At 45.4% G+C, this 62808-nt stretch overlaps 5 non-coding genes and 2 pseudogenes across 5 annotated transcripts; 3 read left to right on the top strand and 4 right to left on the bottom strand.

Annotated features, from left to right (window-relative positions):
- Positions 1 to 1445: 1445 nt before the first annotated feature.
- On the bottom strand, positions 1446 to 1517 carry trnac-gca (transfer RNA cysteine (anticodon GCA)). The gene has a single exon. It is a non-coding gene; the product is annotated as a tRNA-Cys (tRNA).
- Positions 1518 to 5280: 3763 nt separating this feature from the next.
- On the bottom strand, positions 5281 to 5352 carry trnac-gca (transfer RNA cysteine (anticodon GCA)). Its single transcript has one exon. It is a non-coding gene; the product is annotated as a tRNA-Cys (tRNA).
- Positions 5353 to 6288: 936 nt separating this feature from the next.
- Positions 6289 to 33319, top strand: LOC137335938 (zinc finger protein 84-like; annotated as a pseudogene).
- trnas-gcu (transfer RNA serine (anticodon GCU)) lies at positions 15871 to 15942 on the top strand. The gene has a single exon. It is a non-coding gene; the product is annotated as a tRNA-Ser (tRNA).
- Positions 33320 to 38868: 5549 nt separating the features above from the next.
- Positions 38869 to 38963, bottom strand: trnay-gua (transfer RNA tyrosine (anticodon GUA)). Its single transcript has 2 exons — positions 38927 to 38963; positions 38869 to 38904 (listed from the first exon to the last, which is right to left on the bottom strand). It is a non-coding gene; the product is annotated as a tRNA-Tyr (tRNA).
- A 10352-nt stretch (positions 38964 to 49315) lies between these two features.
- Positions 49316 to 49409, top strand: trnay-gua (transfer RNA tyrosine (anticodon GUA)). Its single transcript has 2 exons — positions 49316 to 49352; positions 49374 to 49409. It is a non-coding gene; the product is annotated as a tRNA-Tyr (tRNA).
- Positions 49410 to 53566: 4157 nt separating this feature from the next.
- Positions 53567 to 55478, bottom strand: LOC137335631 (zinc finger protein 271-like; annotated as a pseudogene).
- Positions 55479 to 62808: the final 7330 nt, after the last annotated feature.

Raw genomic sequence — 62808 nt, 5'->3', positions numbered from 1 at the left:
TGTCTGCCTGTCTCCCTTTTGTAGTTTTATCACTCCTGCCTGCTCTCCCTGCCTCCCTCTCGCTCTCACTCATTCAGTCACTCGCACACTCACGAAGACGCTAATTCACTCACTCTATCCATCCCTCATTACCTCCTTCCCTCACTCACTCCCTCCCTCACTCACTCACACATCACTCCCTACCTCAATCCCTCCACCGTAAAGATTGAGAGAGACATCAGTTATGACAAAGACCAACTTAATAGATTGGAAACAAACTATTTTTGAGGGGGTGAGATTGGAACCTGGGAAGGTGAACTTGGAAAAAATCTTGACAAAGATATAGAACAGGTTTTATGAAATATTTGAAACGGTGATCAATAGAGTTCAAGAGAAACACATTCCTCTAAAAAAAACAACAAATTGTCAATAATGAATCATTGTGGATGAATAAAGAGATAAGGGTAAAATTGAAATTTGACAAATGCATATTCTAACGACATGGACAATGAAGGAAAGGATGATGAAGGGGAAAATGAAGACGTTAGGAAGGATGTCAATAAGCAATCAGGCAAGCAGAAAGGAAACACAAAATTAAATTATCAAGAAATAGTCAATTATTCCACTGAAACGTCAATAACATCAGGATAGGGATAGGGCCAACAAGGGATACACAAGATATGCTCAGAGGTAATAACAGTGAAATGGCTGGAATATTGAATAGTTACTTTGTCTCAGTATTTATCAGGGAGACTATACATGCTTAACATAACTTCTCCGCTTTTCAATTCTATCTCCCTGGAAATGAACCCCAGTGCTTGGCTTGTTTTTTTAATGTCGTCACCACTTTTAGTGATTTGTGTACCTGTAGTCCGAGATCCTTGGTTAAACCATACTTGGAGCACTGTGAACACTTCTGGTCTCCCTATTATCAAAAGGATATCGAGGAATTGGCGAAGTTGAAAATAATGATGATGCCAGAACTGAAAGATAATACCTGTCAGGATAGATTTTACAGGCTGATGGCTGACATGATGGAGGTCTTTGGATAATGAAAGGGTTTGATTGGGTCGACGGAGAGAAAATGTTTCCACTCGTAGGGGACTCTAAAACTATCGGTTATCAATATAAGATAGTCACTAATAAATCCAATAGAGAATTCATGGGAAACTTCTTTCCCAAAGAGTTGCAAGAATGTGGAATTCGCTACTTTAAGGAGTCGTTGAGGCAAATAACATCGATACATGAAATGGCAAACTAGATAAACACACGGGGCGAAAGGAATGGAAGAGTGTGCGGATGGGGGCAAATGAAGTCGTGAGGGAGGTGTCTTGTGTGAAGCAGAAAGGCTGGTACAGACCCGTTGGGTCAAAAAGCCTGGATCTGTGCGGCAAACTCAATATGAACAACGACAGCGACAGATTACTGATTTTCTGAGTCCCCAAAAGAAGCACTTAGAATGTTCAAAGGGGCACCTGGATTCGAACCAGAGACCTCTTGATCTGCAGTCAAATGCTCTACCACTGAGCTACACCCCCACATCTGTTGACCATTCTTGCACGCACAATGTAATGGAGCTCAGTAGCTGGCAGTCACCAATGTTGATATGACCAACATGAAAAGAAGCTTCATCAGTTATTCTGGGAGACAAATAAATACACCAATCAGAAATGAATCATGAACGGAGTGAGTCACACTATTGTGTACAGATGCGATGCACAACCAAACTTGGAACGCCTTGTCTCTCTGCTTCATTGAATTCATCCTCACCACAGAATGCGGAACTCGAAGCACCAGCCAAACAACATCAGAATTTCAAGCAGAGGTCTTCAGCTGCTTTAAATCCTCTGTCAATGTGCTCTGCCCCCAGCTCTTTAGATACTTGCAGTCAACAAATGCAGTGCCAGGTTCAATGCGTGGTTTTCCAAGTTCATGCTATCAGTGTCATATATGTAAGTATACAGAATATAATAAAGATGCATCCAGCAGGCATTTGACAAGTGTGGCAGGAGGAGCTAGTGTGTGAAGCAACTGTAACCTGTTAGTTAGGAGGCAATGCTGGACCTGGTTCCAGTGATTGAGATAGTTAATGTGGAGCAAGTGTCCTTGGGGGAGCATTCAGGGAACAGCGAACAGAGTATCACAAGGATTAGAATAACAATGGAAAAGGAGAAGGATTAATCTGGAGTAAAAATACTTAATTGGAAGAGGGTCAATTACAGAGGATTGAGAACTGATCCGGCCCTGGTAAAATGGAATCAAAACTGTAATCGAGCAAAGAGCGGCTTTTGAAGAGGAGATTGTTCGGGTACAGTCTGTGTACATTCTCACAAGAGGAAAAGGTCGGGCAACTAAAGCCAGAGCTCTCTGGATGACGAAGGAGATAGAGAATAAAATGAAGCAGAGGAAGTGGCCGTATGGCAGATGTCAGGTTGATAATACAAGTCAGAACCAGGCTGAGAATGGAAAGTTCAGAGGTGAAGTGAAAAAGGAAACCACACTTGGAGTAACGTGAACAATTCTGGTCGACAGATTATAAGAAGAATAAAGAGGAATTGGCAAAGCTGAAAAAAAGATTCACAAGGATGACAATAGAACTCGGAGCATATACTTCTCAGGAGGACTAAACAGGTTGAAGCTCTTTTCTCTAGAAAAGGGAAGACTGAGGGGTGACCTGATAGAGGTCTTTAAGATTTTGAAAGGGTTCGATAGGGTTGACGTAGAAAAAACGTTTCCATTTGTGAGGGAATTCAGGAGAATCTTCTTTACCCAAAGGGCGGTAAGAATGTGGAACTCGCCACCAAAAGGAATAATTGAGGCAAATGGCATAGATGCTTTAAAGGGGAAGCTCGATAAAGAGATGAAAGAGAAAGGAATGTGTGGCTGATAGAACGAGATGGAATCGGGCAGGAGGTGACTCATGTGGTGCATAAATACCGGAATTGACCAATCGAGATAGCAAACCTGTTTCTCTGCTGAAGCTTCAATGTAAACAACAATCCTGCTGCTACAGGGAATTCAGACTTACTGTATGAATCACAAAATTATTTAGAAAGAAGAGGGAGTATCGGGATTTAAACCAGCGATCGCTTGATTTACAATGAAACACTGCAATTAAGCAATGCACCCACTGATATCGTCCACGGATGAAATAATGCAACAGAGTTCAGTACCTGGCAGCCATCACTGAAGTGAGAACCAATCTGAAAAGAAGCTTCATCAGTTATTATAGGACACAAATAATTCCAGCAATCAGAAATGATTCCTGATCGGAGTGAGTCACAATATTGTGCACAGATGCGATGCACAACCCAACATGGAAAGCCTTGTCACTGAACTTCAGTGAACACATCCTTACCACAGAAGGCGGAACTGGAAGCACCAGACAAACGACACCTGAATTTCAACCAGATATTTCTCCAGCAGCTGTCAAGTGCTCTCTCACTGTGCTCTGCCCCTAGTTCTGTGGATCGTTACAGTCAACACAAGAAACAACAGGTTCAATGTGCAGTTTCACAAGATCATGCTATCAGTGCCATATATGTAAGTGTACAGAATATCGAATCAATGTAATAAATAAACATCCAGCAGGCATTTGGCAAGAGCGGACAGGAGGAGATAGTGTGTGAAGTGACTGTAATATTTGTTAAGTCAATAGATTCATTTACAGGTTACGGAACAGAAGTGGGACTTAACGAAAGAGAAAGTGTGTAAATTGCATCCTGGCCATGAAATAAGAAGCTGTGAGTGTCGAAAGTGTGACGTCGCCAGGAAATAAATGTGGAAAATGCTGAAAGCCTCCACTTGACCCGCGGATGCTCGCAGAGTGCTGGCAATAGGCTTGTGGCCGTCTTTCTCAATTATTATTTTAAACCTTATCACTTGTGCCTCGATATTCGCCGACACTTACTTCTCCTATCTCCTCCGTTTCATTTCCCATTACTAGATCCAGCAGTGATTCCTCTCTTGTCTGCCTGTCTCCCTTTTGTAGTTTTATCACTCCTGCCTGCTCTCCCTGCCTCCCTCTCGCTCTCACTCATTCAGTCACTCGCACACTCACGAAGACGCTAATTCACTCACTCTATCCATCCCTCATTACCTCCTTCCCTCACTCCCTCCCTCCCTCACTCACTCACACACTCACTCACTCCCTCAGACTTCAGTGAACACATGCTTCCCACAGAACGTTTGTCTGGAAGCACCTGACAAAGGACACCTGAATTTCAACCAGATTTTTCTCCAGCAGCTGTCAAGTGCTCTCTCACTCTGCTCTGCCCCTAGCTCTGTAGATCGTTACAGTCAACACAAGAAACAACAGGTTCAATGTGCAGTTTCACAAGATCATGCTCTCAGTGCCATATATGTAAGTGTACAGAATATCGCATCAGTTTAATAAATAAGCTTGCAGCAGGTATTAGCCAAGTGTGGACAGGAGGAGATAGTGTGTGAAGCGACTGTAACATGTGTTAAGTCAAAGTATTCAGTTACAGGTTACGGAAGAGAAGTTGGTTTATCAAATGGAAATGTGTCTAAATTGCAGAATTCACAACCTAACCATGAAATAAGAGACCGTGAATGTCCAAAGTGGACAATGCTCAAAAGCCTCTGTTTGACCCTCCGGATTCGAATCGAAATTGCTGGCCACAGGCTTGTGGCTGTGTTTCTCAATCATTATTTTAAATCTTGCCGCGAGTGCCTGGCTATTCTCCTACACTTACTTCTCTTACCTGCACCGTTTCATTTTCCATTATTGGATCAAGCAGTGATTCCTCTCTTGCCCACCTGTCTCCCTTTTATCATTACATCGTTCCTGCCTGCTCTATCCGTCACCCTCTCGCTTTCACTCATTCAATCACTCAAACGCTCACGAACTCACTCACTCCCTCCCTCCCTCGCTCACTTCCTCCCTCCTTCACTCACTCACACACTCACTCCCTCCCTCAATCCCTCCTCAGTAAAATATTTAGAAATACTTAAGTAAGACAAATAACAAAGTAATTGATTTGAAACAAACTAATTTTGAACGGATTAGAACAGAACTGGGGAAGTTGAAAAAAATTGACAAAGAGATAGAACAGGAGTGGGAAATATTTAAGAAGTTGATTAATCTCTCTCTGGCACTCCCTCAAAGTCGAGAGGGGACGGGAATGGAAGGGTGAGATGAACGAGGGAGGAAGAATGGACGCTGGCATCGAACAAGTGGGCAAAATGGCCGACTGTGGACTCAATGTCAATCACAATCCTGCAGCTGCAGGAACAGACTGACTGCATGACTTCCGACAGGGAACAATTAAAAGATAGAGGGGGCGCTTGGATTTGAACCAAAGACCTCTTGATTTGCAGTCAAATGCTCTACCGCTGAGCTGCACCCCCACATCTACATGAAGCGTTAGCACACACAAGTCAATGGAGTCTCGCACCTGGCCATCATCAACATTGATCGCACCATTCTGAAAAGAACCTTCATGAGTTATTCTGATAGGCAAGAATATGACTCCACCTCCAGAGCCTGACCCGTCCCTCAGAATCTAACTCTTCCCTTCGAGTCTGCCTCCGCCCTCAGAATCTGACACGGCACTCAGTGTCGGATCCCCTCCCCCAGCCTTTGACCTCTGCCCCAGAGTCTGACCCTTCCCCCAGAGTCTGACCCTACCTCCAGAGTCGGACTCCTCCCCCAGAGTCTGAACCTTGCCCCAGAATCTGTCACCTCCCCCAGAGTCTGACCCGACACCGAGTCTGACGCCTGTCCCAGAGCCTGACTCCTCCCCCAATGACTGACTCCTCCCCCAATGACTGACTCCGACCTCAATGACTGACTCCGCCCTCAGAGCCGGACACCTCCACAGCGTCTGAGTCCTCCCTCAGAGCCTTCCTCCTCCCTCAGAGTCTAACTCCTCCTCAGAGCCTTACTCCTCCCTCAGAGTCGGTCCCCTCCCCCGAGTCTGACTGTTCCCCCAGAGCCTGATTCCGCCTCCAGAGACTGACTCCTCCCCCAGAGCCTGACTCTTCCCCAGAGCTTTAATCCTGCCTCAGAGCCAGACACCCACCCCGACCCGATAATCTGACTCTTCCCCCAGAAAGTGAACCCGCCCCTGTATCTGACTCCGCCCTCAGGGCCTGACCCTGAAGAGGAGAGATTGGGTTGACTCGGCCTGTATTCACTCGAATTTAGAAGAATGAGAGCTGATCTCATTGAAACAAAAACATTCTGACAGGACGAGACAGATTGGATACTGGGAGGATTTTTCCGCTGGCCGAGGGGTCCAGAACAAGGGGTCACAGGTACGGGGTAGGACATTTAGGACTGAGATGACGAGAAATTTCTTCACTCAGACGGTGGGAAACCTGTGGAATTCTCTACCACAGAAGGCTGTGGAGGCCAAATCACTGAATATGTTGAAGAATGAGAGAGATCGATTTCAAGACACTGAAGGCATCAAGGAGTATGAGGAGAGAGCGAGAATATGGTATTGAGATAGAGGATCAGCCATGGTCATATTGAATGGCAGAGCAGGCTCGAAGGGCCGAATATGCTCCTATTTTCTATGTTTCTTCGCCGGAGCAGCAGACGAGGGAGAAAAGAACGGAAGGGGAGGGAGATCGCGTGAGATGAAGTCGGGTGGGAGGATGCTTGTGTGGAGCATCAACGATGGCAGAAACCAAACGAGTGGGCCTGTTTCTCTGCTGTCGACTCGATGTAAACAACAATTTTACTGCTGCAGTGAAGGCAGACTGAGTGCACGGTTCCCAAGGTAAGAAGTTAAACGTGCAAGGAGGCGTTTGGATTTGAACCGAAAATCTTGTAATCTGCAGTTATATGCTCGAACACTGAGCCACACCTTGACATCTGTGATGATTTGGTGCACATACAAACTGATGAAGCTTCTTTTCAGGTTGGTTATATTAACATTGCTGACTGCCAGGTACTGAGCTCCGTTACGTTTTGTGAGCAAGAAATCATCACAGATGTGGGGGTGTAGCTCAGTGGCAGAGCATTTAACTACAAATCGTGATGTCGTTGGTGCAAATCCAGATATCCGCTCTCCCTTTTTTAACTGCATCCTGATGGGAGTCATTCCGTCGGTCTACCTTCCCTGCAGCTGCAGGTTTGTTGTTTATGTTGAGCAAAATTGAGTCGACAGCAGAGAAACAGGCCACTCGGCCCGACTGGTCTATGCTGTCATTGATGCTCCACGAGAGCCGCCTCCCTCCCTACTTCATCTGACCCTATTAGCATATCCTTCTATTCCTTTCTCCCCGATATGTTAATCCAGCTTCTACTAAAATGCATCTACACTATTCCCCTCGACTATTCCTTGTGGTAGCGAGTTCCACATTCTCACAGCTCGCTGGGAAAATAAGTTTCTCCTGAATTCCCTATTGGATTTATCAGTGACGATCTTATATTGATGACCTATGGTTTTGGACTCCCCAACAAGTGGAATCATTTTCTCTGTGTCTAAAATGTTCATAATCATAAAGACCTCGATCAGGTCACCCCTAAGCCTTCTCTTTTCTAGAGAAAGGAGCCCCAGCCTGTTCAATCTTTCCTGATAGATGTCTCATCTCAGTTCTGGTATCATCCCAGTAAATCTTTTACGCACCTTCTCCAATGCCTCGATATCCTTTTTATAATATTGTGTAATTTTATTATTTTATGTATTGTCTACAGATGGGGATGGGCAACCAAATGGTGTTTCAATATTTACTAGTTTGTTTTTTGAGGAATATATTTCTGCTAAACTCTGTTGATCTCCGTTTTCAATATTTGCCTCTGCTGTTCCATCTCTTTGTCTGTCAAAATGTTTTACAGTTTATTTAACGTAGTTCCAATCTCATCCGCTGAAAATTAGCTTTGTTCCAATCTATTACTTTGTTTTACGAATGACTTTCTCAATCTCTTCGGGTAGAGGGATTGTGGCAGTGAGTGAGTGAATGAGTTAGTGTGTGAATGAGTGAGTGTTTGAGTGATTGACTGCGAGAGGGAGGCAGGGAGAGCAGGCTGAAGCGATGAAATGATAAAACAGAGACAGGCAGACAAGAGATGAATCACTGCTGCATCTAGTAATGGGAAGTGAAACGGAGAAGATAAGAAATGTCAGTTTCGGGGAACATCTAGGCAATAGTGATCATAACATAACGAAGTTTCGAATAATGATTGAGAAAGACGGCCACAAGCCTGTCGCCACCAATTTTTGCCTCCATCTGACGGAAAAAATGAGACTTTTCAGAATTTTCCACTTTCTTTTCCTGGAGGGTTCACACTTTGGACACTCACAGCCTCCTATTTCATGGCCAGGTTGTGAATTCTGCATGTTACACACTTTTCCATTCATTAAGGCCCACTTCTGTTCCGCAACCTGCAATCGAATGTATTGACTTAAAACAACTTACAGTCACTTCACACACTGTCTCCTCCTGTCCACACTTGCCTAATACGTGCTGGACGATTATTTATTACATTGATGCGATATTCAGTGCACTTCCAAATATGGCAGACAGAGCATGATATTGTGAAACTGCACATTGAACCTGCTGTTTCTTGTGTTGGCCGCTGGGGCAGAGCACAGTGAGATTGCATTTGACTGCAGCTGGAGAAACCTCTGGTTGAAATTCAGGTTTCCTTTGGTTGGTGCTTCTTGTTCCGCGTTCTGTGGTAAGAATGGGTTCACTGAAGCTTAGTCACAAGGCTTTCCATGTTGGGTTGTGCATCGCACCTATACACAATAGTGTGACTCACCCCATTCATGAAACATTTCTGATTGTCATAGTTATTTGTCTCCCAGAATAACTTATGAAGCTTCTATTCAGGTTGGTTATATCAACAATGGTGACTGCCAGATACTGAGCTCCGTTACCTTGTCTGTGCACGAAATCATCACCGAGCATTTAACGGCAGATAAAGAGGTCTCTGGTTCAAATCCAGTTTCCTCCTTTTAAATTCTTATCTCGGGAATCAGACACTCAGTCCGTCCTTCCCTGCAACAACAGAATTGATGTTTTTATCGAGTCTACAGCAGGGAAGCAGGCCACTCATTTCCTTTGGTCAATGCCGCTGTTGATGCTCCACACGAGCATCCTCCCTCCACACTTCATCTCACCCAATCACACTCCCCTTCCGTCCCTGTCCCCCATCCTGTGCTCATCCATCTTCCCTTTCACCCATCTGTCCTGTTTGCTCCGACTTCTCCTCCTGGTGGCGAGTTCCACATTCTCACCACACTGGTGACCATCTTATAGCGATGACCTCTCGTTCTGGTCTTCCCCACATGATGGAAACATTTCCTCCATCCCAGTCCACCTTATTAAAGCCATTATTTATTTTAAGGAAAGTGTTTATGATCTGGAATGCGCTGCCTCATTCGGACAGTGGATGCAGATTCAATTGCAGCTTTCAGAAAGGTAATTGGATAAACACTTGAAGGGATTAAAATTGCAGGGTTACGGGGAAAGAGCGGGGGAATGGGACTAACTGCATTGCCCTAACAAAGAGCCGGCACGGGCTCGATGGGCCAAATGGCTTCCTTCTGTGCTGTAACCAATCGTTGATTCTATAATTCTACGTCTGCACAGTGACTGATCAAAGTCAAGGAAACTGAGTCATTGGGAGGAGTCAGACTGTGGGGGAGGATTCAGGCTCTGGGGGAGGAGTCAATGTCTGGAGGAGGACTCAGGCTCTGAATGAGTTATCACGCTCTGGTGGAGGAGTTAGACTCTGTGGGTGGAGTCACACCCTATGGAGGGGTTAGACTCTGGGGCAGGCGTCAGACGCGAGGAGCGGGGTCCGACTCTGGGGTAGCAGTCCAGTCTCTGGGTTAGGAGTCAGACGCCGAGGGCGGGGTCAGACTCTGGGGGATTGGTCAGGCAAAAGGGAATAGAAAGAGGTTTGGGGCAAAAGGGAACATGAGGAGGTTTGGAAGGATGTCAAAAAACAATTCAGAAAGCGATGAGAAACAAGGAAATTAATTCTTAAGGAATATAAAATGAAATAGAAAATTCTTCAACAGACACATCAATAACAGAAGTATACTTGCCAGATTATTAGGACCACTCGGGGGTACATAAGATAGGGTAAAGGTAGAGAAAATGTTTCCACTTGTGGGGAGTCCATTACTGGAGGTTATCAATATCAGATAATCTAATAAATCCACAAAGGAATTCAGAAGGAACTTCCTTACCCAAAGGGTTGTAAGAATGTTGAAAAGGCTATCAAATGGAATAGTTGAGTTAAATAACTTCGATGCATTTAAGGGGAAACTAGATTAGCACACGAAGGAGAAAGGAATGGAAGCTGGATGGGGAGTTTCAGATGAACGAGTCTGGATGCTGACATAGAACACTTGAGCCAAATGGCCTGCTGTAGACTCAATGCAACTCAACGTAAATAACAAACCTGCAACTGCAGGAACAGACTTACTGTATGACTCTCTGGAGAAAACATTTTAAAGATAGAGGGGGCGCCTGAAGTTGAATCAAAGACCGCTTGATCGCCAATCAAATGCTATACTACCGAGCTAAACCCCCACACCTAGGCGGTTTTTTTGCACACACAAGGTAATGGAGCTCAGTACCTGGTCATCATCAATATTGATATCGCCATGCTGAAATGAAACGCCATCAGTTATTCTGGGAGACAAATAACTACGGCAATCAAAAATGTTTCATGAATGAAAAGAGTCACACTATTGTGTACAGATGCGATGCACAACCAGACATGGAAAGCCTTGTCACTAAGCTTCAATGAACACATCCTGACCACAGAACGTGGAAATAGAAGCACCAGACAAACGACACCTGAATTTGAACCAGAGTTTTCTCCAGCTGCGGTTAAATGCTCTCTCACTGTTCTCTGTCCCAAGCTCTTTAGATCGTTGCAGTCCACACAAGAAACACTAGGTTCAATGGGCCGTTTCTCAGTGCCATATATGTAACTGTACAGAATATCGCATCAATGTAATAAATACGCATCCAGCAGGCATTAGGCAAGTGTGGACAGGAGGAGATAGTGTGTGAAGTGACTGTAACACGTGTCAAGTCAATATATTCAGTTACAGGTTACGGAACAGAAGTGTGTCTTAATGAATGGAAAAGCGTGTAAATTGCAGAATTCATATCCTGGCCATGAAATAAGAAGCTGTGAGTGTTCAAAGTGTGAATTGTCCATGAAATAAAAGTGGAAAATGCTGAAAGGCTATCTTTGACCGTAAAATGGAGCCAGCAAGTGCTGATGACAGACTTCTGGCCCTCTTCCACCATCATTCTTTTAATCCCTATTATGTTATGATCGCTAGAGCCGACATGTTCCCCTACGATTACTTTTCTTTTCTCATCCGTTTTATTACTAGATCCAGAAACGATGCCTCTCTTGTCTGCCTGTCTCCATTTTGTGATTTCGTTGATCCTGCCAGCCGTCCCAGCCCCTATCTCACACTCACTCAATCACTCACTCACTCATTCACAGACTCACTCACATTCACACTCTCTCACTTACAGACTCATTCACTAATTAACTCACTCATTCACATCCTCACACAGTCACTCCCTCCCTCAATTCCTCCACCGTAAAAGATTGAGAAAGACAGAAGTAAGACAAGGACCAAAGTGATAGATTAGAACAAAGCTCATTTTGAGCGGATGAGAATGGAACGAGGGAAGATAAACTGCAATAAATGTTGACGGACAAAGAGATAGAACAGGAGAGGCAAATATTTAAAACGGAGACCAATAGAGTTCAGTAGAAATATATTCCTCTAAACAGAAGAACAATCGGGCCAATAATAAAAGAACACTTGTTTGTGGATCCTCATCTGTACATAATACATGAGGACACTTTTTTACACAGCGAGTGATTAGGATCAGGAATGCACTGCACTAGGGGCTGATGGAGGCAGATTCAACCATGGCCTTCAAAAGGGAACTGGATAAGTACTTGAAACGAAAAAATGTGCAGGGCTATCGGGATTGGGCGGGGGAGTGGGACTGGCTGGATTCCTCTTCCATCGAGCTGGCACGGACTTGATGGGTTGAATGGCCCCCTTCCCTGATGTAACATTTCTATGATTTTATTCCAAGTTAGTTAAACACGATTTGCCTTCAACAAATCCGTGCTGGCTTTCCTTTATTAATCCACATTTGTCCAAGTGACTCTTACATCTGTCCTGGATTATTCTTTATAAAACCTTCCTCACCACTGCGGTTGAACTCACTGGCCTGTCGGTGCCGGGTTTATCCATACACCCTTTTTTGAACCAGGGTGTAACATTGCATATTATCCTGTGTGGGTTTAGTTCAGCAATAGAACACTTAACCATAAATCACGTAAGAGTGCTTGGTTCAAATCCATCAAAACACATTACTATTGGGTCATTTTAGCCTCTTGTGGTGAAGTTGATTTATTACTTTCCCCACTGCGCACATTGTTTGGTGACTTCAGTTCAGACCCATTTCTGTTCCGAAACCTGCAACTGAATGTATTGACTTAACATGTGTTACCATTGCTTTGCACACGAGCTCCTCCTCTCCGCACTTGCCGAATCCCTGCTGGATGCTTATTTATTAGGCAATTAGGAAAGCAAGTGGCATGTTGGCCTTTATTGCAAGTGGGTTGGAGTAAAAAAGTAAGGAAGACTTGCTGCAATAGTACAGGGGTTAGTGAGACCTCACCTGGAGTACTATGTACAGTATTGGTCTCCTTATCTATGGAAGGATATACTTGCCTTAGAGGCGGTGCAACGAAGGTTCACTAGATTAATTTCTGGGATGAGAGTGTTGGCCTATGAGGAGAGATTGAGTAGAATGGGCCGATACTCTCTGGAGTTTAGAAGACTGAGGGGTGATCTCATTGAAACATACAAGAAAATTGGGGGACTTAACAGGATAGTTACTGAGAGGATGTTTCTGGAGAGTCTAGAAATAGAGGGCATAGTCTGAGGGTAAGGGGTCGCCCATTTAAGACTGAGATGAGGAGGAATTTCATCCCTCAGAGGGTTGTGAATCTTTGGAATTCTCTACCACAGAGGGCTGTGGATGCTCAGTCGCTGATTATATTCAAGGCTGAGATGGAGAGATTTTTGGACTCTCGGGGAATCAAGGGATTTGGGGATAGAAAGCGAAAGTGGAGTTGAGGTCGAAGATCAGCCATGATCTGATTGAATGGCAGAGCGGGCTCAAGGGGCTGTATGGCCGACTCCTGCTCCTATTTCTTATGTCCTTATCTTATGTTCTTATTACATTGATGCGATATGCTGTACACGTCCATATATGGCACTGATAGCATGATCTTGTGAAACTGCACATTGAACCTGGTGTTGCTTGTGTAGACGTCAACGATCGAAAGAGCTGGGGTCAGATCACAGTGAGAGAGCATTTAACTGCAGTTGGAGAAACATTTGGATGCAATGCAGGTGTCGTTTATCTGGTGCTTCTAGTTCCGCGTTCTGTGGTAAGGTTGTGTTCACTGAAGCTCAGTGAAAAGACTTTCCATGTGCGGTTGTGCATCGCATCTGTGCGCAATAGTGTGAATCACTCCATTCATGAAACATTTCTGATTGCCGTGGTTGTTTGTCTCCCAGAATAACTGATGACGCGTCTGTTCCGGTTGGTTCCATCAACATTGGTGACGGACAGGTACTGAGCTCCGTTACCTTGTGTGTGCAAAAGACTTTCGGAGATCTGGGGGTGTAGTTCAGTGGTAGAGCATTTGAATGCAGATTAAGACGGCTATGGTTCAAATACAACCGCCCCCTTTTTTTTTAAGTTCATCCTGTTGTGAGTCAGACCCTCAGTCTGCCTTCCCGGCAGCTGCAGGAATCTTCTTTATGTTGAATTACATTGAGTCTGCAGCAGCGAAACAGGCCATTTGGCCCAACTGGTCTATGCCGGCATTGATGCTCCACGTGAACCTCCTGCATACTACATCTAAGCCTATCAGCAAACCCTTCCATTCATTTATCCTTCGTTATTTTATCGAGCTTCCCCTTAAATGCATTTAAGCTACTGGCCTGAACTATTCCTTGTGGTAGCGAATTCCACCTTTTCTTCACCTCTCTGGGTAAAGAAGTTTCTCCTGGATTCCCTGTTGGATTTATTAATGACGATCTTATATTTATGACCGATGGTTTTGTACTCCCCCACAAGTGGAAACATTTTCTCCATGTCTAACAATTTCATAATCTTAAAGACCTCTATCAGGTCACCCCACAGCCTTCTCTTTTCTAGAGCAAAGAGCCCCAGCCTGTTCAATCTTTCCTGATAGTTACATCCTCTCAGTTCTGGTATCATCCTCGTAAATAGTTTTTTTTTTGCATCTTCTCCAACACCCCTATAACCTTTTTATAATATTATGTAATTTTATTATGTTATGTATTGTGTACATATGGGATGGGCAACCAAATGGTGTTTCATTATTGACTAGTTTGTTCATGTTATTTTGAGGAATATATTTCTCCTGATCTCCGTTTTAAACATTTACCTCTACTGTTCTATCTCTTTGTCTGTCAAAATGTTTTCCAGTTTATCTGACGTAGTTCCATTCTGATCCCCTCAAAAGGAGCTTTGATCCAATTTATCACTTTGGTCCTTGTCTTAATTATGTCTTTCTCAATCTCTTCGTGTGGAACGATTGTGTGAGTGAGTGAGTGAGTGAGTGAGAGTAAATAAGTGAGTGAGTGAGTGCCTGAGTGAGTGAGTGAGTGAGACTGAGTGAGTGAGTGAGAGTGACTGAGTGAGTGAGTGTATGAGTGAACGGGTGAGTGCGTGAATGAGTGCATGAGTGAATGAGCGAGTGAGGGATTAAGTGAAAGTGTGAGTGATTGAGCTTGCGAGTAAACGAGTAAGTGCATGAGTGAATGAGTGAGTGAGTTAGTGAATGAGCGAATGAACGACTGAGTAAGTGAGTGAATGAGTGAGTTTGTGATTGAGTGTGTGAGTGAATGAGTGAGTGTGTGATTGAAGAAGTGAATGAGTGAGTGATTGAGTGGGAGAGTGAGGCAGGGAGAGCAGGCTGGAGTGATGAAATGATAAAACAAAGACAGGCAGACAAGAGATGAATCACTGCTGGATCTCGTAATGGGAAGTGAAACGGAGGAGTTAAGAAATGTCAGGGTAGGGAAACGTCTAGGTAATAGCGATCATAACATAATAAGGTTTAAAACAATGATTGAGAAAGACGGCCGCAACCCTGTCACCAGAACTTTCTGCTTGCATCTGATGGATGAAAAGAGACTTTTTTTCGCATTTTCCACTTTTATTTCCTGGAGGATTCACAGCCTCTTATTTCATGGCCAGGGTGTGAATTCTGCAATTTACACACGTTTCCATTCATTAAGAACCGCTTCTGTTCCGCAACCTGCAAACGAGTTTATTGACTTCATACAAGTTACAGTCGCTTCACACACTGTCTCCTCCTGTCCACACTTGCCTAATGCCTGCTGGATGAATATTTATTACATTGGTGCGATATTCTGTACACTTCCATATATGGCACTGAGAGCATGATGTTGAGAAACTGCACATTGAACCTGGTGTTTCTTGTGTTGACTGCAACGATCTGAAGAGCGGGGGGCAGAGCACAATGAGAGAGAATTTGACTGCAGCTGGAGAAACTTCTCGTTGAAATTCAGGTGTCGTTTGTCTGGTGCTTCGAGTTCTGCGTTCTGTGGTAAGGATGTGTTCACTGATGCTCAGTGACAACACTGTCCATGTTGGGTTGTACATCGCACCTATACACAATAGTGTGACTCACTCCATTCATGAAACATTTCTGATTGCCGTACTTGTTTGTCTCCCTGAATAACTGATGAAACTTCTATTCAGGTTGGTTGTATCAACATTGGTGACGGCCAGGTACTGAGCTCCGTTAACTTGTGTGTGCAAGAAATCATCATAGAGGTGGGGGGTGTAACTCAGTGGTAGAGCGTTTGACTGCTGATTAAGAGGTCTTTGGTTCAAATCCAGATGCCCTCTCTACCTTTTAATTTCTTATCTCGGGAATCACAAACTCAGTCCGCTTTCCGTGCAGCAACAGGATTGATGTTTACGTCGAGTCGACAGCAGGGAAACAGGCCACTCATCCCGTTTGGTCCATGCCACAGTTCAAGCTCCACATGAGCCTCCTCCCTCCCCAATTCATCTCCTCCATCTTCCCCTTTGATCCATCTGTCCTGTTTGCTCCGACTGCTCCTCGTGGTGGCGAGTTCCTCATTCTTACCACATCAGAGACCATCTGATATCGATGACCTCTCGTTCTGGCCTCCGCCGCAAGATAGAAACATTTCCTCTCTCTGTCCGCCATATGGAACCTTTTAATTATCTTAAAGTAAGTGTTCCTTATCTGGAATGTGCTGCCTGATAGGACGGTGGAGGTAGATTCAATTGCAGCTTTTAAAAAGGGAATTGGATCAACACTTGAAGGGTTTAAATTTGCAAGACTACAAGGAAAGAGCGGGGGAATGGAACTAAATCGATTGCTCTTACAAAGAGCTGGCACCGGCTCGATGGACCAAATGGCCTCCTTCTGTGCTGTAACCAGTCTATGATCGTAAGATTCTGCGTCTGTACAGTGCCTGATCAAAGTCAAAGAAACTGAGGCAAGCGGAGGAATCAGGCTCAGGGGAAGGAGTCAAATTCTGGAGGAGGAGTCCGGCTTTTGTGGAGGAATCAGGCTCTGGAGGAGGAATCAGCCTCTGGGGAGGAGACAGTGTCTGGGGGCGGGGTCAGACTCTGGGGGCGGGGTCAGACTCTGGGGGCGGAGTCAGGCTCTGGGGGAGGAGTCAGACTATGGAGGAGGAGTCAGACTATGGAGGAGGAGTCAGACATTGGGGAGGTATCAGAAACTGTGCGGGGGAGTCAGGTCTCTGGGGGCGTAGTCCGGACTCTGGGGCGAAGTCAGACTCTGAGGGTGGAGTCAGGCTCTGAGTAAGCGGTCAGGCTCTGGAGGAGGAGTCATGCTCTGGGGGAGGAGTCAGACTCTGGAGGAGCCTTCAGACTTTCAGGGAGGTGTCAGGCTCTGGGCAAAAGGCAATAGGAAGAGGTTAGGAAGGGTGTCAAAAAACAATTCAGAAAGCAATGAGAATCTCGGAAATTAATTCTCAAGGAATATAAAAAGAAATAATAAATTATTCTGCAGACACATCAATAACAAAAGGATACTTACCAAATTAATTGAGCCACTAAGGGATACACAAGATAAACTCAAAGATAATGACAGTGAAATGGCAGAAAAATTGAATGCTTACTTTGCCTCAGTATTTACCAGAGGAGACTAACAAGGTGGGCAGGACATTAGAAGAAGAGATCAGAAAAGGTGTAAAGACATTGAAGAAAAAAAGTGAGAGTTAATTAATAAACTAATCAAACTTAGAGAGGACAAAACCTCAGGTCTGGAGAAAGTGGATCAATACATATCAAAAGTAGTTAGGGAAGAGCTAGCAGAGGCACTATTGCAAATATAAATACATTGGGCCCGATTTTAGCACCCGCTACTGGGTGCATTCTCGGCGGGGGGGCCCCGAAAATCCCGAAATCCCGGAGCGGGACCGGATCGCGCCTCGATCCCGCCCACGTCCGGGTTCCGCGCTGACGTGCTGGGGTGCGTGGCGCAGCCCCCGCTGGTGGGAATCCCGCAGGCAATTAAAGCCAACGTGATGCCACTTGAGTGTATTTACTTTGGTTGTTCAGGTCATTAACTGACCTGATTAAGGCACTGTGTGTGATTTTGGATAAACATGGGACCGTTTCACACACTGGGGGAAACAGTCCCAGTTGAAATGGACGTGTTGCAGCCGTCAGCCTGTGGAAGCTGCAAAGGTCCATTTGACAGGTGGGGTGGGGGGAGACCCTCAGCCATTGCAGGAGGCCGCTCTGTCACTTGGGACAAAGTTTGGCCTCCACCACCCTCCTCCTGATGGTCGAAGTCACCAACCTGCACACTTACCCCGGGGTCCGGAGACATGTACCTACCTTGCGGAACCCCTCAGATGTACATCTTGCGGATGGGGGCCGCCGTAGCTGCAGTCATGACCTCCTCGGAGGGCGAACGGCATCACCAGCCTCACCAGCCTCGCCATCCACGCCGTCCACCTCTGACACGTGGAGCTCCACAACAGAGTGCTGTGACACATCCACCTGTACAGCAGGAGGGAGGGATACCGCAGAGAGAGATGCATCGCAGAGGGTACTACACTCGCCACACGTTCCACAGACCGAGGCTCAGCCTCCTGGACCTCTCTGAGCAGCAGTGCACACGGAGGCTCAGAGTCACTCGACATGTAGCCTTGGACATCTGCAGCCTCTTTCATGCCGAGCTGCTCCTGGCTGGCCCGTGCACCAGCTTCCTAACTGTCGCTGTCAAAGTCACCACTGCCCACCCTAACTTCTGCTCCACAGCCTTCCAGGCTGCAACCGGGGACATCCCCGATGTCTCTCAGTCGTCTGCGCAGAAGGGCCCTGCAAATACACCTACACCCACTCTGCAGTGACACACTGGGTGGCATCAGTGGTGGGTCTTCATAGGGATACCCAGGAGCGGGCATTATTGCACAAACCGGACAGGATTCGCGAAGACATGGCAGTAGTGGTGCCAATATAATGTGTGATGTGAGTTGTTCTTTAATTCAATAGAAGTAAGAACCAAGACAATCCCTCAAACACCCTTGTGCATCCCCTTCATGCTCACGACACGTTTGCCTTACGCTGCCTACTGCACATATGTGATGCATGCCCTGTGGCTGCAGCACAGGTGGTGGCAGGTTGAGTGAGGCTGGTCGTGAGAGAGATGCACGAGAGGGTGAGTATGGGATAGAGCCATGAGATTTTATGAGGATTGGGTTGCGTGGTAGTGGCGGAGTCAGTACTCGCCGGTGAGTAGGTGCAGGTAAGTTGAGGATGAGGTTTGAGTGGGTATGAGGGGTCATGTGACAGAGTAGTGTTGGCAGTGCCGAAGGAGATGTGGGGTGGGGGCAGTGTTGCGGCAGGAGGAGTGTAGGGGAAAGACTACGTGTTCTCACTGTGGCTGACCTACTGAGGTCATTGGAGCGCCTCCTGCACTGTATGCAGGTGGGCGATATGTTTGTGGCGCAGGTGACCCCCTTTGCCACCTCGAGCCAGGCCTTCTTGTTGGCAGAGGTGGGCCGCTTCCTCCCGCCCGCCGGGGGGAAGATCTCTGTCCTCCCCCTCCTCCTCACCCCATCTAATGATACCTGGGGTGAGGCATCATTAAACTGGGAGCAGCTTTAACCCTGGGCTGCTCCATGCTGTAATTTTTGCTGTTTGTGGCAGCATCTGTCAGTGGAGGACTGCCCCTTTAAATAGAGCGCCTCCAGCTGAGAGATCTTACTGCGCATGCGCAGCCCGCCCGACGCGCAGATCAGCATCGGGGAACCCGGAGGAGCAGGTAAGTGGATCCAATGGGCTCGATTTTCGCGTCGGGTTTCCGGCGGGTTTCCAGGGGGGGGGGGGCCCAGAAAATCCCGATATCCGGTCACGTGACCGGATCGCGACGAAATCCCGGCCACTTCCGGGTACCGCGCTGACGTGCGGGGCTGCGCGCGAAAGCCCCGCTGGTGGGAATCCCGCAGGCAATTAAAGCCAGCGGGGTTCCACTTGAGAGTACTCACCTTGCTCGTTGTGGTCAGTTAATGAGCTGAATCAGCTGTCAAAAGAGGAAGTGTGGGATTTTAGGTTCAACGCAGTCAGTTTCCCACACTGGGGGAAACAGTCCTCCCTCAACCGGTCGTGTTTCAGCCAGCAGCCTGTGGCAGCAGCCAAGGTGCACTCCACAGCGGGTGGGAGAGCCCTCACCCACGCAGGAGGCCACCGCGTCACATAGGGCAACCCCTGCCCTCCACCACCCCCCGCCAAGCCAGAGTACAGACCGACGTGAAACCGCAGCCCTAGAGCGAGAAACCACCCACCTACCCTGCACAACCCCTCAGACCAACACCTGCCAGATGGGTGGTGCGTTGACATCTTCGGAGGACGAACAGCATGACCAGCCCCAGCAGCCTCGCAGTCCACGCCGTCCGCCTGGGAGACGTGGAGCCCCCCAACACGGTGCTGTGGCACATCCACCTGCACAGCAGGAGGGAGGGCAACCGCAGAGAGAGATGCGTCGCAGGAGGCACTACCCTCCGCACAGGGTGTACAGAGCGAGGCTCAGCTTCATGGATCTCTCCGAGGAGCAGTGCATACGGAGGCTCAGAGTCAATCGCCAGGTAGTCGCCGACATCTGCAGCCTCCTTAACGACGAGCTGCGCCCTGATGGACCAAGCAGCATCTTCTTACCTGTCGCCGTCAAAGTCACCACTGCCCTCAACTTCTTCGCATCCGGTTCCTTCCAGGGTGCCACCGGGGACGTCACCGGGGTCTGTCAGTCCTCTGCACACAAGTGCATAAGGCAGGTCACCGATGGGTTGTTCCGCAGGGCCTCCCACTACATCAACTTCGCCATGGACGAGCGCAGCCAGATGGAGAGGGCGGTTGGATTCCATGCCATGGCCGGCTTCCCACGGGTGCAGGGTGTAATCGACTGCACCCACATCGCAATACGGGCACCTCCGCCAGGGCTGTTGATCAACAGGAAGGGGTATCACTCCATGAACGCCCAGCTCATCTGTGACCACCGCCAGAGATTCCTACACGTGTGCGCCAGATACCCCGGCAGCTGCCACGATGCCTTTGTCCTCAGGGAGTCCGCCGTCCCGCCCATCCTGCAGGCACCCAACGCCGGCAATGGCTGGCTCCTCGGCGACAAGGGGTATCCCCTACACACGTGGCTCATGACGCCTCTGAGGAACCCCATCACCGAGCCGGAGCGTCGGTACAATAACAGCCACACTGCTACCAGGTCTACAATTGAGCAGACCATAGGGCTTCTCGAGATGCGCTTCAGGTGCCTTGATCGTTCTGGGGGAGCGCTCCAATACACACCATTCAGAGTGGGACGAATCATAGTTGTCTGCTGTGCCCTGCACAACATGGCCCAACAGAGAGGGGTGCCGCTGGAGGAGGCCCCATCCACACCCGCCACCCACATTGAGGACGGCGAGGGCGAGGAGGAGGAGGAGGCGGAGGAGGCGGAGGAGGAGGACGCGCCAGAGGATGGTGGACGACCCATGCGCCGAGCCGCGACTCACCGGGATGGTCGCCGGGCCAGGGAGGCACTCATACGTCAACGGTTCTCCGAGAGTCAGACAGTGCGAGGCGCTCGCATCTCCTCACCTGCACATGCGAGGGGCCATACCAGCCCCCTCCACTGAAGAGTGCTGCCAGTACTCCTGCACCCACAGCAGTGTGCCCAATGGGTGGCAGCAGGTGTTCGCCGTCATGATGGGCTGCACGGAACGCACCTATTGCACAGGCCGCGGAAGAATGGACGAGAGGTGGCAGGAGTGGTGAGAATATCGTATTTAATATGTACAATGTGACATGATATAAAAAAAAATGTACAAATTAATAGACACCCTGGTGTATTCCCTTTGTGCTTATAACGCCTTTGGATTTCTTTTGCGGGTACCCCTACGTGGTGCTACCCCTGTGGCTCCAGCAGAGGTAGTGGCAGGTTGCTCATGTTCTCGCCTTGACCGGGTAGATGCTTTGGGTGGACTGCCCCTGGGTTTCGGTGCCCGTGAGGGCACCTCCACAGACTGCTCCTCCTGCACCGGGGCAGGGGCAGACTCGGCCACCTGGAGAGGAGGCACCATTGCGGGTACTGGTTGAGAGGTGGGCAACGGGTGGGACATGGAGGCGCCTTGAGAAGCGTCCCCGCTTCCATGTCCCCGGTCACCATCATCCCTCTCGTGGCCTCGGCCCACATCACCCCTTCCACCCTGCTGGACGGCAGTTTGGATGGCATGTGTGAGGCCTTGCAAGGCCACCCCTAGTGTATCCGTCAGCCTGTTGATGGCGGCGGAATGTTGCTCACCCTGAATCCGTACAGACGTTGTCAGGGCCTGCAAGGACTCGATCTGGAGCTGTGCGTGACCCTCGAGGGAGGCCAGCCTGTCCTCCACCGCGGACAGTCCCGCACCTACCTGTGTCGCCGGTACCCTCCTGTGCCTGCGCCACCAATGCCCACATGCAGGAGGTGGACTCCTCCATCGCCTGCGCTATTGTGGACAATGCGCGCGGCACCTCTCCCAGTACCTCAGCAATTAGCTGGTGCCCCTCGACGACTCTCCTTTTCACTGGTGGCCCCCTGGGTTCAGCATCTGGGTCCGGCTGAGCAGAGCCTGGAGATGAGTGCTCCCACCGACGCGGACCCTCCGCGGCTGCCCCTGCCACCAGGGTCTGCTCATGCTCAATCGTGCGCGGTGACTCACCAAGTGCTACCGCAACTAGTTGGCGAGGGGGACCCACCGAGGTGCGTGTCTCTGCGCTGGTGGATGGTTGGTTCTGATGTGACGATGCACCCTCAGAGACCGCCATGTCGTCTGAGGAATCACCCTCCTCGATCGCTTCACTCGCAGACGGCCCTGCAAGAGAACAGAGGGCACTATGAGGCATGTGGACCAACGTTACGGTGCGCCTGATGGCAGGTGATGATACGGTCACTCGCGATCATGGGTGTTGAGTGTCAGCTTTCCCTTACCGTCCGTTTCTTCAGCGACACACTCGCCATCAGCCACCGACAGGCAATGTCACGTGCGGGCGAGGTCGAGCGCCTCCACCTCTGCGTCGGTGAGCTCTACAACTTGCGGCGGGCCACCTCCGATGCGTGCCCTTTCCCGATTGTTCTTGCTCCTCTTCTCCTGTCAAGGCAAAACACAGATGTGTGAGTGGGTGCGTATTGCATAGTGAGACGCATCGAGCATCGGTGTGGGTGGGTTGAGCGTGGCGCAGATGGATGGGAGGATGCGTGTGCCACATGCCCATCCCATTGCATAGGGATTGGGTGTGTGGTAGTGTTCGGGTGGGGACAGGGACGGTGGGTACTTGCGGGCACGGCGAGGGTGGTGAATGAGTGGCTGTGAGGATTGCTGCTGGAGCGCTGTGGTAGCTCTGCAGGAGGGGTTGAGATCTGTTTGGCGTGATGGTGGGGACGGGCTGTGGGAGGGTGCGTTGGTGTACTCACCTTGCCAGACCCAGTCAGGTCATTGAAGCGCTTGCGGCACTGCTCCCAAGTCCTTGGGGTGTTGGCCCTGCTGCTGACCTCCGCCGCCACCTCTGCCCATGCCTGCCTGGTGGCGGCGGCAGGGAACTTGCGTCCATCCGCCGGGAATAGCGTGTCCCTCCTCCTCCTCACGCCCTCCAGCATCAGCTGCAGCGCAAGGTCGGAAAAACGTGGCGCAGCCTTTCCCCTTGGCTGAGCCATCATCACCAGCCTAATGATTGCAGCAGGAGGGGCTTTGGGAGACTGCCCCTTTAAGTGGAGCTCCTGCATCGCGTCGACGGCACTGCGCATGCGCAGCCGGCCGGCACGCAGCTGGGGAGCGGTGAACCCGGAAGCAGGGCTGAATCTGTTCAATTCGCCCTGCGCGTTTTCCACGCTCCCGGAGGACCACCCGCTGGGAACCCGCAGGCCTGCTGAATTCGAGCCCTTGAATTATTTATATCATAAATTATACCTTTGAATTAATTATATAATTTAAACACTTGACGTCTTTATATAATAATTTTAACACTTGAATCATTTACATAATAAATTAAACACTTGCTAATTCATATAATAAATTAAACTATTGAATTATTCAGATAATCAAATAATCAGTTCAATTATTTGCATAATAAACTTAACACTTGATTTTTTTATATAATAAATGAAACACTTGAATTATTTACATAATAAATGAAACATTTGAATTATTTATATTATAAAATAAACAATTGTTTCTTTATATATAAATTTAACACTTGTATTATTTATGTAATATATTAAGCTGTAGAATTATTTTTGATAAACTAAACACTTCAATAATTTATATAGTAAATTAAACACTTCAATTGTTTATACAGTAAACTAAACTATTGAGTTATTTATCTAATAAATTAAGCACTTGACTTCTTTAGATAATAAATTAAACAATAAAGTTAGATAATAAATTAAACACTTGTTTATTTGTATAATAATTTCATCAATTGAATTATTTAGATGATTAATTTATGATAAAAATAATTCAATAGTTTAATTTAACAACTGAAGTAGTTATGTAAGAAATTAAACAATTGATTATTTATATTATGAATTAAACTATTGAATTATTTATATAATAAACAAAACCTTTAAATTATTTGTTTAACAAATTAAACTAGTGAATTATTTAGATAATAAATTAAACACTTGAAATGTTTAAATAATAAAGTAAACAATTGAACTATTTTTGTAATAAATTATACACTTGACTGTTTCATATAATAAATTAAACACTTGTTTATTTGTATAATAAATTCACCAATTGAATTATTTATATAATAAATTAAACAACTGAACTATTTATATAGTGAATTATACACTTGAATTTTTTATATAATTAAACTACTGAATTATGTATCTAATATATTAATCAATTGAATTATTTATATAATAAATTAAACAATTCAATTATTTAAACAAAAAATTAAACAGTTTATTAATTATATAATATATTAAACGATTGAATTATTCATATAAAATTAAACACTTGAACAATTTAGATGATGAATTAAACTATTGAATTATTTATATAATAAATTTAGCTGTTGAATGTTTTATATAATAAATTAATCTCTTGGTTATTTCTATAATGAATTAATCAATCGAATAATTTAAACTATTGAATTCTCTTTATAATAAATGAAACATTTGAATTATTCATATCATAAATTACTTGAATAATTTATATAATAAATTAAACTATTGGATTATTTATATAATTTAATCAAACGAATTATTTAGAGAATAAATTAAACAATTGAATCATTTATATAATAAAGAAACAATTTAATTAATAAATGAAACACTAGACTTTACATAATAAATTAAACAATTGATTATATAATGAGTTGAACTATTTAATTTTTTATATAATAAATTAAACACTTGAATTGTTCACATAATAATTTAAACAATTGAATTATTTGTATCATAAATTAAACAATTATTATATTTATATAATGAATTAAGCTATTGAGTTATTTATAAGAACATAAGAACATAAGAAATTGGAGCAGGAGTAGGCCAATCGGCCCCTCGAGCCTGCTCCGCCATTCAATAAGATCATGGCTGATCTGATCCCAACCGCAAATCTAAAGAACACAAGAAGTCGGAGCAGGACCCGGCCACATAGCCCCTGGGCCCTCTCCGCCACCCACAGGGCATTGACCGATCCGAACTCAGCTTCATGTCCAATTTCCTGCCCGCTCCCCATAACCCCTAATTCCCTTTACTTCTAGGAAACTGTCTATTTCTGTTTTAAATTTATCTAATGATGTAGCTTCCACAGCTTCCTGGGGCAGCAAATTCCACAGACCGACCACCCTCTGAGTGAAGAAGTTTCTCCTCATCTCAGTTTTGAAAGAGCAGCCCCTTATTCTAAGATTATGCCCCCTAGTTCTAGTTTCACCCATCTTTGGGAACATCCTTACTGCATCCACCCGATCAAGACCCTTCACAATCTTATATGTTTCAATAAGATCGCCTCTCATTCTTCTGAACTCCAATGAGTAGAGTCCCAATCTACTCAACCTCTCCTCATATGTCCGCCCCCTCATCCCCGGGATTAACCGAGTGAACCTTCTTTGTACTGCCTCGAGAGCAAGTATGTCTTTTCTTAAGTATGGAGACCAAAACTGTATGCAGTATTCCAGGTGCGGTCTCACCAATACCTTATATAACTGCAGCAATACCTCCTTGTTTTTATATTCTATCCCCCTAGCAATAAAAGCCAACATTCCGTTGGCTTTCTTGATCACCTGCTGCACCTGCATACCAACTTTTTGATTTTCTTGCACTAGGACCCCCAGATCCCTTTGTACTGCAGTACTTTCCAGTCTCTCGCCATTAAGAAAATAACTTGCTCTCTGATTTTTCCTGCCAAAGTGCATAACCTCACATTTTCCAATATTATATTGCATCTGCCAAATCTCCGCCCACTCACCCAGCCTGTCGATATCCCCTTGCAGGTTTTTTATGTCCTCCTCACTCTCTACTTTCCCTCCCATCTTTGTATCATCTGCAAATTTTGATATGTTGCACTCGGTCCCCTCCTCCAAATCGTTAATATAGATTGTAAAGAGTTGGGGACCCAGCACCGACCCCTGTGGAACACCACTGGTTACTGGTTGCCAGTCCGAAAATGAACCATTTATCCCAACTCTCTGCTTCCTGTTCGATAACCAATCCTCCACCCATGCCAGAATATTACCCCCAATCCCGTGATTTTTTATCTTAAGTAATAATCTTTTATGTGGCACCTTGTCGAATGCCTTCTGGAAGTCTAAATACACTATGTCCACTGGTTCCCCTTTATCCACCCTATACGTTATATCCTCGAAGAACTCAAGCAAATTTGTCAGACATGACTTCCCCTTCATAAAGCCATGCTGACTTTGTCCTATTAAATTATGCTTATCTAAATGTTCCGTTACTGTCTCCTTAATAATAGACTCCAAAATTTTACCCACCACAGATGTTAAGCTAACTGGTCTATAATTTCCAGCCTTCTGCCTACTACCCTTTTTAAATAACGGTGTTACATTAGCAGTTTTCCAATCTGCCGGGACCTCTCCTGAGTCCAGGGAATTTTGGAAAACTATCACCAAAGCATCCACAATCCCTACTGCCACTTCCCTCAAGACCCTAGGATGGAAGCCATCAGGTCCAGGGGATTTATCCGCCTTGAGTCCCATTATTTTACTGAGTACCATCTCCTGAGTGATTTTAATCGTATTTCGCTCCTCCGACCGTAGAGTCCCCTGTTTGTCCAGTGTTGGGATATTCTTAGTGTCCTCTACTGTAAAGACTGAAACAAAATATTTGTTCAGCATTTTTGCCATCTCCATGTTTCCCACCATTAATTTCCCGGTCTCATCCTCTAAGGGACCTATGTTTGCCTTAGCCACCCTTTTTCTTTTTATATAACTATAGAAACTCTTGCTATCTGTTTTTATATTTTTTGCTAATTTCTTTTCATAATCTAACTTCCCTTTCTTAATCAATCCTTTAGTTACTTTTTGCTGTCTTTTGAAGAATTCCCAATCTTCTATCCTCCCACTAAGTTTGGCTACCTTATATGTCCTTGTTTTTAGTCGGATACTATCCTTGATTTCTTTACTTAGCCACGGATGGCTGTCATTTCTTTTACACCCTTTTTTCCTCAGTGGAATATATTTATTTTGAAAGTTGTAAAATAACTCCCTAAATGAACACCACTGCTCATGTACCGTCTTACCCTTTAATCTATTTTCCCAGTCCACTTTAATCAATTCCGCTCTCATACCATCATAGTCTCCTTTATTCAAGCTCAGTACGCTTGTTTGAGAATCAACCTTCTCACCCTCTAATTGGATATGGAATTCAACCATGTTGTGGTCGCTCGTTCCAAGGGGATCCTTAACTAGGACATTATTAATCAATCCTGACTCATTACACAGGACCAGGTCCAAGGTTGCCTGCCCCCTTGTAGGATCAGTTACATACTGCTCAAGAAATCCATCCCTGATGCACTCAATGAACTCGTCCTCAAGGCTGCTCTGCCCAATTTGATTTGTCCAGTTAATATGATAATTAAAATCCCCCATAATTATGGCTGTTCCCTTATTACATGCCCCGACTATCTCCTGATTAATACTTCTTCCAGCAGAGTTGCAACTATTAGGAGGCCTATATACTACGCCCACTAATGTTTTTTTCCCCTTATTATTCCTTATCTCCACCCAAACTGTTTCATTATCTTGATGCTTTGTCCCAATATCATTTCTCTGTATTACAGTGATTCCTTCCTTTATTAACATAGCCACCCCACCTCCCCTTCCTTCCTGCCTGTCCTTCCTGATTGTTAAATACCCTGGCATATTTAATTCCCAGTCGTTGTCACCCTGCAGCCATGTTTCTGTAATGGCCACAAGATCATACCCATACGTAGTTATTTGTGCCGTTAACTCGTCCATTTTATTACGAATGCTACGTGCATTCAGATAAAGAACTTTCAAATCTGTTTTGTGACGCTTAGTTCCTGCTTTTTCCTTTTTTAACACTTTACCTATTACTCCATACCTTCTGTCCCTTCCTGTTACGCTTTCCTCTCTCTCCCTGCTCAGGTTCCCAACCCCCTGCCACTTTAGTTTAAACCCTCCCCAACAGCACTAGCAAACACTCCTCCTAGGACAGCAGTCCCGGCCCTTGAATTATCTATACAATAAAAGAACAATTTAATTTATATAATAATTTATATAATAATTTAAACACTTGAATTATTTATATAATAAATTTGACACGTGAATTATTTAATGAATTAAACAATTAAATTGTTTATCGAATAAATTATTAATATCGTAAATTAAACAATTCGTTTATTTATATCATGAATTAAACGCTTGAATTATTTATGTAAAATTAAACACCTGAATAATTGATAGGATGAATTAAACTATTGAATTATTTATAACGTAAATTTAGCTATTGAATGTTTGATGTAATAAATTAAACTCTTGGTTATTTCCATAATAAATTAATCAATCGAATAATTTAAACTATTGAATTCTCTTTATAATAAATGAAACATTTGAATTATTCATATCATAAATTAAACACTTGAATAATTTATATAATAAATTAAACAATTCAACTAATGACATAATAAATTAAACGATTGAATTATTTGTATAATTTAATCAATCGAATTATTTATGTCATAAATTAAACAATTTAATTAATAAATGAAACACTCATCTTTATATAGTAAATTAAACAATTGATTATATAATGAGTTGAACTATTGAATTATTTATATAATAAATTAAACACTTGAATTGTTCACATAATAATTTAAACAATTGAATTATTTATATCATAAATTAAACAATTATTATATTTATATAATGAATTAAACTATTGAGTTATTTATATAATTAAACACTTGAATTATTTATACAATAAAAGAACAATTTAATTTATATAATAATTTAAACACTTGAATTATTTATATAATAAATATGACACGTGAATTATTTGATGAATTAAACAATTAAATTGTTTATCTAATAAATTATTAATATCGTAAATTAAAAAATTTGTTTATTTATATCATGATTTAAACGCTTGAATTATTTATATAATGAATCAGCTGTTGAATTATTTAGAGAATAAATTTAACAATTGAATTATTTATACATTAAATAAAACGACTCAATAACTTATATAATAAATTAAACTATTTAATTACTTATATAATCAATTAAACTATTGAATTCTTCATATAATAAATTAAACAATGGATTATTTATATAATGAATTAAACTATTAAATTATACATGTAATAAATTAAACACTTGAATAATTTATACAATAAATTAAATAATTCAATTATTTACATAGTAAATTAAACTATTGAACTATTTATATAATATATTAAACTTTTGAATTATTGATTACCTGCTGCACCTGTATGTTGACTTCTTGTGTTTCATGCACGAGGACACCCAGATCCCTCTGGACCGCAGCATTTTGTAGTATTTCCCCTTTCAAATAATAATTTGTTTTTTTATTATTGTTCCCCAAAGTGGATGACTTCACATTTTCCCACATTATATTCCATCTGCCAATTTTTTGCCCATTCCTTTAACCTGTTAACATACCTTCACAGATACTTTGTATCCTCATCGCAACTTGCTTTTCCACCGATCTTTGTATCATCAGCAAATTTGCCACAAGATACTCTGTTCCTTCATCCGAGGTCCAAACGCGATCTCTCTGCATCCAATGTCTTTGCTTTTGGGCCAGATTTTAAGAACATCAATGGCGGCTGTACCACCCAGCATGCAGCGCGGTACAGATTGTGCCCTATCTGAATCAGTGGAGCCCAGCGCGCAGGCGCAGTAGTGACTCATTATCGGGCAGTGTGTCCTGAGCATGCGCGGGACCAGTCGAGGCTGCGGGAGGAGCACGTTCGGTGCAGGTGAGAGGATCGGAGCAAGAGGATCAATAAACCCCGGGGCCCGGGTCCGGGCTCAGGCCCAGGCTCAGGCTTCACAAACCCCGAGTGCGGCCCCAGACCCGAATATAAAACAGTGAACATTATCCCCCCTCACTACCCGCCGGTTTCCGGTTTCTCCCGTTTCGCTCCGGACCAACTCTCAACAAAAGGCCGCGGCCCCGCGCCTGCGCGGTGTGAACTGGGACTTCTCAGGGAGCGTCTGTAAATGAAGGAGAAACGGTGATCGGTCAGGGAGTGTGTGTAAATGATGGGGAAATAGTGATTTGTCAGGGAGTGTGTGTAAATGAAGGAGAACTGGTGATCGGTCAGGGAGCGTCTGCAAATGAAGGAGAAATGGTGATCGGTCAGTGAGCGTCTGGAAATGAAGGAGAAATAGTGATCAGTCAGGGAGCGTCTGTAAATGAAGGAGAAATGGTATTTTCTATATCTTCAGTCATCCAGGGAGCTCCAGCTCTGGATGCCATTCCGTTCCTCCTCGTGGGAATCTGTCTACTCTCAACCCACTCCTCCTTGAAGGCCTCCCATTGTTCAATTACTGTTTTGTTGCCAATTTTTGATTCCAATCCACCTGGACAAGATCCCTTTTTGACTCATGAAATTAGTCCTCCTCCAGTTAAGAATTTTCACATTTGACTGACCCCTGTCCTTTTCCATAACTGTTCGAAACCGAATGAAATTATGATCACTGCTGCCCCACTGAAACATGCTCCACCTGCCCCACTTCATTCTCCACACCGAGCTCACTGCTGTACTCACATTCACTCTCTCACATTCACTCTCTCACATTCACTCTCTCACATTCACTTTCTCACATGCACTTTCTCACATTCACTCTCTCACACTCACTCTCACATTCCTCTCAACCTTTCACTCAGGGTTTAGGGCCACTGAAAGATGATGCGATGGGTTTGGATTTCAGCACAGGGAGGAGTGAGAGTGTGTGGGACGGGGATTTACAGCTTAAAGGAATAAGAGAGTAAAGAATGTTCCATAGAAAGTAGAGTTATCTGATCTGAATTTCTATCCTGTATTTACAGTGATAATTTTTATAAACTCCTTTTACAGGGTATGAGAAGGGGAGGATTTGCAGACAGGAAACTCAAACCAAAGATCACGTCACGATCTGACAGAGTCACTCGATTCATCAGGACCTGAATATCATCGGCTTTTGAATGTGGAAGGAGAAATGTTTGTCTGTTCTATCTCTGGGAGAAGATTTCAAACATCAGTGTGAGTGGAAAAGCACCGAGACACACACACCCGAGTGAGAGTGTTCCAGTGCACTGACTGTGGAAAGAGCTTTAACCAGTTACACAGTCTGCAAAAACATCACACCATTCACAGCGGGGAGAAACCGTACACGTGTTCTGTGTGTGGACGAGGCTTCAACTGATCGTCCAACCTGGAGAGACACAAGGACACCCGGACCACGGAGAAACCGTGGAAATGTGGGGACTGTGGGAAGGGATTCAATTCCCCTTCAAAGCTGGAAATTCATCGACGCAATCACACCGGGGAGAGACCGTTCACCTGCTCCGTGTGTGGGAAGGGATTCACTCAGTCATACACCCTCCTGACACACCAGCGATTTCACTTTGATGAGAGACCTTTTAAATGTTCGGACTGTGAGAAGAGGTTTAAAAGCAAAAGTAACCTGCTGACACACCAACACACTCACACTGGGGAGAGGCCGTTCACCTGCTCCGTTTGTGGGAAGGGATTCACTCGGTCATCCACCCTGCTGACACACCAACGAGTTCACACTGGGGAGAGGCCGTTCACCTGCTCCGTGTGTAAGAAGAGATTTACTCGGTCATCCCACCTACAGAGACACCAGCGAGTTCACTCTGAAGAGAGACCTTTTAAATGTTCTGACTGTGGGAAGAGATTTAAAACCAGAAACGAACTACTGAGACACCAACGCACTCACACTGGGGAGAGGCCGTTCTCCTGCTCCGTGTGTAAGAACAGATTCACTCATTCATCACACCTTCTGCAACACCAGCAAGTTCACACTGATGAGAGACCTTTTAAATGTTCTGACTGTGCGAAGAGATTTAAAACCAGAAACGAACTACTGAGACACCAACGCACTCACACTGGGGAGAGGCCGTTCACCTGCACCGTGTGTGAGAAGAGATTTACTTGGTCATCCAACCTGCTGAGACACCAGCGAGTTCACACTGATGAGAGACCTTTTAAATGTTCTGACTGTGAGAAGAGATTTAAAAGCAAAATTAATCTTCTGACACACCAACGCAGTCACACTGGGGAGAAGCCGTTCACCTGCTCTGCGTGTGGGAAGGGATTCACTCGGTCATCAGACCTTCTATCACACCAGCGAGTTCACACTGGGGAGAGACCGTTCACCTGCTTCGTGTGTGGGAAGGGATTCACTCGGTCATCCCACCTTCTGTCACACCAGCGAGTTCACACTGGGGAGAGGCCATTCACCTGCTTCGTGTGTGGGAAGGGATTCACTTGGTCATCCAACCTGCTGATACACCAGCGAGTTCACACTGGGGAGAGACCGCTCATCTGCTCTGTGTGTAAGAAGAGATTCACTCATTCATCACACCTTCTGCAACACCAGCAAGTTCACACTGATGAGAGACCTTTTAAATGTCCTGACTGTGAGAAGAGATTTAAAATCAGAAACGAAATGGTGAGACACCAACGCACTCACACTGGGGAGAGGCCGTTCACCTGCTCCTTGTGTGAGAAGAGATTTACTCGGTCATCCAACCTTCTGTCACACCAGCGAGTTCACTCCGACGAGAGACCTTTTAAATGTTCTGATTGTGAGAAGAGATTTAAAAGAAAAATTGATCTGCTGACACACCAGCGCACTCACACTGGGGAGAGGCCATTCACCTGCTCCGTGTGTGGGAAGGGATTCACTCGGTCATCCACCCTGCTGAGACACCAGCGAGTTCACACTGGTGAGAGACCTTTAAATGTTCTGACTTTGGGAAGAGATTTAAAATCAGAAACAAACTGCTGAGACATCAACGCACTCACACTGGGGAAAGGCTGTTCACCTGCTCCGTGTGTGGGAAGGGATTCACTAATTCATCCCACCTTCTGAAACATCAACTTGTTCACACTATTGAGTGACCTTTTAATTCACTGACTGTGAGAAGAGCTTTAAAAGCAGAAATGAACTGCTGACACATCAACACATGCCCATTGGGGAGAGACTGTTCACCTGCTCCGTGTGTGGGAAGGGATTCACTCAGTCATCACACGTGCTGAGACACCAGCGAGTTCACATATGACTGCAGGGGTTGGATTCTGCTGTTAATCACATCCAGGACTGAACCATGTTCATTCTGACAGTTGGGGTTTGCTTCTTCTGATGTGAATAACCCCTATAACTGGGCTGGAGTTTAATATTCTGGATATCTCTTAAATAAATCAGCTTTATTTTCAACACCTTGTAGATTTTGGTCTTTCCCACCTGAGTGTTTAGCATCACCTGACTGGAGCTCAGAAAGGACAATCTGGGGGGAGGATCGTCCGGTGGGAACAGAACTTCAGCCTGGACACAGTCCTTCAGGGCCACACTGAGAGGGGCAAACGGCACTTTGGTCTTTCTCGTCTCCCTTCTCTGACAGTAAAGTCGCTGTGAGGCATCCAGTCTAAAAATGACTGTGGTAATTATTCTATGGAGATTTCAACTGTTTGAGTGACAGTCCTGTGTCTACCATTTAAGGCAGGTGTTAACTCATTTAATTAATCCCGTTAAAATAAATGAGTTAAAGTCTGCATTAAAATAGCAGAGGGAGGAGTTCCCAGGAGCCTGTTAACTGCTGGTACAATTATACAACAGTCATTCGATCTCCAGATAAAGAAGGACCTGCAGTGTGTTTCCAGAATTCATGGTTTTATTAATGTGTGCGTGTTAGACACCAGGATCACTAAAAATACACGACCCGGACCATCCACAGGGTGGGGGCGATCCCGACAGTCACTCTGGGATCACTCCCACTGCGGAACTCCACCACTGACCCTGCTGAAGGTTGCAGGCTCAGGGAGTGGGGCCTCCAGGAGTGGACTGTAAGAAAGCTGGGTTTCAGTATCCTGACAAATATATGCCGAGGAACCAGAGGAATCCTTACTAAGGAACCGTCTGGGGTTTTACCTGTCAGTGTAGGTCTCGGGGTGAATGATTCCCGACTCCCTGAACTGTCTTACATTTAACCCAGATCGGATCAGGATCAATTCAGTTTACAGGAGAATTTGGTCAAATATCACCCACAATTGAGGGAGACACAAGCAGCCATTAGAGAATCTAAGAGATCTTTGGAAAAGAAGATGGTGCACAATTGTGGGAATAATAGCAAACGTCTTTCCAGCTAGGTCAGGATTCAGAAGACCATTAAAGATGGTTTAGGGCCACTGAAAGACAGTTCAGGACAGATTCCCGGGCTATAGCAGAGCTAGTCATAGAGTCAGAGAGTTATACAGCACGGATAGAGGCCCTTCGGCCCATCGTGTCCGCGCCGGCCATCAGCCCTGTCTACTCTAATCCCATATTCCAGCATTTGGTCCGTAGCCTTGTATGCTATGGCATTTCAAGTGCTCATCCAAATGCTTCTTGAATGTTGTGAGCGTTCCTGCCTCCACAACCCTTTCAGGCAGTGAGTTCCAGACTCCAACCACCCTCTGGGTGAAAAAGTTCTTTCTCACATCCCCTCTAAACCTCCTGCCTTTTACCTTGAATCTATGTCCCCTTGTTATAGTACCCTCAACGAAGGGAAAAAGCTCCTTAGTATCCATCCTATCTGTGCCCCTCATAATTTTGTACACCTCAATCATGTCCCCCCTCAGCCTCCTCTGCTCCAAGGAAAACAAACCCAATCTTCCCAGTCTCTCTTCATAGCTGAAGCGCTCCAGCCCTGGTAGCATCCTGGTGAATCTCCTCTGCACCCTCTCCAAAGCGATCACATCCTTCCTGTAGTGTGGCGACCAGAACTGCACACAGTACTCCAGCTGTGGCCTAACCAGTGTTTTATACAGCTCCATCATAACCTCCTTGCTCTTATAATCTATGCCTCGGCTAATAAAGGCAAGTATCCCATATGCCTTCTTTACCACCTTATCTACCTTTTCCGCCACCTTCAGGGATCTGTGAACTTGCACACCAAGATCCCTCTGACCCTCTGTCTTGCCTAGGGTCCTCCCATTCATTGTGTATTCCCTTGCCTTGTTAGTCCCTCCAAAGTGCATCACCTCGCACTTTTCCGGGTTAAATTCCATTTGCCACTGTTCCGCCCATCTGACCAACCCATCTATATCGTCCTGCAGACTGAGGCTATCCTCCTCGCTATTTACCACCCTACCAATTTTTGTATCATCAGCGAACTTACTGATCATACCTTTTACATTCATATCCAAGTCATTAATGTAGACCACAAACAGCAAGGGACCCAGCACCGATCCCTGTGGTACCCCACTGGCCACAGGCTTCCAGTCACAAAAACAACCTTCGACCATCACCCTCTGCCTTCTGCCACTAAGCCAGTTTTGTATCCAAAGTGCCAAGGCACCCTGGATTCCATGGGCTCGTACCTTCTTGACCAGTCTCCTGTGGGGGACTTTATCGAAGGCCTTACTGAAATCCATGTATACCACATCCACTGCGTTACCCTCATCCACACGCCTAGTCACCCCCTCAAAAGCTGTTAAATGACTATTTCTCATCAGCCTACACTCCTGTGGATGATGCTCAGATTCCAGCTGTGGGATGTGCTGTCAACAATAACATCATAAATATTAAAATAGAAAGGGATGTCATCTTGGATAAAATATGAAATCTCAAAATACTTTGTGCTCCAGGTCCAGATGATATCCACCCCCGGGTGTTTAAAGAGATGGGACGGGTGCTCTGTGAGCCCCTTGCCTGTATCTTCAACAGCTCAATAGAGTCAGGGATTGTCCCCTGAGATTGGAAGGTAGCTCACGTAGTTCCCATTTTCATGAAAGGAGACAAATCAGAGCCAGGGAAAGACAGGCCCATCAGTGTGATATCGATCTGAGGGAAGATGCTTGAAGGGATCCTAAGAGATGCTGTTTATGATCACGGGGAAAGAGAAGGGGCCATTAGAGATACTCAACACGGCTTCTGGGAAAGAAAATGGTGTCTCACAAACTTGCTTGAGTTTTTTGAAGAAGTTGCTGGGTTAGTGGATGAGGGTAATCCGGTTCACATTGTCTATCTCAGGGGTGTCAAACTCATTTCCTATGGTGAACCTGACCCGATATCATGACACTTGGCCTGGGCCACATTCAGCAAAAGTTATTAAACTGGAAAGAGATGAAAATGAACTCTATTGTTACTTCCATACATTAAGATGTTGTTTTCTGCTACTGCTGCTCCCGATACCTGGCGCCTCTGAGCTTGAACTATTGCACCAACATTTGGAGTAAATGACTGGGCTGAGGCCTGTCTTGGATAAAAACATGAGGACCACTTGTCATTACAGAACTGTGTGCCCCAAACACTAACCGTGGAAGTGAATTCCACAGACTGCCTACTCCCTATGTAAAGAAATTTCTCTTGACTACTGCTCTAAAACAGATAGCAGGGGTTAATTGTAGCTACTCACACTGTATAAGGTGGAAAGTGATGTTCCACAAGGATTGGTTCAGGGACCACTGTTCACAATTCACATAAATGATTTGGACTCGGGAATCGGAAGTACAATTTCAAAATTAACAGATGACACCAGATTGGCGGGGTGGGGTGGAGTTTGGATAATATTGATGAAGATTGTGACCAAATACAAAATACATTAATAAACTTGCAAAATGGGTGTATAATTGGCCAATGAATTTTAATGCAGATGACAGTGAATTGGAGCATTTTGGTAGCAAGAATTTGGAAATTGTGCCCTGTATACCCAAGTCCAAGTCATTAATGTATATCAAGAAAAGCAGTGGTCCCAGCACCGACCCCTGGGGAACACCGTTGTATACCTCCCTCCATTCCGAAAAACAGCTGTTCACCACTCCATTCTGTTTCCTGTTATTTGGCCAATTCTGTATCCATGCTGCTACTGCCCCTTTTATTCCATGGGCTTCAATCTTGATGACAAGCCCATTAGGCGGCACTTTATCGAATGCCTTTTGAAAGTCCATACACACCACATCAACTGCATTTCCCTCATCGACCCTCTCTGTTACCTTATCAAAAAACTGTATCAAGTTAGTTAAACACGATTTGCCTTTAACAAATCCGTGCTGGCTTTCCCTAATCCTTGTCCAAGTGACTGCTAATTCTGTCCCCGATTATCGTTGCTGGAACTTTCTCCACTGCCGAGGTTAAACTGACTGGTCTGTAGACGCTGGGTTTTGTCTTTCACCCTTTCTTGAACAATGGTGTTACATTTACAATTCTCCAGTCCTCTGGCATAACCCCCATATCTAAGGATGTTTGGAAGATTATGACCAGCACCTCTGCAATTTCCACCGTTACTTCCCTCAGCAACCGAGGATGCATCTCATCCGGACCAGATGACGTTTCTACTTTAAGTACAGCCAGCCTTTCAAGTACCTCCTCTTTATGATTTTTAGCCAATCCAGTATCTCAACGACATCTTCCTTTACTGACACTCTGGCAGCATTTTCTTCCTTGGTAAAGACAGATGCAAAGTATTTGTTTAGTACCTCCGCCATGCCCACTGCCTCCCTCTGCTACTTCCTCACTATAACCTGGGTGAGTGGTCCAATTGATAACGCATCTGCCTACGGATCAGAAGACTATCGGTTTGATTCCTTCCTGGCTCAGATGTTTTTTTTTGCAAACTGTGCATTATTTTATAGCTGTCCTAATTGCTGATGCTGCCTGGCTGCATACCTGGTAAGTGCCTTCTTATTGCAGCAAGCAGTGCATCAGTGTCAAAATCTGAAGGTCCTGAATTCAATCTTCAGAGAAGACCTCAGGGATTACGAAGCTTTTTTTCTATGTCTCACCTCATCTTTCCATCTTTGCTGCAGAGCAAAATCAAGAACTTTTGCTTACTGCAGATTTGCTGCCTCTTGACCTCTCTGTACCCAAACACACAGCGAAGATTAGGAAGTGCATGGGCTATGGACTCGCTGACAACACTCTTGTTTCTGTATAATTGCACCAAGACAATCGGTGAGTGGAGAATATAATCAACGATCCCACTACTTCTCACATGCCAAGTGAGCGATCTGCCAGTTGAGCTAAACCTCGTTTGCTGTTTGTAAATCGCCCTTCACAGTTCCCGCCTCGCACTCGCCTCCAAGCTGCTCCACGACCAGCAGAGAAATCTTGCCTTGGGTTGCCGCTCCTTGAATATATGAAATACTTTGCTCCAATCGGCGGTATCGAGCATCAGCAAGTGAGGAACAGCAGAACAGGAAGCCACGGTAATCATGAATGATGCTGAAAAGAGCCCGAGCCTGCGGAAGGAAGACGAGGTCACTGGAAAGCAACAGCCGCTCGAGCTTGAGGGAGCAGCGTGAGCCCTGACTGACTGACTGATCGAAGACCTTTTTGCCTGAAATTGAGGGCGATTTGAAGTGTTGCTGCTCAAAGGCACTCCCTGCTGGTGAGCAGAGGGAAATGCTCGAGTGAAACAGCCGTGCTCGGGCACACACAGAAAGCTTCAAGATTTGAGAAATGAAAAGTGGTGTCCTGTGACTCAGTGGCAACATGTTAATCTGTGAGGTGCCTGTAAAGTTCAGAGAGCGACCTTGAGGTCATTGTTGCTTATTCCAAAAGTACACTCACTCCTTCGAGGCGGAATTGAACCAGCGACCTAAGGATGACTTTACTTTGGTTTAATTCACTACAGTCCTCCGCTCTACCAGCTGAGCTATCGAAGGGAAGTGATAGAAAGGATTGTCTTTGGTGATTGTTCACCGTGCGCCTGTTGACATGTTCAGACTCGTGAAACAGTCGAGTCTCGAGTTAAACAAAGGCACGGATGAGGGTTTCAGCAGCAGAACTTCATTCTGGAAGTTGGGATTTGTTTCTGCTGATGTTAATAACCGCTATAACTGGGCTGAAATTCAATATTCTGGATATATGTCAAATAAATCAACTTTGTTACAAACAGAATGGGTCAATTACTTGATGAATTCAAGGTAAGAGACTAATTGATGTCCTAATTACCGATTATTATGTCTTCCTCCTTTCTCACTGCAGATTATTTCAGTTCACATACCTTCAATTACTCTCATGGCCAAGTCCCAGTTCCCCGGTCCTTACCGAGTGCCTCTCCCAGCCTTGGGATCCAGGGAAGGTATCAGTAATGTACCCGGGATCACTAAACACAAAACCCAGTCTGTGAATCACTTTCAGCTCCTGGACTTATCGTGTGTCCCACAGCATCTCGTTGACCTTCGATGTGTGAATAGAGCATCAGGTATGGGAATCTCGGCTTAAATTTAAATCCACTCTCCAAATGTATTTAACAAAATACAAACAAGTAAACACATCACGGCCCAATAATCCAGCAATAAATTCAAAGGAATAATTCTGTTATCAAACTCTATGAGTGGACATAGAATCATAGAATCATAGAAGATTGCAACATGGAAACAGGCACTTTGGCCCAACATGTCCATGTCGCCCAGTTTATACCACTAAGCTAGTCCCAATTGCCTGCACTTGGCCCATATCCCTCTATACCCATCTTACCCATGTAACTGTCCAAATGCTTTTTAAAACACAAAATTGTACCCGCCTCTATTACTGCCTCTGGCAGCTCGTTCCAGACACTCACCACCCTTTGAGTGAAAAAATTGCCCCTCTGGACCCTTTTGTATCTCTCCCCTCTCACCTTAAATCTATGCCCCCTCGTTATAGACTCCCCTACCTTTGGGAAAAGATTTTGACTATCTACCTTATCTATGCCCCTCATTATTTTATAGACTTCTATAAGATCACCCTACTCTCCAAGGAAAAAAGTCTCAGCCAATCCAACCTCTCCCTATAACTCAAACCATCAAGTCCTGGTAGCATCCTAGTAAATCTTTTCTGCACTCTTTCTAGTTAAATAATATCCTTTCCATAATAGGGTGACCAGAATTGTACACAGTATTCCAAGTGTGGCCTTACTAATGTCTTTTCCAACTTCAATAAGACATCCCAACTCCTGTATTCAATGTTCTGACCAATGAAACCAAGCATGCTCAATGCCTTCTTCACCACCCTATCCACCTGTGACTCCACTTTCAAGGAGCTATGAACCTGTACTCCTAGATCTCTTTGTTCTATAACTCTCCCCAACGCCCTACCATTAACGGAGCAGGTCCTGGCACGATTCGAACTACCAAAATGCATCACAGAATAAAGAAAAATCCCAACTCTCAGATCCCCTCGAATCCTTTGAAAATTCCTTACAAATCTTGACAATAATCAACAAGTCTAATTGAATGTTGACCTTTATCTTGAGTGGGGTTGGAATACAGAAGTGATGCTTCAGTTGTAAAGAACCTTGGTCAGACCCCACCTGAAGAACTGGGCACCGAACCGAGAGAGAGATCAATTGGCCTTGGGAAAGATACAGTGCAGATTCACCAGAATGACACCTGTGTTAGAAGGATTAAATTATGAGGACGGGTGGCATAAACTTGGTTTTTATTTCAATGAGTTTATAACATTGAAATGTGATCACATCGAGATGTTTAAAATAATAAAGGTTTACAATAAGGTAGATACAGAGAAATGATTTAATCTGGAGGAGGAATCCAGAACAAGAGGGCATAAGAAATAGGAGCATGAGTGGGCCATACGGCCCCTCGAGCATGCCGTGCCATTCAGTAAGTACATGGCTGATCTTCAACCTTAACTCCACTTTCCTGCCTGATTCCTTGATTCTCTCGGTGCACAAAAATCTCTCCATCTCATTCTTGAATATAATCAATGTCTGAGCATCCACAGCCCTCTGGGGTAGAGAATTCTAAGGATTCACAACCCTCTGAATAAAGAAATATTTCCTCATCTCATTCCTAAATGGCCGATCCCTTATCCTGAGACGATGCCCCTTAGTTTTAGACTTTCCAGCCAGGGGAAACAGCCTCTCAGCATCTACCCTGTCAAGCCCTCTAAGAATGTTAGACGTTTCAATGAGATCACCTCTCATTCTTCTAAACTCCAGAGAATATAGGGCCATTCTACTCAATCTCTCCTCATACAACAACCCTCTCATCCCAGGAATCAATCTAGTGAACCTTCGTTGCACCCCCTCGAATCAAGTATATCCTTCCTCAGGTAAGGAGACCAAAACTGTACACATTACTCCAGGTGTGGTCTCACCAAAGCCCTATATAATTGCAGCAAGACTTCGTTACTCTTAATCTCCAACCCACTAAAAATAAAGGCCAACATATTATTTGCTTTCCTAATTGTTTGCTGTACCTCCATGTTAACTTTCTGTGATCTGTGCACAAGGACACCCAAATCCCTCTGAACACCAACATTTCTTAAACTCTCACCTTTTAAAAAATATTCTGCTTTTCTATTCTTCCTCCCAAAGTGAATAATTTTCACATTTCCCCACATTGGACTCCATCTGCCACCTTCTTGATAATCTTAAAAATAGAGCTAGTTCATTTAAGAGCAAAATAAGGCGGCAATTTTTCACACAAACGATAGTGGAAATTACAAACTCACTTCCCCGAAAGGCTGTGGATGCTGGGGCTCGATTGAAATTTTCAATATTGAGCTCAATAGATTTGTGTTGTGTGAGGGTTGCAAGGGATATGGAGCAAAGACGAGTAAATGGCGTTGTGACACAGATTAGTCCTGATCCAATTGAACGGCGGAGCAGGCTTCAGGGGCTGAATGGCAAATTTCAGTTTCTGAACCCAGTAATTGACACCAATCACCTCCACTCTGATAAAAAAAACACCACAGGCACTGACACAAATCACCACCTAACTGATTAAAACCAACTCCACAGTCACAGATACCAACATCCTCCTGTCTGATAAAAAACAACCCCACAGTCACTGATACCAATCTCAATGAATGGTGAAACAGGCTCGAGGGGCTGAATGGTCTACACCTGTTCCTAATTGTAAACAATTTTACAACACCAAGTTATAGTCCAACGATTTTATTTTTAATCCCACAAGCTTTCGGGGGCTTTCCCCTTCCTCAGGCGGTGTGGAAGTGACAATTTCGAATCCTTCGCATTTTTAAATCACAGAACAAAGCCTGGTGATTCCTGCCCGTTGCCAAGGCAATCACAGTGAGCAGACAGAAAGGTGTCATCTAAAAGGCCACTGAATGTACAACCCCCCCAAAAAAAAAAGAGAGAGAGAGGCAGAACGAAGAAAGTCAATGACCCGTTATATTAAAAACAGATAACATTTGTTCGCTGGTGGGGTTACGTGTAGTGTGACATGAACCCAAGATCCCGGTTGAGGCCGTCCCCATGGGTGCGGAACTTGGCTATCAATTTCTGCTCGACGATTTTGCGTTGACGTGTGTCTCGAAGGCCGCCTTGGAGTACGCTTACCCGAAGGTTGGTGGCTGAATGTCCTTGACTGCTAAAGTGTTCCCCGGCTGGGAGGGAACCCTCCTGTCTGGCGATTGTTGTGCAGTGTCCGTTCATCCATTATCGCAGCGTCTGCATGGTCTCGCCAATGTACCATGCTCTGGGGCATCCTTTCCTGCAACGTATGAGGTAGACAACGTTGGCCGAGTCACAGGTTGTATGAACCGTGCACCTGGTGGGTGGTGTCCTCTCGTGTGATGGTGGTATCTGTGTCGATGATCTGGCATGTCTTGCAGAGGTTACCGTGGCAGGGTTGTGTGGTGTCGCGGACGCTGTTCTCCTGAAAGCTGGGTAATTTGCTGCGAACGATGGTCTGTTTGAGGTTGGGTGGCTGTTTAAAGGCGAGTAGTGGAGGTGTGGGGATGGCCATAGCGAGGTGTTTGTCCTCATTGATGACATGTTGAAGGCTGCGGAGAACATGGCGTAGTTTCTCCGCTCCGGGGAAGTACTGGACGACGAAGGGTACTCTGTTGGTTGCGTCCCGTGTTAGTCTTCTGAGGAGGTCTATGCAATTTTTCGCTGTGGCCCGTCAGAACTGTCGATCGATGAGTCGAGCGTCATATCCCGTTCTTACTAGGGCGTCTTTCAGCGTCTGTAGGTGTCCATCGCGTTCCTCCTCGTCTGAGCAGACCCTGTGTATTCGCAGGGCCTGTCCGTAGGGGATGGCCTCTTTGACGTGGTTAGGGTGGAAGCTGGAAAAGTGGAGCATCGTGAGGTTGTCCGTGGGCTTGCGGTAGAGTGAGGTGCTGAGGTGCCCGTCTTTAATGGAGATTCGTGTGTCCAAGAAAGAAGCTGATTCTGAGGAGTAGTCCATGGTGAGCTTGATGGTGGGATGGAATTTGTTGATGTTATCGTGTAGTCTCTTCAGTGATTCCTCACCGTGGGTCCATAGAAAGAAAATGTCGTCGATGTATCTGGTGTATAGTGTTGGTTGGAGGTCTTGTGCAGTGAAGAAGTCCTGCTCGAACTTGTGCATGAAAATGTTGGCGTATTGGGGTGCGAATTTGGTCCCCATGGCTGTTCCGTGTGTTTGGGGAAAGAACTGGTTATCGAAGGTGAAGACATTGTGATCCAGGATGAAGCGGATGAGTTGTAGGATGGCGTCTGGGGATTGGCTGTTGTTGGTGTTGAGTATTGATGCTGTCGCAGCGATGCCATCATCGTGGGGGATACTGGTGTATAGTGCCGAGACGTCCATCGTGGTGAGAAGTGTTCCTGGTTCAACTGGTCCGTGGGTACTGAGTTTTTGTAGGAAGTCTGTAGTTTCGCGACAGAAGCTGGGGGTTCCCTGTACGATGGGTTTCAGGATGCCCTCAATGTATCCAGAGAGGTCCTGACCTTCAAAGCATCCTGCACGCTCTCATCCCACGTACTCCCAGAGTGGGAGACTTCTACTGCCTCCCAAAGAAACACAAAGCCAACACACCCGGACGTCCTATCGGATCCCTGTGTGAGAACTTCTCTGGATACATCGAGGGCATCCTGAAACCCATCGTACAGGGAACCCACAGTTCTGTCGCGACACTACAGACTTCCTACAAAAACTCAGTACCCACAGACCAGTTGAACCAGGAACACTTCTCACCACGATGGACGTCTCGGCACTGTACACCAGTATCCCCCACGATGACGGCATCGCTGCGACAGCATCAATACTCAACACCAACAACAGCCAATCCCCAGACGCCATCCGACAACTCATCCGCTTCATCCTGGATAACAATGTCTTCACCTTCGATAACCAGTTCTTTACCCAAACACACGGAACAGCCATGGGGACCAAATTCGCACCCCAATACGCCAACATTTTCATGCACAAGTTCGAGCACGACTTCGTCACTGCACAGGACCTCCAACCAACACTATACACCAGATACATCGACGACATTTTCTTTCTATGGACCCACGGCGAAGAATCACTGAAGAGACTACACGATAACATCAACAAATTCCATCCCACCATCAAGCTCACCATGGACTACTCCTCAGAATCAGCTTCTTTCTTGGACACACGAATCTCCATTAAAGACGGGCACCTCAGCACCTCACTCTACAGCAAGCCCACGTACAGCCTCACGATGCTCCACCTTTCCAGCTTCCACCCTAACCATGTCAAAGAGGCCATCCCCTATGGACAGGCCCTGCGAATACACAGGGTCTGCTCAGACGAGGAGGAACGCGATGGACACCTACAGACGCTGAAAGACGCCCTAGTAAGAACGGGATATGATGCTCGACTCATCGATCAACAGTTCCGACGGGCCACAGCGAAAAATCACGTCGACCTCCTCAGAAGACTAACACGGGACACAACCAACAGAGTACCCTTTGTCGTCCAGTACTTCCCCGGAGCGGAGAAACTACGCCATGTTCTCCGCAGCCTTCAACATGTCATCAATGACGACAAACACCTCGCTATGGCCATCCCCACACCTCCACTACTCGCCTTTAAACAGCCACCCAACCTCAAACAGACCATCGTTCGCAGCAAATTACCCAGCTTTCAGGAGAACAGCGTCCACGACACCACACAACCCTGCCACGGTAACCTCTGCAAGACATGCCAGATCATCGACACAGATACCACCATCACACGAGAGGACACCACCCACCAGGTACATGGTTCATACTCCTGTGACTCGGCCAACGTTGTCGACCTCATACGTTGCAGGAAAGGATGCCCCAGAGCATGGTACATTGGCGAGACCATGCAGACGCTGCGACAACGGATGAACGGACACCGCGCAACAATCGCCAGACAGGAGGGTTCCCTCCCAGTCGGTGAACACTTCAGCAGTCAAGGACATTCAGCCACCGATCTTCGGGTAAGCGTACTCCAAGGCGGCCTTCAAGACACACGACAACGCAAAATCGTCGAGCATAAATTGATAGCCAAGTTCCGCACCCATGAGGACGGCCTCAACCGGGATCTTGGGTTCATGTCATGCTACACGTAACCCCACCAGCGAACAAAAGTTATCTATTTTTAATATAACGGGTCATTTGCTGTCTTTCTCTTCCTTCCGGATGTTTCTATGTTTCTGCCTCTCTCTCTCTGTTTTTTTCTACTTTTTGGTTGTTTGTATATTCGGTGGCCCTGTAGGTAACACCTCTCTGTCTGAACACTTTGATTGCCTTGGCAACGGGCAGTTGGAAAGACGATCTGTAATCACCAGGTATTGTTCTCTGATTTATAAATGCGAAATGTCCGAGGATTTCATTTCCACATTCACCTGAGGAAGGAGGACGCCTCCGAAAGCTTGTGATTATGAAATAAAATTGTTGGACTATAACTTGGTGTTGTAAAATTGTTTACAAATTGTCAACCCCAGTCCATAACCGGCATCTCCACATCATTTTTAAACCTGATTGATGTCAAACTCGAGGGGAAAACTGGCCCTTTCTGTTGTGGCTTTAAACAGATGGAACCGTGTGGGTGGAGCAAAGATTTCAACATTTGTTCTAAAATGGATTAATTCAGGACAGACAGCAGGGATTATTGGAGGAAATAACACAGTGTAGGGATAAAATGCAATGGATGTTGTGAAGATGGATTGTTAAAAAGTGTTTGAGAAGATGCCGGACAGGAGGCTTGTTGATAAGATTAAAGCTCACGGTATTAAAGGGAGTGGGTCAGTGTGGATGGGAAGTTGGATAAAGGGCAGAGTGGTGGTTAATGGATGTTTTTCAGACTGTGGGGATGTAAACGGTGGTGTCACCCAGGGGCAATGACCTGGGCTTAGGTACAAGGGCATTAGATCAACATTTCCTGACAACACCAAGATAGGGAGCATTAAGAACTGTGAAGAGGAATGTTAGCAACTTAAGTGTGATATAGGAACATTAGGAACAGGAGTAGGCCATTCAGCCCCTCAAGCCTGTTCCACCATTCAGTGAGATGGGTGTCAGTGAGTATGGGGTTGGTTTGTATCAGACAGGTTAAGATTAATGTCAGTGACTGTGGTGTTTTTTTCAGAATGGAGGTGCTTGGTGTCAGTGACTGGGTTCAGGAACAGGAATTCGCCATTTAGCCCCTGAAGCCAACTCCACCATTCAATTGGATCAGGACTAATCTGTACCACAACTCCATTTACTCGCCTTTGTTCCATATCCCTTGCAACCCTCAAACAACACAAATCTATCAATCTCAATTTTGAAAGTTTCAATCGAGCCCCAGCATCCACAGCCTTTTGGGGAAATGAGTTTGTAATTTCCACTTTGTTTTGCTCTTAAATGACCTAGCTCTAATTTTAAGATTATCAAGAAGGTGGCAGATGGAGTACAATGTGGGGAAATTTGGAAATTATTCACTTTGGTGGGAAGAATAGAAAAGCAGAATATTTTCTAAAAGCTAATATGCAGGTACAGCAAACAATTAGGAAAGCAAATAGTATGTTGGCCTTTATTGTAAGTGCATTGAGGAATAAGAGTAAGGAAGTCTTGCTGCAATTGTATAGGGCTTTGGTGAGACCACACCTGGAGTACTGTGTACAGTTTTGGTCTCCGTACCTGAGGAAGGATATATTTGATTCGAGGGGGTGCAACAAAGGTTCACTGGATTGATTCCTGGGATGATAGGGTTGTTGTATGAGGAGAGATTGAGTAGAATTGCCCTATATTCTCTGGAGTTTGGAAGAATGAGAGGTGATCTGATTGAAACGTCTAAAATTCTTAGAGGGCTTGACAGGGTCGATGCTGAGAGGCTGTTTCCCCTGGCTGGAAATTCTAGAACTAGGGGGCATAGTCTCAGGATAAGGGATCGGCCAATTAGGACTGAGATGAGGAAAGATTTCTTCACTCAGAGGGTGGTGAAACTTTGGAATTCTCTCCCTCAGAGGGCTGTGGATGCTCAGACATTTTTGGACACCGAGGGAATCAAGGAATCGGGCAGGAAAGTGGAGTTAAGGTAGAAGATCAGCCATGTACTGACTGTTTGGCAGAGCAGGCTCGAGGGGCCGTATGGCCCACTCCTGCTCCTATTTCTTATGCCCTCTTGTTCTGGATTCCTCCTCCAGAAGAAATCATTTCTCTGTATCTACCTTATTGAATCCCTCTATTATTTTAAACACCTCGATGAGATCACATCTCAATGTTCTGAATTCAATGGAATAAAAACCAAGTTTCAGCAACCCGTCCTCATAATTTAATCCTTTTAACCCCGGTATCATTCTGGTGAATCTGCACTGTATCTTTCCCAAGGCCGATTTATCTCTCCTTAGGTTCGGTGCCCAGTTCTCCAGGTGGGGTCTGACCAAGGTTCTTTACAACTGAAGCATCACTTCTGTATTCCAACCCCACTCAAGATAAAGGTCAACATTAAATTAGACTTGTTGATTATTGTCAAGATTTGTAAGGTATTTGCAAAGGATTCGAGGGGATCTTCGAGTTGGGATTTTTCTTTATTCTGTCCACTCGAGGAGTTTGATAACAGACTTACTCCTTTGAATTTACTGCTGGATTATTGAGCCGTGATGTGTTTACTTATTTGTATTTTGTTAAATACATTTGCTGAGTGTATTTAAATTGAAGACGAGATTTCCAGGCCTGATGCTCTATTCACACATCGAAGGTGAGAGAGAAGCTGTGGGACACACGATAAGTCCAGTAGCTGAAAGTGATTCACAGACTGGGTTTTGTGTTCAGTGATCCCGGGTACATTACCGATACCTTCCCTGGATCCCAAGGCTGGGAGAGGCACTCAGGAAGGACCGGGGAATTGGGACTTGGCCATGAGAGTAATTGAAGATATGAGAACTGAAATAATCTGAAGTGAGAAAGGAAAAAATGCAGAATTATCGGTAGTTAGGACATCAATTAGTCTCTTATCTTGATTTCAGCAAGTAATTGAACCATTCTGTTTGAAACAAAGTTGATTTATTTGACATAGATCCACAATATTGAATTTCAGCCCAGTTATAGTGGTTATTAACATCAGCAGAACCAAATCCAAACTTCCACAATGAAGTTCTGCTGCTGAAACCCTCATCCGTGCCTTTGTTTACCTCTAGATTCGACCATTCCAATGCTTTGCTGTCCCGGCCTTCCACTTTACACCCTCCGTAAATTTGAACCCACAATCTCCAGATCAATAATCAGTCCCATTATTCATTGTGTCACTGGCCCAGGCTGTGGAGAACACGGAGCAGCTCACACTCCCACAGCGCTGCGGTATGAGCAGGTACCGAGTCAGCCTCAGTCATGAGCACTGGAATCCACGAGTCCGGGTGTGTCAAAGGTGCACGGTGAACAATCACCAAAGTGAAATATTTTTGCCGCTTCCCTTCCATACCTCAGCTGGTCGAGCGACAAGACTGTCGCGGAAAATAAGACAAAGTCATCCTTATGTCATTTGTTGAATTCCGGCTTGATGGAGTACGTGTGCTTTTGCAATAAGCAGCAATTAGTTCAAGGTCACTCTCTTAATTTTACACACAACTTACAGATTAACATGTTGCCATGAAAGCACAGGACGCCTCTTTTCCTTTCACAAACTTCAGAACTTTCTGTGTCTGCCCAAACAAGGCTGTTTTGCCTCTGCTCACCAGCAGGGAGTGCTTTTGAGCAGCAATACTTCAAAACACTCAGCTCTCGCTTTCAGGCAAAAGAAGTCTGAACATGTCAACAGGCGCACGGTGAACAATCACCAAAGACAATCCTTTCTATCGCTTCCCTTCGATAGCTCAGCTGGTAGAGCGGAGGACTGTAGATAATTAAACAAAGTAAAGTCATCCTTAGGTCGCTGGTTCAATTCCGGCTCGAAGGAGTGAGTGCTTTTGGAATAAGCAGCAATTACCTCAAGGTCATTCTCTGAACTTTGCAGGCACCTCCCAGATTAAAATGTTGCCACTGAGTCACAGGACACCACTTTTCCTTTCTCAAACCTGAAAGCTTTCTGTGTCTGCCCGAGCACGGCTGTTTCACTCGAGCTTTTCCCTCTGCTCACCAGCAGGGAGTGCCTTTGAGCAGCAACACTTCAAATCGCCCTCAATTTCAGGCAAAAAAGGTCTTCGATCAGTCAGTCAGTCAGGGCTCACGCTGCTCCCTCAAGCTCGGGCGGCTGTTGCTTTCCGGTGACCTCGTCTTCCTTCCGCAGGCTCGGGCTCTTCTCAGCATCATTCATGATTACTGTGGCTTCCCGTTCTGCTGTTCCTCACTTGCTGATGCTCGATACCGCCGATTGGAGCAAAGTATTTAATATATTCAAGGAGCGGCAACCCAAGGCAAGATTTCTCTGCTGGTCGTGGAGCAGCTTGGAGGCGAGTGCGAGGCGGGAACTGTGAAGGGCGATTTACAAACAGCAAACGAGGAATTAGCTCAACTGGCAGAGCGGTCACTTGGCCTGTGAGAAGTAGTGGGATCGTTGATTATATTCTCCACTCACCGTTTGTCTTGATGCAATTATACAGAAAGAAGAGTGTTGTCAGCGAGTCCATAGCCCATGTACTTCCTAAACTTTACTGTGTGTTTGAGTACAGAGAGGTCAAGGGGCAGAACATCTTTTGATGGGCTGCAGTCAGCAAAAGTTCTTGATTTTGCTCTGCACCAAAGATGGAAAGATGAGGTGAGAGATGGAAAAAAAGCTTCGTAATCCCTGATGCCTTCTCTGAAGTTTGAATTCAGGACCCTCAGATTATGACACTGATGCACTGCTTGCTGCACTGAGAAGGCACTTACCAGGTCTGGAGCCAGGCAGCACCACCAAGTTGGACAGTTTGCAAGGTATTGAAAGCAATAAAATAATGTACAGTTTGCAAAAAAATTCCCAAACCAAGTAGGAATCGAACCTCTTGTTTTCTAATCCATAATCATATGCGTTATCCATTGCACCACTAGTCACAATTATAGTGAGGAAGTAGCATTGTGAGGCAGTGAGCATGGCAGAGGTACTAAATAAATACTTTCCATCTGTCTTCACCAAGGAAGAAGATGCTTCAAGAATGTCAGTAAAGGAAGATGTAGTTGAGATACTGGATTGGCTAAAAATTCATAAAAAGGAGGTACTTGAAAGGCTGGCTGGACTTAAAGTAGAAACGTCACCTGGTCCGGATGGGATGCATCCTCGGTTAGTGAGGGAAGTAACGGTGGAAATTGCAGAGGTACTGGCCATAATCTTCCAAACATCCATGGATAAGGGGGTGATGCCAGATGACTGGAGAATTGCAAATGTTACACCCTTGTTCAAGAAAGGGTGAAAGATAAAACCCAGCATCAACAGACCAGTTAGTTTAACCTCGGTAGTGGGGAAAGTTCCAGCAACGATAATCCGGGAGAGAATTAGCAGTCACTTGGACAAGGATTAGAGAAAGCCAGCACGGATTTGTTAAAGGTAAATCGTGTTTAATTAAATTGATACAGTTTTTTGATGAGGTAACAGAGAGTAGATGAGGGAAATGCAGCTAATGTGGTGTGTATGGACTTCCAAAAGGCGTCAGATAAAGTGCCTCACAATGGGTTTGTCATCAAGATTGAAGTCCATGGAATAAAAGGGGGCAGTAGCAGCATGGATACAGAATTGGCTAAATAACAGGAAACAGAGTGTAGTGGTGAACGGTTGTTTTTCGGAATGGAGGGAGATGCACAGTGGTGTTCCCCAGGGGTCGGTGCTGGGACCACTGCTTTTCTTGATATACATTAATGACTTGGACTTGGGGATACAGGGCACAATTTCCAAATTCTTGCTACCAAAATGCTCCAATTCACTGTCATCTGCATTAAAATTCATTGGCCAATTATACACCCATTTTTCAAGTTTATTAATGTATTATGTATTTGGTCGCAATCTTCATTAATATTATCTAAACTCCACCCCACCCGCCAATCTGGTGTCATCTGTAAATTTTGAAATTGTACTTCTGATTCAGAGTCCAAATCGTTGATGTGAATTGTGAACAATGGTCCCAGAACCAATCCTTGTGGAACATCACTTTCCACCTTATACAGTGTGTGTCGCTACAATTAACCCCTGCTATCTGTTTTAGAGCAGTAGTCAAGAGAAACTTCTTTAGATAGGGAGTTGTCAGTCTGTGGAATTCACTTCCACGGTTAGTGTTTGGGTCACACAGTTCTGTAATGACAAGTGGTCCTCATGTTTTTATCCAAGACAGGCCTCAGGCCAGTCATTTACTCCAAATGTTGGTGCAATAGTTCAAGCTAAGAGGCACCAGGTATCGGGAGCAGCAGTAGCAGTAAACAACATCTTAATGTATGGAAGTAACAATAGAGTTCATTTTCATCTATTTCCAGTTTAATAACTTGTGCTGAATGTGGTCCAGGCCAAGTATCATGATATCAGGTCAGGTTCACCATAGGAAATGAGTTTGACACCCCTGAGATAGACAATGTGAACCGGATTACCCTCATCCACTAACCCAGCAACTTCTTCAAAAAACTCAAGCAAGTTTGTGAGACACCATTTTCTTTCCCAGAAGCCGTGTTGAGTATCTCTAATGGCCCCTTCTCTTTCCCCGTGATCATAAACAGCATCTCTTAGGATCCCTTCAAGCATCTTCCCTCAGATCGATGTCACACTGATGGGCCTGTCTTTCCCTGGCTCTGATTTGTCCCCTTTAATGAAAATGGGAACTACGTGAGCTACCTTCCAATCTCAGGGGACAATCCCTGACTCTATTGAGCTGTTGAAGATACAGGCAATGTGCTCAAAGAGCACCCGTCCCATCTCTTTAAACACCCGGGGGTGGATATCATCTGGACCTGGAGCAGAAACTATTTGGAGATTTCGTATTTTATCCCAGATGACATCCCTTTCTATTTTAATATTTATGATGTTATTGTTGACAGCACATCCCACAGCTGGAATCTGAGCATCATCCACAGGAGTGTCGGCTGATGAGAAATAGTCATTTAACAGCTCTGCCATAGCCTGGTAATCTGTCCTGAACTGTCTCTCAGTGGCCCTAAACCATCTTTAATGGTCTTCTGAATCCTGACGTAGCTGGAAAGACGTTTGCTATTATTCCTACAATTGGGCACCATCTTCTTTTCAAAGATCTCTGAGCTTCTCTAAAGGCTGCTTGTGTCTCCCTCGATTGTGGGTGATATTTGTCCCAATTCTCCTGTAAACTGAATTCATCCTGATCCGATCTGGGTTAAATGTAAGACAGTTCAGGGAGTCAGGAATCATTCACCCAGAGACCCACACTGACAGGTAAAACCCCAGATGGTTCCTTAGTAAGGATTCCTCTGGTACCTCAGCATATATTTGTCAGCTATCTTACAGTCCACTCCTGGAGGCCCCACTCCCTGAGCCTGCAACCTTCAGCAGGGTCAGTGGTGGAGTTCCGCAGTGGGAGTGATCCCAGAGTAACTGTCGGGATCGCCCCCACCCTGTGGATGGTCAGGGTCGTGTATTTTTAGTGATCCTGGTGTCTAACACGCACACATCAATAAAACCATGAATTCTGGAAACACACTGCAGGTCCTTCTTTATCTGGAGATCGAATGACTGTTGTATAATTGTACCAGCAGTTAACAGGCTGCTGTGAACTCCTCCCTCTGCTATTTTAATACAGACTTCAAATCATTTATTTTTAACGGGTTTATTTTAAATGCGTTAACGCCTGCCTTAAATGGTAGCCTCAGGACTGTCACTCAAACAGTTGAAATCTCCATAGAATAATTACCACAGTCATTTTTGGACTGGACGCCGCAGTGACTTTGCTGTCAGAGAAGGGAGACGAGAAAGACCAAAGTGCCGTTTGCCCTCTCAGTGTGGCCCTGAAGGACTGTGTCCAGGCTGAAGTTCTGTTCCCACCGGACGATCCTCCCCCCAGATTGTCCTTTCTGAGCTCCAGTCAGGTGATGCTAAACACTCAGGTGGGAAACACCAAAATCTACAACAAGGTGTTTAAAACAAATCTGATTTATTTAACAGATATCCAGAATATTAAACTCCAGCCCAGTTATAGGGGTTATTGACATCAGCAGAAACAAACCCCAACTGTCAGAATGAACATGGTTCAGTCCTGGATGTGATTAACAGCAGAATCCGACCCCTGCAGTCAAATGTGAACTCGCTGGTGTCTCAGCACGTGTGATGACTGAGTGAATCCCTTCCCACACACGGAGCAGGTGAACAGTCTCTCCCCAGTGTGAGTGCGTCGATGTCTCAGCAGTTCGTTTCTGATTTTAAATCTCTTCCCAAAGTCAGAACATTTAAAGGTCTCTCATCAGTGTGAACTCGCTGGTGTCTCAGCAGGGTGGATGACCGAGTGAATCCCTTCTCACAGAAGGAACAGGTGAACGGCCTCTCCCCAGTGTGAGTGCGCTGGTGTGTCAGCAGATCAATTTTGCTTTTAAATCTCTTCTCACAGTCAGAACATTTAAAAGGTCTCTCATCAGTGTGAACTCGCTGGTGTGACAGAAGGTTGGATGACCGAGTAAATCTCTTCCCACACAAGGAACAGGTGAACGGCCTCTCCCCAATGTGAGTGCGTTGGTGTCTCACCATTTCGTTTCTGATTTTAAATCTCTTCCCACAGTCAGGACACTTAAAAGGTCTCTCATCAGTGTGAACTCGCTGGTGTGACAGAAGGTGTGATGATTGAGTGAATCTCTTCTTACACGCAGAGCAGGTGAATGGCCTCTCCCCAGTGTGAGCTCGCTGGTGTGTCAGCAGAGTGGATGACCGAGTGAATCCCTTCCCACACACAGAGCAGGTGAACGGCCTCTCCCCAGTGTGGGTGTGTTGGTGCATCAACAAGGTGGATGACCGAGTGAATCCCTTCCCACATGCAGTGCAGGTGAACGGCCACTCCCCAGTGTGACTGCGTTGTTGTGACAGCAGATCAATTTTGCTGTTGAATCTCTTCTCACAGTCAGAACATTTAAAAGGTCTCTCATCAGAGTGAACTCGCTGGTGTGACAGAAGGTTGGATGACCGAGTGAATCTCTTCCCACACAAGGAACAGGTGAACGGTCTCTCCCCAGTGTGAGTGCGCTGGTGTCTCAATAGTTCAATTCTGATTTTAAATCTCTTCCCACAGTCAGAACATTTAAAAGGTCTCTCATCAGAGTGAACTCGCTGGTGTTGCAGAAGGTGGGATGACTGAGTGAATCTCTTCTTACACACGGAGCAGGTGAAAGGCCTCTCCCCAGTGTGAACTCGCTGGTGTGTCAGCAGGATGGATGACCGAGTGAATCCCTTCCCACACACGGAGCAGGTGAACGGCCTCTCCCCAGTGTGAGTGCGTTGGTGTGTCAGCAGATTCCTTTTGCTTTTAAACCTCTTCTCACAGTCAGAACATTTAAAAGGTCTCTCATCAGAGTGAACTCGCTGGTGTGACAGAAGGTGGGATGACTGAGTGAATCTCTTCTTACACACGGAGCACGTGAATGGGCTCTCCCTAGTGTGAACTCGCTGGTGTGTCAGCAGGGTGGATGAACCAGTGAATCCCTTCCCACACACGGAGCAGGAGAACGGCCTCTCCTCAGTGTGAACTCGCTGGTGTGACAGAAGCTGAGATGACCGAGTGAATCCCTTCCCACACACGGTGCAGGTGAACGGCCTCTCCCCGGTGTGAATGCGTTGGTGTGTCAGCAGGTTACTTTTGCTTTTAAACCTCTTTTCACAATTCGAACACTTAAAAGGTCGCTTATCAGAGTGAAATCGCTGGTGCATCAGGAGGCTGTATGACTGAGTGAATCCCTTCCCACACACGGAGCAGGTGAACGGTCTCTCCCCGGTGTGATTGCGTCGATGAGTTTCCAGCAGTGACGGGTAATTGAATCCCTTCCCACAGTCCCCACATTTCCACGGTTTCTCCGTGGTCCGGGTGTCCTTGTGTCTCTCCAGGTTGGACGATCAGTTGAAGCCTCGTCCACACACAGAACACGTGTACAGTTTCTCCCCGCTGTGAATGGTGTGATGTTTTTTCAGGCTATGTAACTGGTTAAAGCTCTTTCCACAGTCAGTGCACTGGAACACTCTCACCCGGGTGTGTGTGTCTTGGTGCTTTTCCACTCACACTGATGTTTGAAATCTTCTCCCAGAGATAGAACAGACAAACATTTCTCCTTCCACATTCAAAGGCCGATGATCTTCAAGTCCTGATGAATCAAATGACTCTGTCAGATCTTGACGTGATCTTTGGTTTGAGTTTCCTGTCTGCAAATCCTCCCCTTCTCATCCCCTGTAAAAGGAGTTTATAAAAGTTATCACTGTAAGTACAGGATAAAAATTCAGATCAGATAACTCTACATTCCATGGAACATTCTTTCCTCTCTTATTCCTCAAAGCTGTAAATCCCCGTCCCACACACTCTCCCTCCTCCTGTGCTGAAATCCAAACACATCGCATCATCTTTCAGTGGCCCTAAACCATGAGTGAAAGGGAGAGAGAGGAATGTGAGAGTGAGTGTGAGAGAGTGAATGTGAGAGAGTGCATGTGAGAGGGTGAATGTGAGAGAGTGCATGTGAGAGAGTGCATGTGAGAGGGTGAATGTGAGAGAGTGCATGTGAGAGAGTGCATGTGAGAGGGTGAATGTGAGAGAGTGAATGTGAGAGAGTGAGTGTGAGAGAGTGAATGTGAGAGAGTGCATGTGAGAGGGTGAATGTGAGAGAGTGCATGTGAGAGAGTGCATGTGAGAGGGTGAATGTGAGAGAGTGAATGTGAGAGAGTGAATGTGAGAGAGTGAATGTGAGAGGGTGAATGTGAGAGGGTGAATGTGAGAGGGTGAATGTGAGAGGGTGAATGTGAGAGAGTGAATGTGAGAGAGCGAATGTGAGTACAGCAGTGGGCTCGGTGTGGAGAATGAAGTGGGGCAGGTGGAGCATATTTCAGCGGGGCAGCAATGATCATAATCTCATTCGGTTTCGAACAGTTATGGAAAAGGACAGGGGACAGTCAAATGTGAAAATTCTTAACTGGAGGAGGGCTAATTTCATGAGTTAAAAAGGGATCTTGTCCAGGTGAATTGGTATCAAAAATTGGCAACAAAACAGTAATTGAACAATGGGAGGCCTTCGAGGAGGAGTGGGTTTGGAAGAGAGTCGACAGATTCCCACGAGGAGGAAAGGAATAGCATCCAAAGCTAGAGCTCCCTGGATGAATAAAGATATAGAGATCACCATTTCTCCTTCATTTACAGACTCTCGCTGACCGATCACCATTTCTCCTTCATTCACAGACGCTGCCTGACCGATCACCATTTCTCCTTCATTTACAGACGCTCCCTGACCGATCACAATTTCTCCTCTATTTACAGACGCTCCCTGAGAATTCCCAGTTTACACCGCGCATGCGCGGGGTCGTACTTTTGTTGAGAGTTGGTCCGGAGCGAAACGGGAGAAACCGGAAACCGGCGGGTAGTGAGGGGGGATAATGTTCACTGTTTTATATTCGGGTCTGGGGCCGCACTCGGGGTTTGTGAAGCCTGAGCCTGGGCCTGAGCCCGGACCCGGGCCCCGGGGTTTATTGATCCTCTTGCTCCGATCCTCTCACCTGCACCGAACGCGCTCCTCCCGCAGCCTCGACTGACCGCGCATGCTCAGGACACACTTCCCGATAATGAGTCAGACTGCGCCTGCGCGCTGGGCTCCACCGTTTCAGATAGGGCACAATCTGTACCGCGCTGCATGCTGGGTCGTGCAACCGCCATTGATGGTCCTTAACATCTTGACGAGAAGCAAAGACATTGGAAGCAGCGGGAGCGCGTTTGGACCAAGGAAAATAAAATTAACTGAAACCCCAGCTCTTCGTGCCATTTAAACTGGCACAAACATACAGCGCAGACGCTCCACCACTTTGGTAAACTCCAGAAATTATTTTTTAAGGTAACTTTTATCAATTTCGTTTTATTAAATGTTGCAACTGACGGGTTCAATTAAGGTTTATTTTCGAACTGCACCTCAGGATGTCAGTGTCAACACTAATCCCGCCATGGTGATTAAGGAGAGTTCCGGACCAATAGGAGGAGCGGAAATTGACTGGAGGGGTGAGCGGGTGTGGGGTGAGTTGGTGCTCCAATCAATCGGAGTGTGTGAGGGGCGGGAGTTGCGGCACAGAATGGGCGGGTCTAAGCCCAGATGTCCGTCATTGTCTGAAACGTAATTTTTAAAATCTAATTTATCTTAAACTCCAGAAGACGACTCGATCTTTCTGTTGCGTTTTGAAACAGATCAAACCAGATGAGGTGGAGCAAGCATTTCAACATTTGTTAGAAAAACACGTTAATTAAGAACAGCCAACGTGGATCATTTGAGATAACTCAAGTCTACTGATAAAGGAATGTAGTGGATATTGTGTGCATTGATTGTGAAAGGGTGTTTGGTAAGATGCCGGACAGGAGGCTTGTTGATAAAATTAATACTGCCCGTATTATCGGGAATGAGGAAGTGTGGATAGGAATTTGTGTAAAGGGCAGAAAACAGAGAGTAGTGGTTAATGGATGTTCTTCAGACTGGAGGGATGTAAACAGTGCTGTGCCCCAGGGTCAGTGTTACCATGGCTCTTCTCAATACAGAGAATGATCTGAGCTTGGGAATGTGGGACACAAGGTGAAAATTTCTAGATGACGCCAAAATTGGCACCTTGGGCAATTGTGACGTCCACGGGTTAGTAAATGGGGCAGGTGAAATTTAATGCAGAGAAATGTGACGTGATACATTTTGAGAGGAAGAAAAATGAGATGAAATGTAAACTAAATGGTCAAAGTTTTAAAGTCGAGCAGCAAAGAGACTTAGGTGTGGAAGTTTCTAACTAATGCATTGTCTTATTTATTAACAAGTCTGAGAGTCAGCAACTGTAATACCTCATTAAGAAATATATGAGCAAATTCTCTTGCCTCTACCGTTCCAGAGTAAACATGCAAATCCCCCGTGTAGACGAGATCAGTCCTCTGGATGGAACGACGGACGCCCTGAGCTTGATCTCCGGTGTCTCCAGTCCCAACTGCCCCTTACATCAGTATCCCCTCATTTTTATACCCTGTTGTGATCCATCTCTGTCACTGGAGCTGCAACTTCCCTAATCTGTGGTTTACAAGGACACATTGCTTGGTTCCCAGCAGTTACTTTTCTTCAGTAGTGTTCTCCTGATCCCTGAACTACCCTGCTTACTGTTAATTCGAATCATAGAATCATAGAAAATTTACGGCACAGAAGGAGGCCATTCGTCCCATCCAGCCTAATCCCACTTTCCAGCACTTGGTCCATAGCCTTGTCGGTCACAGCACTTCAGGTGCATATCCGGGTACCTTTTAAATGAGTTGAGGGTTTCTGCCTCTACCACCCTTTCAGGCAGTGAGTTCCAGACACCTATCACCCTCTGGGTGAAAAATGTTTTCCTCAGCTCCTCAATAATCCTACTACCAATCACTTTAAATCTATGCCCTGCCCTTTGTTTATTGGCTTCTCTGCTAAGGGATATCGGTCCTTGCTACCCAGCCTATCACGGCCACACATAATTTTGTACACCTCAATGAAATTACTCCTCAGCCTCCTCTGTTTCAAAGAGAACAATCCCAGCCTATCCGATCTTTCCTCGTGCATAAAATTATCCAGTCCTGGCAACATCCTCGTAAATCTCCCCTGTACCCAATCAAGTGCAATTACACCCTTCCTGTATTGTGGTGACCAGAACTGTACACAGTACTCAAGTTGTGGCCTAACCAGTGTTATATACAGTTCCAGCATAACCTCCCTGGTCTAGGGGTTGACAATGGTAAACAATTTTACAACACCAAGTTATAGTCCAGCAATTTTATTTTAAATTCACAAGCTTTCGGAGGCTTCCCCCTTCGTCAGGTGAACGATGTGGAATGAAATCCTCGAAATGAAATCGCATTTATAATTCACAGAACAATGCTTGGTGAGGACAGACAGTTTTTTCAACTGCCCGTTGCCAAGGCAATCAGTGTGCAGACAGACAGGTGTTACCTGCCAGGTCTCAGAATATACAAATCACCAAAAAAAAAACAACAAACAAAAAAAAAACAGAGATAGAGAGGTAGAAACATAGAAAAGACAGCAACTGACCCGTTATATTAAAAACAGATAACATTTGTTCGCTGGTGGGGTAACGTGTAGCGTGACATGAACCCAAGATCCCGGTTGAGGCCGTCCTCATGGGTGCGGAACTTGGCTATCAATTTCTGCTCGACGATTTTGCGTTAACGTGTGTCTCGAAGGCCGCCTTGGAGTACGCTTACCCGTGGCTAGTAAAGGAAAGAATTCCATATGCCTTGTTAACCACCTTATCTACCTATCCTGCTACCTTCAGGGATCTGTGGACATGCATTCCAAGGTCCCTCACTTCTTCTACACCGTTCAGTATCCTCCCATTTATTGTGTATTCCCTTGCCTTATTTGCTGGCCCCAAATTCATTACCTCACACTTCTCTGGATTGAATTCCATTTACCACTTTTATGCCCACCTGACCAGTCCATTGATATCTTCCTGCACTCTACAGCTTCCTCCTCACTATCAACCATGCGGCCAATTTTGTATCACCTGCAAACTTCTTGATCAAGCCCCCTACATTTAAGTCCAAATCATTCATATACATCACAAAAAGCAAGGGACCGAGTACTGAGCTCTGCGGAACCCCACTGGAAACAGCCTTCCAGTCAAAAAAACACCCGTCGATCATCACCCTTTTCTTCCTGCCACTGAGCCAATTTTGGATCCAACTTGCAACTCTCCCTTGGATCCCATGGGATTGTACCTTTTTGACCAGTCTGCCATGTGCAATCTTGTCAAAACTCTTGCTAAAATCCATGTAGACTACATCAAATGCATTACCCTCATCGACTCTCCTTGTTACCTCCTCAAAAAATTCAATCAAGTTAGTCAGACACGACCTTCCCATAACAAATCCACGCTGACTGTCCTTCATTACTCCGTGCCTTTCTAAGTGATGGTTTATCATGTCCCTCAGAATTGATTCTTAAACTTGCCCACCACCAAAGTTAGACTAACTGGCCTGTAATTACTCGGTCTGTCCCTCGCTCCCTTTTTAAACAATAGTACAACATTAGCAGTCCTCCAATCCTCCAGCACCACGCCTGTATCCACTGAGAATTGGAAAATGATGGTTCGGGCCTCCGTTATTTCCTCCCTTGCATCTTGTAACACCCTGTGATACATTTCATCCGGCCCTGGTGATTTATCTACTTTCAAAGATGCTAAACCCCTTAATGCTGCTTCTCTCACTAAGTTTATCGCACCCAATATTTCACACACCTTCTCCTTAACTACAATGTCTGCACCATCCCTCTCTTTTGTGAAGACGGAAGCAAAGTATTCATTAAGAACCAGACCTACATCTTCTGCCTCGACACATAGGTTCATTTTTGGTCTCTAAAAGGCCCTACCCTTTCCTTCATTTTCCTCTTGCTCTTAATGTATTTATAAAACATCTTTGGATTTTCCTTGATTTTATTTGCCAATATTTTTTGATGCTCTCTCTTTGGTTTCCTAATTTCCTTTTTAATTTCACCCCTGCACTTTTTATACTCCTCTCGGCTTTCTGTATTATTGAGCTCTCGGTGTCTGACATAAGCTTTCCTTTTCTGCCTTATCTTACCCTGTATGCTACTTAACATCAGGAGATAACATTTCATATTCATTAAATAAGCATCACACATTACAATCTAATCTACTATATTGCTCACTCTGGTTCAGGTTTATATTATGGTTAATAACAGACGAATTTCTGTTCCTTCCCCTTATCGGATTAGAGATTCCAACCAGCCGACTCTGTGGAATGGAATGGCTGATTAGTGTTGCCATGACGACCTGCCTGCAGTCAAGCGACTGTTTGAGTTTCTAACTCAGATTAAACTTCTCTTTCCCATAATACACATTACATCAGACATTTAATGTCAATGTATTTTAGCCATGTTATGTTAATATCTCTAAACCTGCAAAGTGTTCAGATACACAAACCTTTAAAAGTGGGAGGTCAAGTTGATAAAGTGGTTGAAAAATACATGTGATCCTCGGTTTTACAAATAGGGGTATAGAGTACAAAAGGACAGAGGCCATGTAAACCTGTACAAGTTATTGGTTAGGCTGCGGTTAGAATATTGTGTCAAGTTTTGGGGATCTTACACTCGGAAGGATGTCAATGCCATGGAGAGAGTGCAGAAATGATTCACTGAAATGTGAAATATCAGTGACGAGAGACTTTAGATATGAGGAGAGATTAGAGAAACTGGGACTCTTTTCATAGGACAAAGAACGGTAAGGGGAGATCTGAGGGAGGTGTTCAAAAATTGATTATGGGCATTGTCTAAATATGTTAGGTACACTCAATGTCTCCCAAGGTCTGTGTACAGGGGGGGAGCAGATGGGTTTATCTTATCATCTTCGGGTTAAATGTTGTTCTCATCGAGGTGAGCACCCAGTGTCAACACTCTCCAGTCAGGTACAGCACGGGTTAGATACAGACTAAAGACCCTCTGCACTGCACCATCAAACACGCCCAGGGCAGGTACAGCACGCGTTACATATAGAGTAAAGCTCCCTCTTCACTGTACCACCAAACCCTCCTCGGGTATGTACAGCACGGGTTAGATACAAAGTAAAGTACCTTCTAAATTGTCCCATCAAACACTCCTGGGGTATGTACAGTACGGGTTAGATACAGAGTAAAGCTCCCTCAGGACTGGGCTATCAATCACACCCAGGATACCGACAGCACAGGTTAGACACAGAGTAATGCTCCCTCTACACTGTTCCATCAAATTCTCCCAAGGCAGGGACAGTACGGGTTAGATAGAGAGTAAAGCTCCCTCTACACTGCCCCGTCAAACACTCTCAGGGCAGGGACAGCCCGGGTTAGATACAGAGTAAAGCTCCCTCCACACCCTCTATGCTGTCCCATCAAACACACACAGACCATAGTGAGCAGGGTTTCTAGGCACTGCAGTGAAGTCAAAAAGAAATGCCATTCAGCACATCTGGTACTGTCCTTGTCCCTTTAAAGGTGGAGAGCTGGGACATCCTGTCTCAAAACAAATCCCACTTGTTCAAAGTGAGAATCCCAGGGGAAGGGTCAAGATCCAGAGTGTGAAATTTTCTTGCCATTTCTGTCATGACTTGGAAAATATCTGCTGCCTGACACTTTAAATGTTGCTAATCTTTAACTGTAGCTCACAGTGTTCGAACAGTCACTGTTATCATTGGCCTTTTATGTATCTTC

Source organism: Heptranchias perlo, chromosome 20 (genome assembly GCF_035084215.1).
Source record: "Heptranchias perlo isolate sHepPer1 chromosome 20, sHepPer1.hap1, whole genome shotgun sequence".
Taxonomy (NCBI): domain Eukaryota; kingdom Metazoa; phylum Chordata; class Chondrichthyes; order Hexanchiformes; family Hexanchidae; genus Heptranchias; species Heptranchias perlo.
Note: the sequence above shows the minus strand (reverse complement) of the source record. Positions and strands in the feature narration are given on the sequence as shown.